The 71288-nt window shown below is 44.7% G+C and overlaps 2 protein-coding genes, 1 non-coding gene and 1 pseudogene across 3 annotated transcripts; 1 reads left to right on the top strand and 3 right to left on the bottom strand.

Moving 5' to 3' along the window:
• Window positions 1-14000: 14000 nt before the first annotated feature.
• Rabif (RAB interacting factor) lies at window positions 14001-29796 on the bottom strand. Its single transcript, XM_075988035.1, has 2 exons — window positions 29618-29796; window positions 14001-16880 (listed from the first exon to the last, which is right to left on the bottom strand). The coding sequence occupies exons 1-2, from the start codon at window positions 29741-29743 to the stop codon at window positions 16635-16637; spliced, it is 372 nt and encodes a 123-aa protein (XP_075844150.1). The 5' UTR covers window positions 29744-29796; the 3' UTR covers window positions 14001-16634.
• LOC142859243 (small nucleolar RNA SNORD19) lies at window positions 27919-27994 on the bottom strand. The gene has a single exon (XR_012912157.1). It is a non-coding gene; the product is annotated as a small nucleolar RNA SNORD19 (small nucleolar RNA).
• Window positions 29797-31918: 2122 nt separating the features above from the next.
• On the bottom strand, window positions 31919-70973 carry Klhl12 (kelch like family member 12). Its single transcript, XM_075988034.1, has 12 exons — window positions 70547-70973; window positions 67118-67318; window positions 59660-59813; window positions 56463-56680; window positions 49693-49842; window positions 45668-45782; window positions 41456-41562; window positions 40062-40257; window positions 37980-38138; window positions 37584-37682; window positions 36012-36198; window positions 31919-35738 (listed from the first exon to the last, which is right to left on the bottom strand). Exons 2-12 carry the CDS (start codon window positions 67310-67312, stop codon window positions 35612-35614), a joined length of 1707 nt encoding a protein of 568 aa, XP_075844149.1. The 5' UTR covers window positions 67313-67318; window positions 70547-70973; the 3' UTR covers window positions 31919-35611.
• LOC142858583 (cytoskeleton-associated protein 2 pseudogene) lies at window positions 32588-34402 on the top strand (annotated as a pseudogene).
• Window positions 70974-71288: the final 315 nt, after the last annotated feature.

The raw sequence follows: 71288 nt of genomic DNA, 5'->3' as shown, positions 1-71288 counted from the left end.
GGCGCACGCCTTCAATCCCAGCACTCGGGAGGCAGAGGCAGGCGGATATCTGGGAGTTCGAGGCCAGCCTGGTCTACAAGAACTAATTATGGGACAGGCACCAAAGCTACAGAGAAACCCTGCCTCGAAAAACCAAAAAAAAAAAAAAAAAAAAGAATAGATATGGAGCTAGAGAGAGGGCTCGGTGGTGGCAGAAAGCTCACTGCTCTTGCAGAAGACCCAGGCAGCTCCCAGCACCAACGTGACTCATAACAGCCTGCAACTCCAGCTCCCGGGGATCTAAAGCCTCTGGCCTCCTCAGGCACCTGTACTCACAGGCGCACACACAGACACAGACACAAAATCAAAAATAATAAAGTCCTTTAAGGCCAGGCGATGGTGGCACACGCCTTTAATCCCAGCACTTGGGAGGCAGAGGCAGGCGGATCTTTGTGAGTTCGAGACCAGCCTGGTCTACAGAGCGAGTTCCAGGACAGGCTCCAAAGCCACAGAGAAACCCTGTCTCGAAAAACCAAAAAAAAAAAAAAAAAAAAAGTCCTTTAAAAAGTAAATAAAAATAAAAAAAATAAAAGAACCACTAAACAAATGTATTTCATAATTGAGGTTATTTTCCCTCCTTTAAAAAAATGGTTGCTTCCAGCCAGTGACCCTAGGGCAGCAAGTTCACTGGTTCCTAACGCAGTGAGATTTCCTAGGAACAGCAGAAACTTTTCCTAATGTGGCAACAGCTACAGTGAGTGTCTCAAGATGCACTCCCCCTTCCCCTGGCCTTTGCAGCCTGAACTAGAGAAGAGTCCCTTAACCAGCAAATAACTATTATCTGCATATCCAGGTGTCTGTGGTCACAGCCATACAGTAGGACCACGGTGCAGGAAGGCAAGTATGCTTTGCTCGTCCTTCCTTCCTTCCTTTTTTCTTCCTTCCTTCTTTCTTTCTTCCTTCCTTCCTTCCTTCCTTCCTTCCTTCCTTCCTTCCTTCCTTCCTTCCTTCTGCCTTCCTTTCTTTCTTTAGATTTATTTGTGTGCACTGGTGTTTTGCCTGCGTGTTTGTCTGTGTGAGGGTGTCAGGTCCCCTGGAACTAGAGCTGCAGACAGCTGTGGGTGCTGGGAACTGAACAGGGTCCTCTGGAAGAGCAGCAAGTGCTCTCCACCACTGAGCCGTCTTGCCAGCCCCCAGAGTATGCTCTCTATGCCACCACTGCCATGTTTAATCTTTCTAGACGCTGTTGCTATAGTGGTGGTTCTCAACCTGTGGGCCATAACCCCTTGGGGGTCACATAGCAGATATCATATATATCAGATTCATAACAGTAGCAAAATTACAGTCATGAAGTAGCAACCAAATAATCTTATGGTTGGGGAGGGGGTCACCATGATGTGAGGAACTGGATTAAAGAGTCTCAGCATTAGGAAGGTTGAGAACCACACTGCTCTAAAGCAAAGCCCATAAAACTTAAACTTAGTTCTACGTGCCAGCTCGTTAAGAATGGGGTGGGTGATGAGGTGGGGATTAAATGAGTTTATTACTCCAAGAGGAAATGACAGGTGCAGAACACAAGAAGCCTTTGACTCCTACGCCCCCTAATCTGACGAAGGCCATTCTGTATTTCCCAAATTGTTCCCTCATCCAGCCTTAAGAGGCTGCAGCAGGAGCCTGGCTCCTGGTTAGACAGCTCTACAGAGCAAGGTATCAAAGAGGTGGGGGGCAATTCCCTTCAAAGAGCCCAGTCACCCATCTGTGCCCCTGGCAAGTGTAAATGAGGAAGCCACACCCTTGGCTTCTGGCCCCAAGGCCTCACTTCTCTGAGAGTTCAAGGGTCACCTGCCCTATTCTTTCCATTCTCAATGCACACGTGTCTCCTGGAATTTCTCTTAGTGACTACAGGTGTCATGTGTTAATCCTCTTTACCCTCAACTTGCCCTGAGCCCTGTGGGACACCAGTTTACAGACTGGATGCTGCACTTGGACTTGACAGCAGCAACAGCAGCGACCTCCAGAGGCACTCGGTTCTCACAAAGGAGCATATGGCAGGCAATGAACTTCCTGCTCTTGACCGTCTGATTGGACTGTGTAGCGTTCACTCATTTCACACCGTGGCCTTCTCAGCGGGGACAGGTGAATAGGTCCTTAGGAAGCTGGATGAAGGGTAGGGCACCCGAAAGGTCTGAAACTCCATGACGTCCACATTGAGGGCACCATCAAACACAGAGAGCTGGAAGACATGCTCTGGCTCATGAACCTGTTGTAGGTCAAGTGCTCAGTGTCCAAGCTGCAGTGACAGATGCCATAGATAGTTTATCATGAAGGTCCAGTCTGAGAACTCAGGCTGGTGTGGGGGCTAAGGCTGGAGCTGCAGGGCTCACATGCTGTGGACATGTGGGGCTGTAGACAGCAAACTCCAGCCTGGACTTCTTACTCAAGAGGAAGATGCTGTGTTAAACAGGGAGTTAAAGCCTCACAGCTCCAAGGACAGCAAGCCCTGGGCAGTGTCCTGGTCTGTTTAGACAAGGGACCACATGTTAAGGATACAGGTGGTATGTCCCTTGTCCCCTGCCCCTCCCTCTTAGAGAACTCTGACTGTCCATACAGTGATTATTACCTACACACAACTGCATTCCTTTCCACATAAGAAAGATTTTGAAGCATAGTTTATACTCCTATATCTTATATGTAGAATGAAAGGTTTGACAAGCCTATATAGATATAGAAATTATATAATCAAAACAAACAAGACACAGAAATGCCCATCACCACCCAATGGCTCTTGTCGTTTCTTTTACCTCTGTGAGGAAAGAATACTTACTTAAGAGACGTTTGGAGTTCTTGGTAGACAGGTGACTTAGTCAGGCACAGTGAGACTGCTGAGTCTACACAAAGCCCCAGGCCCCACCCTTCCCTGGAGCCTTAGAGCCTCTAGTAATCCAAATGTTCCTTGAGCCAAAAAGTAGCCAACTCCCAAATACATGCATAAATATTGCCTTAGAAAGGTATTTTGGCTGGGGAGTGGTGACGCACACCTTTAATTCCAGCACTTGGGAGGCAGAGGCAGGTGAATCTCTGTGAGTTGGAGGTCAAGCCTAGTCTACGGTGTGAGTTCCAGGACAGTCAGTACTGTCCCACAGGAAAACCCTGTCGCAAAAAAACAGAAAGAAAGAAAGAAAGAAAGAAAGAAAGAAAGAAAGAAAGGAAGGAAGGAAGGAAGGAAGGAAGGAAGGAAGGAAGGAAGGAAGAAAGAAAAAGAGAAAGGTGTTTTGTTTCCCTTCTTTCTAAGGACGGGCTCACAGAACTCAGAGGTCCCAGTGTCTACTGAAGCAGCCAAGCAAATCTACACCATTTCTGCAGAGCTGCAGAGCCAAACATTGGCTCCCAGCTGGCTTCACTCTCAGACAGTGAGGAGTAAACTGGAAAAGTACTTAAGAGCTAAGGGAGGCTCTCCCAGCTGGACGGATCTACAGAGTCCAAGAACAACAATCGACTGTTAGAAACGGATCAAAGTTCAAAGAAGGTTTGAACCAGGAAGACAGGAAAGCAGAAGAGAAGAGCGAGCCCAGGAATTCAGGGTATAGAGCAGGTTACTCCAGCTTCCCAGCCAGTATCCACACCAAGCAGGACACATAGCTCCCCCTAGGGGAAGCTGCGAAGACAAACGGGACAGAGGAATGACATCTGCGGCTTCAGCCACAGGCTGTGTGGTTTCCCTTTCTCCTGTACATGGTAATCTTCTAAACCAGGGAGGGAGGGCTAAGGATGCAGTGATCTCCTGCAGGTGCCGGGGACACCTGGCTCCACACAGCAGTCTTCAGATTCATCCCAGGACAAGATTGGCTATCTCCTCCTCCATGGGTACACGGCCATGGGTACAGTTGTTGGCAGCATCTTCCCTGTTGTTCAGGATGGAAGAGCTGCCAACAGTTGCCAGCTCCTACTCCATCTTGAGAGAAAGGAGAAAGGCAAAGACAGAGGGACTAATCTCATTTCCTGAGAGGGCTCAAGGTACTCCCAGCTTTGCTGGGACACTGTACGGTGTAATGGCATAGTCGCAACAGAGTGATAGACACGTTGATCTCTATGAGACCACTTCTTTTTTTGGCAGGGGAGAGATTCGAGACAGGGCTTCTCGTGTAGCCCTGGCTGTCCCAGAACTAGCTCTGTAGACTAGGCTAACTTGGACTCAACAGAGATCAACCTGCCTCTGCCCCCCAAGAACTGGGATTAAAGGTGTGTGCCAACCACTCTCTGGTCCATGGATCCACTTCTGAACCCATGTTTCCGGTTGAGGCTAAGAGGGAGGCTGAGGGACCTTCAACATTCCCTATGCTGAGCGTGTGCATCTGTAGTTCTAGCATTTGGAAAGTGGAGGCAGGAAGATGGAGAGTTCAAAGTCATCGTCACTATAAAGTGGTTTTGAGGCCAGCCTGGGCTGCACAAGAGCTTGTTCCAACAGTCCCTTCTCTCTGGCTGCAGACACTCCAATTAGTCTGGCGAGTAATCAGTGTTCAGAGGAATCTCTTACTTTAGTATGGAATAAGAAATAAAGCAGAAAACCCAGTCCACAGTTTAACACTTAAACCATCTTTACGAAGATGGAGGAAGAGTAAAGTTGTCAAGAAACTGCAGAACTTCAGATGCAAAAGGGAAGATGGGCCCAACCAAGTTACACAGGTCCATCCTGTTAGAGGGCCATTTCAGTCAAAGCTAAGCAGGGGCTGTCAGGAATGTCCTCAACTTCAGCTCCTTGGGCTCTTTTTTATCCTCAAGAGCCTGAGTGAAGAGAAAGGGAAGGTTAAGAATTTTATTTTCAGCCAGGCAGTGGTGGTGCACACCTTTAATCCCTGCACTCAGGAGGCAGAGGCAGGTAGATCTCTGAGTTTGAGGCCAGCCTGGTCTACAGAGCGAGTTCCAGGACAGGCTCCAAAGCTACACAGAAAAAAACCCTGTCTCACAAAAACAAAAACCAACAGCAAAAATATTTTTATCTTCATCCATTTCTTTCTGCAGTCTTCATACTAGGACTGACCCTTGACTCAAACATCTGGTGGTTTCTAGGTAGAATGAGCAACTGATGTCTCTCTCAGCAAAGCACAAAAATCCCCCAACCCCCACCCTCCCACCCCACACCCACGTAACCCCCTAACCCTCGGCTTTTAGACAAAAACCATAGGCTTCAGGCCCTAGTGTTGTTCTTGGCAAGGGACCACCTGCATTCTAAGTGTTTTCTCCCTAAACAGAGCTTCTCGCTGACTTTAAGGTTGACAAGAAATATGGGCTGCCCCGTCTGTAACGGATTAATTAAAAATGCTGCGATCCTGAGTGGCTGCAGCAGGCAGTGGGCCGTGAGAACATGCAGCAGGTCCCCGAGTGGGGGAGGGGGGCAGAGCAGCCAGTCTCAGGCAGGGATGGCAGGTCTCCTAAGGTGGCTGGTCCCGGGCGGTGGGTGAGAGACAGACTGATAGGCACACCATGCAGAGTGAGGTTGGATATTTATTTAGTGGGTTATGGAGGGGGAGGGGAGAAGGGGAGAAGAACAGAGAGACAGAGAGAGAGAGAGACAGACTGACAGACAGACAGAAGGGGGAGGGGAGAAGTGGGGAGAGACAGAAGCTGCCTCTTTGAGAGGGAGAAGGAAAAAGGAAGAGACTCAGGCTGCAAGCAGGAAGATCTGCCTGCCTCAGTGGACAGGAGAGGGAGTGGGCGGGGCTTGTCTCTTAAAGGGACAGAACAGATTATTACACCAGGTCCACAAAGACAGCCTGGGGGGGAGGGATATGCTTCCCAGACTGCCTCACTGAAGGAAGTCTTGGAAGAATCCTGTCTGCACCCAGGGATCATGGTGGGCTGTGTCCATCTCTAGACCATGGAGCCCCTGCTATCAGCAGACATGCTCATCTGCACCTTAGCTTGGCTGGGACAACAGGGATGCATTCAGTCTGGCGGGCAGAGGAGCAGTGATGTTCTGTGAGCCTGTCAGGAGCAGGAAGGAACCTGGAAAGCCGGCCCTGAGAAGGCTGAAGCTGTGTATTGTGCAGTCTGAGATCCCAAGGGCTGGGTTCTCTTTTTAAGCATTCCTATATTTGGAGAAAAACAACCTCCAGCAGCTCACTTCCTTTCACTTAAGACAATGAGCCAGGCCACGGTGGCGCACGCCTTTAGTCCCAGCACTCTGGAGGCAGAGGAAGGTGGATCTCTGTGAGTTCAAGGACAGCCTGGTCCACAGAGTAAGCTCCAGGACAGCCAGGACTGTTACACAGAGAAAACCTGTCTTCAAATTCCAAAGCCAACAACAACAATAAGAGTGAATATGTCTGGGTCTTGCAAGACAGGAACTAGAGAAAGCTAAATCCAACCAGCTCAATCTCACTGCACTGTGCAGCCTCGGCTGTCACCAGCACGTGCAGAGCCCCATGTGACAGGACAGGCCTACCTGGAACTTCCAGCTCCCAGCACTGGGCCTAGGAGAGGGCTCGCCCATGGTGGTAACTCTCTGTCTCCTCCACATTCCAAAGGGGCAGAGATCAAGTGCAGACCATGGACATTACAACCAGTCTTCTAGAAATTGGCATACAGTCACCTGTCACCACCTCCTGGGTAGAGATAGGTCAACAGAGGTTAGTTTACACTCAAGGGTCACACAGATGCCAGAAAACCTACCACACCTTCCGGTTCTCCTCGCTGAGGTAAATTTTACAATACGTAGACTCATTTTCTCATTTTTAAAAACATGTGTGTGTGTGTGTGTGTAAGTATGCTGTATGTATGTGTGATGTACGCCCATATGCATATGGGTATACTTATACTTGTGGCCACAAAGAAGCCAGGGGACAGTGTGGCCTGTTTTACCACTCTCTACACTATTCCTTTGAGACTTACTGAGCCAGCAGCTAAGCTGGAAGTCACCAAGCTCCAGGAATCCATTGTCTCAGTCCCTGTCTTAGTCAGGGCTTCTATGGCTGCCACGAAACATCATGACCACAAGCAAGTGTGGAGGAAAAGGTTTATTTGGCTTACACTCACACAATGTAGTCTTATCACTGAAGGAAGTCAGAACCAGAACTCAAACAGGGCAGGAACCTGGAGGCAAGAGCAGAAGCAAAGGCTGTGGATGGGTACCGGCTTGTTTCCCATGGCTTGCTCAGCCTGTTTTCTTACAGAACCCAGGACTACCAGCCCAGAGAGAGCACCACCCATATGGGCTGGGTCCTCAGTCATAGTGAAGAAAATGCCTTACCAGAGGCAGGTGGATCTCTGTTTGAGGCCAGCCTGGTCTACAAATTGAGTTCCAGGACAGCCAGAGCTATTATACAGAGAAACCCTGTCTGAGGGATGTTTTGGTTTTTTTGTTTTTGTTTTTCAAGACAGGGTTTCTCTGTGGTTTTTTTTTTTTTTTTTTTTTTTTTTTTTTTTTTTTTTGGAGCCTGTCCTGGAACTAGCTCTTGTAGACCAGGCTGGTCTCGAACTCACAGAGATCCGCCTGCCTCTGCCTCCTGAGTGCTGGGATTAAAGGCGTGCGCCACCACTGCCTGGCCCTGTCTGGGGGATGAAGAAAAAAAGAAAAAAGGAAATACTTTACATCTGAATCCCCCCCCACCCCCCAAAACAGGGCTTATAGCCCTGGCTGTCCTCTGTAGTCCAGGCTGTCCTTGAATTTAGAGATTCCCCTGAGTGCCAAGATTAAAGGCACATGCTACCACTGCTCAGCATCTACACCTGAATCTTTTTTTTTTTTTTTTTTTTTTTTTTTTGGTTTTTCGAGACAGGGTTTCTCTGTGGCTTTGGAGCCTGTCCTGGAACTAGCTCTGTAGACCAGGCTGGCCTCGAACTCACAGAGATCCGCCTGCCTCTGCCTCCCGCGCCACCACCGCCCGGCTTCTACATCTGAATCTTATACAGGTCTTTTTTTCCTTCCCAATTGAGGTTCCCTGCTTTCAGCTAACTCCAGCTTGTGCCAAGTTGACAGGATAATCCCCACGGTGCAGAGGTTACCACACACAATGGGGATCCGAACTCCAGTCCTCGGGCTCGCTCAGCAACCCTCTTACCCGCTGAGCCAGCTCTCCAGACGCCTTCTCATTGTCTCCCCAACGCCCCTCCCAGAGGACCAGGGCTTTGGTTTGGCTTCAGCCCGGATTCACTACAGAGCTCTGCCTGGCCTCAGATTTGCTCCCATAACCCCGCCTCTGCCTTCACAGTGCAGGGATTGCGTGTGTCATCACACCCTGCCAAAAGTCTTGTTTTAGCTGTCATTGAATATTTGTAGTCACGCTGTCTCGGACAAAAAGTGCCAAGCAGAGATGAGGGATCATCAGGAAAGTCTCCAGGGTCTCTCAACTCGTTTCTTCCAGAGAATTTCAGGTCAGAAAAGAAATTCAGACCAAGCCTTCACACAGGCATTGCCGTTTCCCGAGTCTGTCTAGGCTGGGATAAGTCGAGCACAGCAGCCAGGGCAGCCCCCTGAAGTGGCGCAGACTTGCATAGTATGATATTTCCCTGCCAAGCGTTTGAGACGGAGTGTCTGTGTTTTCGTTATTTGTACATATTTAGAGGCATGGAATACTTGGCACGATGTTACATGGTTTGAAAGAATCTATTTTTAAAAAGCTAGGATCATTTGTAAGACTGTGTATCAATTTGATGCAATGTTGGTGCTCTTGAAAAGTCTTTAATGGAAAATTGAACTGTTCCCAATTTCCACAAAGCTATCAAAGTTTGGATCACGTGAAAGGAGAAAACTCACCAGCTATTTGTCTCAGAGCAATCTGATTGACAGGGTTGAGGGCCTCCCACACACAGAAGAGACCTTCTACAAGGGCAGGACAAACAGTTTCAAGGTCTTAGGAACTATCATCCTCTAGGACAGCCTCAGAGCCTTTAAGAGGGGGTGTTGGAACATACTTGGGGGTTGGGCAATTCCTATGGACGACACCTTAGAGTTTCAGCAGAGGGACCCAAGTCCTTTAAGCACCAAAGAGTAAGGGCAAAGAACACTACTCTCCAGTTATCGGAGCTTTCGGAAGCTCTGGGCAGTTCCGGGATCCAAGGGCGTGAACCAGCTGTGAAGGCGCTGGCTAGACAAAGGCTCCGTGGGGCAGCCGGGGAAACCTGTCCCAGCGCCCTCAGCAGGTGCCTCCAGGTACCCGGGAGAGGAGAGCGGAGCAAAAAGCAGTTTCAAGGTCCCCTGCAAATCCCTAAGGCCGAGCAGTACCGAGTTCTGGGTTCGTGCCCCGAAGCCTTCCTTCCCGCGGCAGCTCGCGCTCCGCAGACAGCACAATCACAGCGCCTGTGAGGTGAGGCCCGGCGGGGGAGCGCGGCAGCCCACGGACGCGCTGCGCCACCATTGGGCACCCAGCGGCCGCCCGGCGCCAGGTGCTGGGCCGGGTCTGCACCAGGCCGGTCCTTCGTCCTCATACTGTGTCGTCCGGTCGTTGGGCAGTCTGTAAAGGCCTACGGTTGCCTTCCTCTCCAATTAAACCTTCCGTGGGAGTGTGCACAGAGGTCCAATCTTTAGGGGCACACCTTCGTTCTGTCCTTACCTTGAGGCTTTACCCCAGTAACACCGCGAAGCTCATTTGAAACGTGAGCAAACCTGGGAGGGTGACTGAGACTCTTTTAGCAAGCACTAGAAAAATAATGCGGTCCTGGCGAGCTAGCAAGGTGGGGCCAGATGGAGGGGGAGCAGGGGACGGGGGGGGGGGGGGGGGCGGGGCGTTGAAGGGTTGGGGGAGGGGGCAGACAGGTGTGGGAAATAACACTGCTGGTGATGGGATTTTAACCTCCCTTTTGACTGAGGCAGCTGCGCCTGTTCCGGTGACTCAGACCAGCATTTTAGGTAGTAATAGATGTTATTTGTATGTTTTCTCCCCAGGGGTGAGTAGGTAATTGTTCTAGCTCGCGGCGGGGGGCGGGGGAGAGCTCTCCAGGCTACTTATTAGCCGAGATGGACTTTACTTCAGAATACCTACACATTCTAAGCTAGACCCTTTACTGTCTTGGGAGGGATAATTGGTATTTGTTTTATCAAATGATTGCACATCTCACCGCCACGGTACTCTGGACATTTGTGTAGCACGTTCAAGAGGAGCCCAAGCATCTGCCATCACATCCGACTTCAATTCTCAAGTTATGCAGCCAGGCTTGGGACACCTAAATCACTAGAGGACAATCTGCCGTTGTAGTGACTTTCTGCTGGGAGCACAGGAAGATCCAAAGTCACGGGGACATCTGACCAGCTGCTGCTTCGATTCATGCATCTACCCACAAAACCAACCAAGCTATTCAAAACTGTCCAGAAATAAACATCAATGCTTGTTCACGTGACCCAAGGGAGGTTAAAATCCAGGATGGATAGGTTAATTTTAAATTCTGAAATAAAAAATTCTTTGATTTCAAAGAATTGGGCCGAATGAGGCTGCCAGTTTTTAAGTGGAGGCATATGGCTAGGGACTAAGGCGAGAGCTCACGATGAACACTCAGGTAAGTGCTTCGCCTGAAGAATTGCCCCTGAAGAATTTCACATATGTTATGGTGCGCTGAAGACAGGAATGCTGATGAGGAAAAGAAAGCTCTGCGTCCATATTACACGCACACGCACGCCATCGCAGTCCTTGAGACTGAAGCAGGAGGATGGGGAATTTGAAGAAAAAAAAAACAAGCAAACAAACAAAAAACCAAAGCAAGTTCCAGGACAGCCTGGGCCACACAGAGAAACCCTGTCTCAAAAAGCATAAACATAGCCGGGTGGTGGTGGCGCACGCCTTTAATCCCAGCACTTGGGAGGCAGAGGCAGGCGGATCTCTGTGAGTTCGAGTCCAGCCTGGTCTACAGAGTGAGTGCCAGGACAGACTCCAAAGCTACAGAGAAACCCTGTCTCGAAAAACAAAAAACAAAAAAAAAGCATAAACATAACATGAAAAAGGAGCTTCTGGCTGGGGATGTGGCTCGGCCTCGGCATCAGCATTTAGGAGGTGAAGACAGGAGAACTGGAATTCAAGGTCAACGTTAGCTGCAAAGTGAGTTTGAGACCAGCCTGGGGTATGTGAGATCCTGTGTGTGTGTGTGTGTGGGGGGGGGTAAGGGCATAAACTTTTATTAAAAAATAATAAAAAAACGGAAGTCATCCACTCAACACTGTCATCGCTTCCTCAAAGATGTCCTTCCCTTCCTGCTGCTCAGTCAGCTGTTCCCATAGACTACTGGAAATGGGCACCAGCAGTGTCCCTTGTGGAGGTGACATAGCCTCTCTCTTGTGATATGCTTCTTCACATCCAACCAATGGAAACGAAGCCTCTTAGAGCATATGGATTTAGTTATGTCGTCTGGACTGCCTCCAAGCTTAAGTTTTATAGCTCTCACCCCTTTCTATTTTGTATTATTATTATTATTATTTTATTATGATTGAAACAATTGCTATGTAGCCTTAGCTATCCTGCAATTCACTATGTAGAAAAGGCTGGCCTCTAATTCACAGAGATCTGCCTGCGTCTGGCACCAGAGTCCTGTGAGTGTGTGTGTGTGTGTGTGTGTGTGTGTGTATGAGTGTGTGTGCGTGTGTATGAGTGTGTTGTGGGGGAGTGCGCGGGAGGCCAGAGGGCCACTTTCAGGAACTGGCTACCCTCTAGTTCTCAGGCTGGAGCTCGAGACAAGGACTTCTGCCCCCTGAGCCATGCTGTCGGGCTGTCTCCTGCGTCTCAGTCCCTCTGAGACGGAGCTCGCAGCTCCTATGCCACTGCACACACACTACTTCCACTCGACTCTTCAGGAATCTAGGTTATTCAAAACGTTTCCAACTCACCAGAATTCGGAGGTCAGCTGGAATATAAGCCTTTTAGGGTATCCTGACAAGCCTAGATGCACCCTTTAGCTAAAGGCATCCGCCCATCCCTCTCTCACACAACCATAAAGCAACACTATGAATTAAAATGGTAGCCACCGTTAATTTGATCAAGGGAGGGGCAAAGGAGGATGGACGGAATTTGTAGGTACAGGAATATCTTGTGCGGGGAGTAGTAAAGTCCTGATATAGCCATCAAGATGACTCAGGATAAAGACATCTGCCACCAAGCCTGGTGACTCAAGTTGGATCCCTAAGACTCACTTGGTGGAAAGTGTTAACTACCTCCTATAGGTTGTCCTGTGGAGATCCATCCTCTGGGGAAAGAAAAAGTCAAAGTAAATATAGTGAGCACCGGGCTGTGATCTACTGCCCATTCTGAACCAGGGCCAAGACTGCACAAGCTTTCCCTAAGAGTAAATTACAAATGTGGACAGTTCAGCACAGTTGAAGTTGGTGCGACTTGAGCCTACTTCCTTCCCTTATCTTATGGTGATTGGATGAGAAAGACCTGATTTTCCAATCTTTGAGAAGCATCTTTTTAACAGAATAAGCTTCCTAGGATAACACTTCTTTTTTTTTTTTTTTTTAAGGCAGGGATTTACTATGTAAACCACTTACTATGTGGACCAGACTGGCGTCTGCCTCCCACATGCTGGGATTAAAGGTTATATGCCATTGTGCCCAACTGATTTTGTGAGGTTGTTTGTTTATTTATTTATTTATTTATTTATTTGTATAAGTTTTTCATCTGCATGTAAGTCTGTGTACTGCATTCTTGCCTGGTCCTGGAAAGGGTCAGAAGAATTTGTCAGATCCTCTGGAACTGGAATTAGAGACAGTTGTGAGCTGCCACCATGTGGTGGCTGTGAACTGAACGTGGGTCTTCGGCCACACAGCACACGCTCTTAACTGTTAAGCCATCTCTCCAATCTGATTCTGTGTTTTCAAAAGACAACTCTGAAAGTAAACAGGCCTTGGCAAAGTCTCTTGCACTAGACAGCAGGAATTGCAGGGATTTTCTTACTCGCTGGGTGTTACAGCCAGACTGGCAAGCCAGAGATGCCTACAAAGGACCTGTACATCCAGCCTGGAATTGCAGGATGTTGTATTTCCTGGAACTGGAGTTACGGATGGTTGTGAGCTGCTATGTGGGTTCTGGGAATTGAACCCTGGTTCTCTGAAAGAGCAGGCAGTGCTCTTAACTGCAGAGCCATCTCTCCAGTCTCAGGATGTTGTAATAGGGTCCCAGACCTTACTTAGCAGGTCCTCAGACCTTAGCACAACTGACTCCATGGTAGAAGGCTGTAAAAATCACCATGTAGACAGCACCACCTGCCAAAACTAAAACAGAGGTCTAATCCATCAGTCCGTAGTTAAGGAAAAAGCTCTAAATGTGTTGACCTTGTTTTGGCTTCTGTAATTCCACTTTCTGGCTGTTTTTTGTTTTTGTTTTTTTTTTCGAGACAGGGTTTCTCTGTAGCTTTGGAGCCTGTCCTGGAACTAGCTCTTGTAGACCAGGCTGGCCTCGAACTTCACAGAGATCCGCCTGCCTCTGCCTCCTGAGTGCTGGGATTAAAGACTGCGCCACCACCGCCCGGCTTGTTTTTGTTTTACTTTGTGTGCATTGTTTTGCCTGCATGTGCGTCTGCGCGAGACTGTCGTATTACCTGGAACTGGAGTTATAGACAGCGCTGAGCTGCCATATGGGTGCTGGGAATTGAACCTGGGTCTTCTAGAATAGCAGGCAGTGCTCTTAACCACTGAACCATCTTTCCAGCACCCCGGCTAATTGTTCTTAGCTAAAGTATGGCAACCCATACTTTATGGTTTTTGTGCTTAAAAGCTCACTCTGAAGAAGGCTCAGGGCTACCCTGGGATTCTGAACACCCAGTCAGTTAATAAAGACTTTCTATTGGCTTAAACCCATGTCTGGGCAGTCTTCACTAGTGAGAACCCCACAACAGATGCTCTATTCCCAGCAGCAAGCATGGCTTACCTCTACCCTCCTAGGGCAAGGAGCAGCTGAGCTCCAAGTATTACATGAAGACCTTTAACAGGAGAGGACCAGAGAGGCGACAAGAGAGACCTCAAGCTGACCCCCTCTGCTCAGGACTCAGCTTCCCTCTGCTCTTCACAGATTACGTATTCTGCCCAAGACAGACAGGACCCCAGCTTCACTGCTTAAATGACTTTATTTCTTTTACATCAAACCAAAAAGGCAGAACAGTAATTCAGCTTTTTTGGTCACTGGGTCAAAAACATTTGGCAGTTCTCGAAAAAGAAACAAGTTGAGTTTCAGGCCACCTTGGTCTGTACAGTTCAAAATAAATGAATAAAAACTAGAATGTGGTCAGATTTTTTTAAACCAGAAATAAGTAGAAATAAAATAGTAAGATACTTTAAAAAAATGGAAGAGCAAGTGTTTCTTAATGATAAAACCCCCCAGTGTTATGGGGGGGGGAAGACTGAGTGCTCTTTCAACACTCACATTGCTGAAGGCCGAGTGGGGTGACAAGGTGACCTTGAAGAATGTCTGCCTGGCGGAGCTTTGACAGCAAGCCCACCCTGCGACTTCGCTTCTTATGACACAAGCTGAGGAAATAAGGATGAAAACACAGCTAACACCCTTGCATGTCGTGTCACTGTTAGGAACAACTGTAGGCAACACAACAGTGGGTTACTGAAATTATAGCCCAGCAATACAATGGAGCATTGGCAACAGTGTTCACGGCTGGGTGTCTACTGACAAGGAAGATGTTCCTGTTTTGGTAAACGAAAAACAAGCTATAAAAGAGTACAATATGAACTCATATTTGTTTAGAAAACTACATGTTTGCACATAGGAAGCCAGGATATACACATTACCACTGCCCAGTAGATTTGAGTTAGTTAAACTTTATACTGATTTTACATTGATAAATAATTATCATGTATCATTTCTGTGGTTAGAAGGTGGACTGGAGTTAAAAGCCGAGTTCAGCGTGGGTCTTTGACTTGTGAAGTGAGGGCCCATGGGTCCCTAGAGCATCTGCTTGCTTTGTTCCTTCTGACCCGAGTTGGTCAGTAGTCATAGCTGTTTTCCTGCAAATGCCACACTCAGGTGTGCTTGCTTATCTGTGGAGCCCACACAGACTGAGTGGGATAGAAAGCCACCCAAGTGAGCAGGGCGCTGGCAAAACTGTGCTCGGAGCCTGTACTTTAAGAGGGAGTCCTCAGAAAACTTCAGTGAGGAAAGAACAGTCAGGAAGCAGACAGAGGGAGTTTCAATGTGTGACAGCCCAGGCTGTCCTAGAACTTGCTTTGTAGACCAGGCCTGCCTCTGCCTCCCTAGTGCTGGGATTAAAGGTGTGTGCCACCACCGCCTGATTGAAACTTTTGCTTTTTCATTTGTAAAATTTTTATTTGCTTATTTGTATGTGTGTGCCTGCTTGTCTGTATGTACGTCACACGTGTGCAGGCAACTGCAGAGCCCAGAGTGCAGATCCCCTCGAACCGGCCTTAAAGGCAGCTGTGAACCACCTGATGTGGGTGCTAGGAATTGAGCTCAGGTCCTCCGAAAGAGCAGCAAACTCTCTTAACTGTTGATCCATCTTCCCAACTCCTATTTCTCATTTTTTGTTTGCTTGAGACAAGCTCTCATGTAGTACAGGGTGGCCATGAATTCGAAATGTAACTGAGAATGTCCTTGATCTGCCATGACTGGTATTCTAAGGAATAACAGGGTCTGTACTTAGTCCATGTTTCAGTTCTAGGCCTCCAGAGGAAGGGATGATGGCAAACTATTTCAACTGTTACTGCAGAGTCCTTTTAAGCTACTAAGTCACTTCAGAGGAGAAGTTGGCGGATAAGAAAAGGTGATACCAACCCCGAAACAATGGAAATCTAGGTAGAAAGGGTTTGCATCCTGGGCTGGTATAGACAGTCCAAGAGAACCAAACTCCTGAGGACCTTACAACCTGTATTTATGAACTATGACCTTACCCATTAAAGAAATCTTTCCTAATAAACCCAGGTGTGATGCAGCTAAGCAATCCTTTGTACATCCTCCCATCCTCCATTCTGATTCCAAAAGAGCCTGGTTACAGTCAGGCTGTCTCCCTAGGGCTAACAGTGCAAACTGCACCAGCGAGGCACTAATACAAAGAGAAACCCCATCGAGATCTGTGGGGAGAACGCCCGCCCACATCCGTCTTCACTGAAGAATATCACTATCAACCTGGAACAAAGGGTCTGAACACAGTACTGAAAATGTGTCTGAAGTAATGTGTTTCTGACTAGTGGCTTAAATAATGACATTTGTAAATGTTTTATGTTTAAAGAGAACAAACTGCTGTAGACAAGCAGGTCGCACACAACGAAGTCACTTGCAAATATTTGTTTGCTTTATGTTTTTTGAGACATCTCACAGAGCCCAGGCTGGCTTAGAATTCACTTTGTGGTTGAGGCTGGCCTTGAACTCCTGACCTTCCTGCTTCCACCTTCCAAGAGGAAGTACACCTGGCTTCTTGAAGGAGAAAAGGTGGAGTTTCTACTAATAGCAAGTGAGCATCTTTCCCTGTCATCGTGGCTGAAAAGTTGACTGCTGCTCTTGCTGAGCAGGAAGGGAGCTGTGGAAGGCGGCCAGGCAGAGTGCCACGGACCAGACCACACTTCTAGAGGACTTCCATGTTTTTCCATGTTCCGAATCGGGGAGGTGGGAGTGAGGACAGCTGTGACACACGGAGGACTAAGTGGGAGGAGGCAGGATGTCCGCGAGAGGGAGAAGACGGCCAGCACAGCTTTATAGGGTGGCGCCGAGTCCCCTCAGTTACTCATGGGAAACTCGTTCCAAGGCCACATAGAAACTGTTCTTGTCATCCAGACAATGCCAGCCAATGGGTCCAATCTCACAGTCCGCACAGACCAGAAACTTGATGTTGCCCACGTCCTTGGTGAAGCCCACATTCTCAAAGATGAACATGTCGTTAACCAGCCAGTGTTCCTGGAGGAGATCACCGTCAGGATTGCTGCCATCAGCCAGAGCTGGCTTCTTTCTCATGGAGGGGAGGAAAAGCTGCGGCGGGAGAGAGAACATAAGGCATGTGAAAGCTGAACTGGCTCTGGTCACATCTTCACCCCTAGTCTATGCACCCTCGACCTTGACGCCTAGCAGCTTTCTGGACTGGGAGAAAATAAAATAAAATAAAATAAAAGACGGCAGTCATCACATTAGGTCACACTCTAGGGTGATGGTCGCTCTTCTGCTTGGTGCCTGCCTTGATGATCACTATTACTACCGCTAGGATTATTTTGAGACGTGGCCTTCCATGCCTTTGCTGATCTTTGTTTTTGTTTGTTTGTTTTTTAATACTTCATTTTTATTTTATGTACATTGGTGTATTGCCTGCGTGTATGTCTGTGTGAGGGAACTGGCATTCCAGACAGTTTATAGACAGTTGTGAGCTGTCATGTGGGAAGTGAACCTGGGTCCTCTGGAAGAACAACCAGTGCTCTTAACCACTGAGCCATCCTTCCAACTCTGCCTTTGCTGATCTTTAATTCACAGATACTCTCCTGCCTCTGCCTCCTTGGGGCTGGGATTAAAGGCGTGCGCCACCACACATGGCTTGCCCTGGTGATTTGAGCTTCCACTCTCCACAGTCTTTACTGATCCAGTTACACGGGTATGAATCACACAGCACTAGCCAACAGCTTCTGCTTTCAGAGCTGTCCTTCCTTTCCTTCCTGTGACGCTTCTCCAATGAGGGCCTCTTCACTGGTGACACACCTCTCACACCGCCTCCACCCCAACACACACAGAGGAGACAGAACTGCTACAACAAACTTCACGCTCATCTCTTTAATCTCAGATGTTCCACTGCAATCAGTGTTGGGCTTGTATGTCTGGCCCTACGATGCTATCACTGTGAGTCCACAGGGTACTCTTCTTCCTTTACCACCACCAAACTCTGCACCAAGCTCTGATGGGTTTGTGATGAGCCTAAGAGATATGGGAGGGGCACTTGAGCAGGTGGCCTCTGTGTCAATGTCCACGGAGTCCACAGCACCGCCTGAGCTAGCTTCCCATTAGCTTTACTGTGGACCAGCCACACTGGCAGCCTTGCTTCTTCAAGATGGTTCTGCCTGCAGACTTGGCGTGGATGGCCCCTTGTTGATATTCATAATCTCAGGAAGTCTCTGACCACCACGGTCTGAATGAATTCCATACTGCCTAGTATATTTAAAAAAATTTTTTTTTCAAGGCAGGGTTTCTCTGAGTAGCCCTGGCTGTCTTGGAACTCACCTTGTAGACCAGGCCTGGTTTGAACTCAGAGACCTGCCTACCTCTGCCTCCTGAGTGCTGGGATTAAAGGTGTGCACCACCACCAACCATTTATTTATCAAATTTTATTCTATATCCTGTGTTCTGTCTGCATGTATGCCTGCTGGCCAGAAGAGGGCACCAGATCTCATTACAGATGGTTGTGAGCCACCATGTGGTTGCTGAGGACTTGAACTCAGGACCTTTGGAAGAACAAGCAGAACTCTTTTTTTTCTTTGTTTAGCTTTTTTTTATTAAATATTTATTTATTTATTATGTATACAATATTCTGTATGTGTATATGACTGCAGGCCAGAAGAGGACACCAGACCCCATTACAGATGGTTGTGAGCCACCATGTGGTTGCTGGGAATTGAACTCAGGACCTTTGGAAGAGCAGGCAATGCTCTTAACCTCTGAGCCATCTCTCCAGCCCTGAAGCAGAACTCTTAAACGCTGAACCATCTCTCCAGCTCCACTTATTTTTAAAAGAGTTCTTAACTGAAGAATCACAGATGTGTACCCTGCGTGTATCTAAATGCACAGCTGCCACACTTGGGCACCTGCATACGCTGATGAAAATATCATAGTCATAATACCTTCATAACATACTCATCACACCTGAGTTTCCTCATACCATGACCAAATTTTCTGAAAAATGTCTTTTATTAGATTTAATGTGTATGAATGTTTTGTCCACATGCATGTATGTATGTACTTCACATGTGTGCCTGTTGGACCCCCTGGAACTGGAATGATAGTTGGTTGAGAGTCACCTTGTGGATGTTGGGAATTGAACCAGGGTCCTCTGTAAGAACAGCCAGTGCCCTCACCTGCTGAGTCATCAATCCGGTGCCTAAAAGAAAAGTGTCTTAATTTATTGTTTGTCTCTCTCCATTAGAGTATTTGTTCCTGGATTGGACTTATCTGATTAAAAAAGAGAAACTCTAGCCGGGCGATGGTGGCGCACGCCTTTAATCCCAGCACTTGGGAGGCAGAGGCAGGCGGATCTCTGTGAGTTCGAGACCAGCCTGGTCTACAGAGCTAGTTCCAGGACAGGCTCCAAAGCCACAGAGAAACCCTGTCTCGAAAAACAAAAAACAAAACAAAACAAAAAACAGAAGAGAAATTCTAACTTTAGAATCTGAAGTGCTGTCAAGGGTATGCTGTCTTATGTCTGGGGAGCCCACCTCCCCACGGAGTCCAGAAGAGGGTACCAGATCACCTGGGATGAGATACAGGCAATTGTGAGCCACTGGACATGGGCTAAGAACTTTACTCAGGCTTTCTAGAAGAGAAGCAACTGCTCTTAACAACTGAGCCATCTCTCAGCTCCTAGCCCCAAGATCTCAGAGACTTCAGCCTCAGTTACCAGGAGAGAGAGAGTCTGGTGCATGTGTGCACACACACGCGAACGGCTGCTTTCACTTCCTGTGTGGGCAGTGTGCACACCTTCCACTGCAACACGCACTGCCAGCAAAGCTTCCTCAGCTTCCGCTCCTCTGCCGGCTGCTGCCGATCGCTTGTTTCCCAGACACAACACTTTTGTGCTAGCTGGTCAAGCCATGATCCTCCTGCCTCACAGTTCCCTGAGTACTGGAATTAAAAGGCAAAACATATATATACATTTCTTTTCTTCCCCTCCTTTAGTTTTTAAAAGATTTATTTGTTTATGTAATTTATGTACCAGTGCTCTGTCTTCATGCACACCAGAAGAGGGCATCAGATCATATTGCAGAAGGTAGTGAGTCACTGTGTGGTTGCCGAGAATTGAACTCAGGACCCCTGGAAGAGCAGTTAATACTCTAAACCACTGAGCCATCTCCCCAGCCCCTTTTTCTCCTTTTTTTTTTTTTTTTTGAGACACGGTCTCACTATGTAGCTCTGACTGACCTGGAACTCACCATGTAAATTAAGCTAACCTCAAACTCAGAGCTCTGCCTGCTTACGCCTCATGAATGCTGAGATTAACGGCCGGCAGCACACTCAGTTTCTACTTCTTCCTTACTCTTCATCCTCCTCCTGTTTACTCAAGTGTATGCATATTTTGACAGCATGTATGTTTGTAAATGCACCACGTGTATGCCTAGTGCCTGCTGAGGTCAGAAAAGGGCAGGGGATCACTTGAAACTGGAGTTACAGGTGACCGTGAGCTAATACACAGGTGCTGAGAACCAGCCCTGAGTCCTCTGTAAGAGCAATAGAACCGGGAATGTTCAGTTTCAGTTCATCATCATGTGGACAGAGAGACAGAGCCATGCACGTCAAAGGGGAGAGGAAGCGGAGAGGACAATAACACCCAAGCACATGTCCCGGAAGTGGCCATTCCAACACCGCCCAACAGTCTACACAAATTCCAAATCCATCAGTGGGCTGAAGCACCCTCAGAGGCCTCATTAGGTCATCCTCATGGGACAGAGCTGAGATAATTCTTTATCCATCTTTTAGTGCGTTCTCTCTCTCTCTTGGTTTTTCTGAGACAGGACTTCTCTGTTTAGGCCTGGCTGTCCTGAAAATTGCTCTGTAGACTCACTCTGGGATTAAAGGCCTGGCTCCTAGGTGTCTCTTAATTCAGTCAAGTTGACAAGATTAATCATCATAGCCAGATGTTGTGGGGCTTGCCTTTAATTCCAGCACTTGCAAGGCAGAGGTGGGTGGATGTCTGAAAGCTTGAGGCCAGTCTGGTCTAAAGAAATAGTTTCAGGACAGCCAAAGCTACATAGTGAGACCCTGTCTGAAAAAACAAATAAACAAAAAACTTAAAGGTTGCCAAGAAAAAACAAACTGCCTCATCACATGAAATGGCTGCACATAAAATAGGGCACAGCTCATAAGCCAAACAATGTACTGTAAAACCCACACTCAGTTAGAAAAGCAGATTCTTCCTTAACCTCAAAGAGCACAAGAAGCCGCTAACCCAGTCTCTGTGAGACCTTGTTTTTAGGGGGGGTCTAGCTAGGGGGAAAAGATTAAACATCACATTTTATTTATTTATGGTTTTTTTAAAATATTTATTTTATTTATTTATTATGTATACAATATTCTGTCTGTGTGTATGCCTGCAGGCCGGAAGAGGGCACCAGACCTCTTTACAGATGGTTGTGAGCCACCATGTGGTTGCCAGGAATTGAACTCAGGACCTTTGGAAGAGCAGGCAATGCTCTTAACCACTGAGCCATCTCTCCAGCCCCTATTTATGGTTTTTTTGAGACAGGGTTTCTCCGAAGCTTTGGAGCCTGTCCTGGAACGGGCTCTGTAGACCAGGCTGTCTTTGAACTCAAAGAGATTCTCCTGTTTCTGCCTGAGTGTTGGGATTAAAGAATGTGCTGCCACCACCTGGCCAATCATCACATTATTAATATTAAAACAACACTATTTTACATAGGTGAGATTCATGTTCCATTTGAGGTGTGTGTGTGTGTGTGCGTTAGTGGTAAAATTACAGACAACTTACCGCTTACCCACTTTTACAAAGTTTGTATTTTTACTTATGGGTACGTGTGTGTGTGTGTGTGTGTGTGTGTCAATGAATGCCACTTGTGCGCATGTGTGTGGAGGTCAGAAGCCCCTGGATCCCTCGGTGCTTCAGTTAGAGGGGATGTGAACTGCCAAACGGGTGCTCCTAACTGCTGAGCCATCTCTCCAGTCTCCACTAAACCGCGTTTCTGTGTACAGTCCAGTAAACAAGAGTGCTCACGAGTGTGCTGCCACTGCCTACATAACACCAGAGCCCAGTCGGAGGCGGTCCCGTTGAAGAAGCATCTCCCCACGAACTCTCCCTATGTACCAGCTCTCCTTATGCTCCCTTCGCTGGCCTTGAGAGTGCAACCGCCTTCTTCTGCAGTCACTCTAGGTAGTTTATGTCAGGAGTCACTCCGCATGTGTCCTTTTTGGACTGGCTTATTTCACTTACTGTCCCGACAAGTTCACGTTTAGTTTTAAGAAATGATGCAAAGGAGCTGGGCATAGCAGCATTCATTTGCAGGTAGATAACTTCCAGGTCAGTTCAAGGTAAGTCGGGGATGCAAAGTGAGGCACGGTTTCAAAAGACGTTAGCAACAAAAGCCGGGCAGCACTCGGGAGGCAGAGGCAGGCAGATCTCTGTGAGCTCGAGGCCAACATGGTCTACAAGAGCTAGTTCCAGGACAGGCTCCAAAGCTACAGAGAAACCCTGTCTTGAAAACCACCCCCCCCCAAAAAAATTAAATAAAAATTTAAAAAACCCGAAAAACACAACAACAAAACCCACATACATACATACATACATACATACATACATACATACATACATATATATATATATATATGAAACAAAACCCACAAAAGGACTGACAAGAGCTTGGCAACAGCTAAGGACAACTGCTCTTCCAAGCAGTCAAGTCTGGTTCCTAACTTCTGGTGACTCAAAATTCCCTGAAACTCCAGCTCCATGTAATGCTTGCTTCTGGAATCTGCTGGAACTTGCATCCATGTGCATATCACACACACAGACACATAGAGACACACACACCTAACCTTTTAAGAAATAACAAAGCCCTTTAATCTCAGTACTTGGGAGGCAGAAACAGGAAGTTCTCTGTGAATTGAGGCAGTCTGATTTACGCCAAGAGTTCCAGGACAGCCATGGCTACCTAGTGAGACCCTGTCGCAAAAGACAAAAGAACCAAAAGGAGTAACACAAATCCCTTGGGCCTTTCCTTGTCTCCCCGAGGGAACACTGCACAGCTGGGGCAGCGCTCACAGCCCGAGTACACGATCTGATGCAATCTGGAGAGCTGAGTTTTGTTGGCTGCATTTTGGGCCCTGTTGCCTAGGGTGGCCTTCAACTCCGATCCATTTACTTGTGTTCATTTGCCTGTTGTTCACCATTACAGCCAGGACAGCGAACAGCTCCTCTCGTGAATGTTACACAGACGCACAGACACATGCACGAGTGTAGTGTCGCACATCTTAACCCCACACTCGGGAGGCAGAGGCAGGTGGGTGTCCGTGTGTCTGAGGCCAATTTGGTCGACAGAGTTCCAGGACAGTCAGGGCTACACAGAGAAACCCTGTTTGGATAAGATGTTATACTAACCCGGAACAGTGGCGCTCGTCTATAATTCCAGCTACTGGGATGCTGAGGTGGGAGAATCATGAGGCCCAGGCTGGCCTGGGCAAGCCATCAGGTTACAGAGCTGCTTGTCCAGCATTAACAAAACTCTAGGTTTGGTCCCCAGCATCATATAAACTGGGGTTAGTGGTCCATGTCTGGTGAAGGCAGGAGGATCGAGAATTCAAGGTCATCCTCTCAGCTACACAAGGAAGCAAAGCCAATATAGTTAGCGTGAGACCTGTCTCACATATGAGAGAAAGAAAAAGCCTGGCGGTGGGTGGCCCTTGACTTTAATCCCAGCACTTGGGAGACTTAGGCAGGCAGATCTCTGTGAGTTTGAGGTCAGCCTGGTCTACAAAGTGAGTTCCAGGGCTGCATGGAGAAACCCTGCCTCAAAAAAAAAAAACAAAAACAAAAACAACTAAAAAAACGGGGCGGTAGCAGGGGGAAGGCTGGTGACCTCAAAATAAACAGGGATGGATGGGTGGAGTGAAGGGATGTTATACAAATAGATTCATAAAGCGGATAATCTTTTTTCTGACCAGTGTAATTCTCCGTAGATTATTCAAGTTGTCTGTATCAAGTTGGCTGTGGTACTGTAATCCCAACACTTGGGAGGTAGAGGCTGGAGGATCAGGAGTTGAAGATCATCCTCCATTACAAAGCAAGTTTGAGGCCAATCTGGGTTACATGAGATGCTATCTCAAAACAAAAACCAGACTTCAGTTCATCTGTACCCCATTCACCTGCTGGAAGGCCTCTGTGCCATCTCCAGTGTGGCGCTGAACAGCACAGTCACCACATACATCTCTACAGGTTTGACATGAACCTAAGTTCACTTCTCTGGGAAAAACACCAGGGTGCTGCTCATCCGTTAGAACACGTTTAGTTTTATAAGAAAGTGTTCTTGGTTACTGCCCTCACGTTCTCTGTTCCAATATGCTTAACCCAATACTATTTTCTTTTAAATATATTTTCTAGATTTATTCATTTTTATTTTATGTGTATTGGTGTTTTTTTGAGGCAGGATTTCTGGGTAACTTTGGAGCCTGTTCTGGAACTAGCTCTTGTAGACAGACTGGCCTTGAACTCAGAGATCCATCTGCCTCTGCCTCCCAAGTACTGGGATTCAAGGTGTGCGCCACCACTGCTGTTTGTGTTTTGCCTAAATGTATGTGCATGCCTGGTGCCAGTGGGTGCTAGAAGAAGGCACTGGGAGGGCGGCGTTCATGGAACTGGAGTTACGGATGGTTGTGACCCACCATGTGGGTGCTGGGAACTGCTGGGTCCTCTGAAAGAGCAACAGGTGTTGTAGGTGCTGTCTTCTTCCCACTCCACCCAGCACAGTGTATACTGTTCTTCCTACAAGCCAATCTCTGCTCTTCCCACAAAAGACCAAACAGCCCTCTTCTACAGCACTGCTTTTTTTCCTAATTTCCAAACTCCATGGACTTTCCCTTTTTCTTTGCACAAGAGTGAGGTTCTTGGCGAGGAGGCCACAGCCCATGACCCAGCAGTCTAGAGCTGCCGGACCTGGAGAGGAAGAGCTGCTCCTCTTGTTCTCAGCTGCCCCCCATCACCTCTGCAAGGTTTCTACTGATTGGTTACCCATCATGGCCACCTAAGGAAGTTCCGGTCATTCTGCCCTTGCCATCGAAGATTCAGTGGCACCTGGCTCAGTCTTCCTTTGGATTCCATGTCCTTACTTGATCACGACCTTCCACTCCCATGGAGAGGATTTATGCCCAGAGCTCCAGAACCTCTGTTTTGGCTAAGGGAGACAGTTTCTAAAACTCACACACTATATAACTCTATATCTATCTATCTATCTATCTATCTATCTATCTATCTATCTATCTATCTATCTATCTGTTTTTCGAGACAAGGTTTCTCTGTGAAGCCTTGGCTGCCCTGGAGCACCCGCTTCTGCCTCCTGAGCGCTGGGATTAAAGTGTGCATCACCACCGTCCAGCTCAAAACACTACATTTTTTACAAGGAATTGTCACCCTGTCTCTACTTAGCTTAACCAACAATTTTAGTTAGGATTCTCAGAAATCTGGGCTGGAGATGACTCAGTGGCTAGAGCACATACCGCTCTTCCTCCCAGAATCCATAGTGCTTCACAACCTCTTGTAACTCCAGTCCCAGGGGATCTAAAACCCTCTTCTGACCTGCAAGGACTCCTGCACACATACGGTTCCCACACACATACAAAATAAACTAAGAACATTTAAAAGATTATAAGAAACTTAGATTTCTCAATCCTCGGCTCCAACCTGAAATGCTGCAATGTTTGAACTTTCAGAGCACTGCCTGACCTGAGTGGAAAATTCCACATGTGATGTCATATGATGGGCTGCAGGCAAAATGCAGGCGCACCAAAGATACACCGAATTATCTTCAGCTTCTGCGGAATGGAAGCTATGAAAAAAAAATTCCATGTTTAGACTTGTCTCTCAAACCTAAAATACCTCATTGTGTAATTGAAAAAGTTTCCTCCGTCCCACCCCCAAAAATCACACCTCTGAAATCTGAAACAGCTCTGATCCCAAGTGTGCTGAAGAGTTTTTTGTCCAGTTGACATAAGCTAGAGTCATCTGGAAAGAGAGAACTTGAAGTGAGACAATGTCTCCACACGGGCCTGGGGGCAAGTCTGTGAGGGAATTTAGTGATTGATAATTATGTTGGAGGGCCTAGCCCACTGTAGATAGTGTTACCCCCTAGGCAGATGGTCCTGAGTTCTAGAAGAAAGCAGGCTGAGCAAGACATGGGGAGCAAGTCAGAAGCAGCACCCTGGCCTCTGCGTCAGCCAGCTCCTGCCTCCAGGTTCTTGCTTCTAGGTTCCTGCCACGACCTCCCTCCAGGATGAACCAGAACTGTAAGATGGAATCAACTTTTCCTCCCACGTTGCTTTCGGTTGTATTATCACAGCCACAGAAACCAAACCAGGACAGAAGTCGGTAGCAGAAAGTGTCTATTGCTGTGATAACATGTTGCCTTGGGGAGGACTGTGGAAAAGCATTGAGAGCTTGGAGCTGAACAGACTGCTGCGTGGGAGCAGGAAGAACACTGGAAAGCAGGTTGGTCAGCACGATTCCTTCATCCAGGCTTCAGTTCCCTGGTCAGCTTGAGGCTTTGCCTTGGCTTCCCTCAATAACGGACTGTCATCAGGACCTGTCACCCCAATAAACCCTTTCCTCTCCAAGAGCTTTCTGTCTGGCCTTCTTCGTAGTGCAGAAAATAAAGTAGTTATTGGTACGGAGAGTGAGTAAGGACTAGTCATCCTATGCCAACTTCAAAGGGATTTTTTTTTTTTTTTTTTTTGGAGACAGGGTTTCTGTGTAGCCCTGGCTATCCTGGAACTCACTCTGTAGACTGGCCTCAAACTCACAGAGATCCGCCTGCCTCTGTCTCCCAAGTGCTGAGATTAACAGTGTGCACGACTACTGCCAGGCCAAAAGGACCCGATTTTTAATTTAAAAGATTTATTTATTTTTTACTTCACGAGCGTTTGCTGCATGTGTGTATGTGTATCACACGTATGTCTAGTATCCACAAAAGGCAGAAAAGGTATTGGATCCCCTGGAACCACTTGGAGCTACAGAGAGTTGGGAGCCATTTGACATGTACTTCAAGATCAGCCAGTGCTCCTAACCACCGAGCCATCTGTCCAGCCCTAGAAGGTCAGCCAGTGCTCCTAACCACCGAGCCATCTGTCCAGCCCCAGAAGGTCAGCCAGTGCTCCTAACCACTGAGCCATCTGTCCAGCCCCAGAATGTCAACCAGTGCTCCTGACCACCGAGCCATCTGTCCAGCCCTAGAAGGTCAGCCAGTGCTCCTAACCACCGAGCCATCTGTCCAGCCCTAGAAGGTCAGCCAGTGCTCCTAACCACCGAGCCATCTGTCCAGCCCTAGAAGGTCAGCCAGTGCTCCTAACCACCGAGCCATCTGTCCAGCCCTAGAAGGTCAGCCAGTGCTCCTAACCACCGAGCCATCTGTCCAGCCCTAGAAGGTCAGCCAGTGCTCCTAACCACCGAGCCATCTGTCCAGCCCTAGAAGGTCAGCCAGTGCTCCTAACCACCGAGCCATCTGTCCAGCCCTAGAAGGTCAGCCAGTGCTCCTAACCACTGAACCATCTGTCCAGCCCCAGGTGGTCAGCCAGTGCTCCTAACCACCGAGCCATCTGTCCAGCCCTAGAAGGTCAGCCAGTGCTAACCACCGAGCCATCTGTCCAGCCCCAGAAGGTCAGCCAGTGCTCCTAACCACTGAGCCATCTGTCCAGCCCCATATGTCCAGGCCCAGAAGGTCAGGCAGTGCTCCTAACCACTGAGCCATCTGTTCAGCTCCAGGTGGTCAGCCAGTGCTCCTAACCACCGAGCCATCTGTCCAGCCCTAGAAGGTCAACCAGTGCTCCTAACCACTGAGCCATCTGTCCAGCCCCAGAAGGTCAGCCAGTGCTCCTAACCACTGAGCCATCTGTCCAGCCCCATATGTCCAGGCCCAGAAGGTCAGGCAGTGCTCCTAACCACTGAGCCATCTGTTCAGCTCCAGGTGGTCAGCCAGTGCTCCTAACCACCGAGCCATCTGTCCAGCCCTAGAAGGTCAACCAGTGCTCCTAACCACTGAGCCATCTGTCCAGCCCCATATATCCAGGCCCAGAAGGGTATCTTTAGTTTTTTTTTTCTTTTGTTTTTTTCTATGTTGAGGTCAGACATGGATCTTACAGTCTGCAGCGAGAATCAGACTGCTCAGATATTGTCCTCAGACCTTCTGGAAGGATATCCTTAAGAGAGACGACCTCAGCCTTGCTAGACTGGCTTGAGGGGCTTCTCAACAATTCAAAGCTACGCTGAAGCTTTACAGGGTTTCAGGTGAAGAGTGCTACGCACGGTTTGTTCTCTGTAAAGGTACAAATTCTGTTGGGAACCAAAATATGATATGTAACATATAATTTAATTTGCTCCTAAGTTTCCTTCCCATGAAACATCAATTTAAAACAGGAAACAAAAACTTTAAATATAAACTATAAAATTCCTTTAAGAAAATTCTTGACTTTTTCAATAAACAGTTTTATTTAATTAACAGACAGGCTCTCATTATGTATCCCTGATGGCTCTGAACTCACTGTCTAGCCCTGGGCGCTAGGATTATAGCTATGCACCACCACACACCGTTCAGGACTCTTTAAATTTCTGTCAGTTTACAAAAGCAGGCAAGTTGCCATAAAAGGATAAAGAACTGACCTAAAAGCTAGTCTCGGATGTGTCCCCTACGGAGGCACAATGCTCCGTTCTCACACAAACCCTTCCCTCTCATCATCCTGACTTTTTCAGAACGAGCAAGTGAGGTTCAACACCTCTTCCAGGGCTAGTAAGTGGCCAGGGTAGGATTCAAGCTCATGGTTCAGTCTGTCCCTCCAAGAGGTCACTAACTTTATAAAACAAATGGAGAACTTTAATTCCTGTCCTTGGATTTGTTTGTTTGTTTGTGTTTTTCTGTAGCTTTGGTGCCCGTCAAAGAACTAGCTCCGTAGATCAGGTTGGCCTTGAACTCAGGCCGCCTCCCTCAGCCTCCCAAATTCTGGGATTAAAGGCGTGCGCCATCACTGCCCGGCCAGAATTCTTATTAAAACAGGCACTACAGAAAATCATCAAAACACACAAAACAAGGAAGCCACTAACACTTCTTTCCTTCTTTAGGAAAAGGATTCTGCTTTTGGAGCAGACACTACAGTGCCACCTGAAATAACAGTGGCCCACCAGCTTCTCACAGACCATTTATAACAAGGGTCTGAGGAAGAATAAATACAGTTTGCACTGCACTGGGGAGGCAGAACCAGGCAGGTGGATCTGTGTATGCGGCCAGCCTGGTTCACACAGCAAGTTCCAGGTCAGCCAAGGTTATATTACTTGATTTTGGAGCTCCTCTGGGGAGCAGCAAATGAGAAAAGAAGTAGGGACTAAAAGATGAGTGAGGGCGGTGGTGGGACCAGAATCTAATCATTCTCAGGTGCCCTGGGGCGACACCGAGTGGTGGGTGAAGATAAACGTGCGGGACTCAGCAGGTTGGCCAGAGCTCCAGGAATCTGGAGGTTGGGGTTCCTCCTTCTCTAAGCTCGCACCGGGTACCTGAGGCCTGGGGAAGGGTGGGCCGTCCGAGACAGGTGCACCCGCTGAGCTAGGGCCTTGCACGGAGAGAAAGGAGCAAGGCGGTCTGGTAACCGTGCCCTGCCACCAAGTCAGCCGCACCCGAGGGGCGGGACCTGGCGAAGGTGGGCGGGGCTAAGGCGCGCAAAGAAGGGCGCGGTCTCCGGAAACCTGGGAGCCGGGACCAGTTTCGAGCCACCCGGTGGCTACGGACAGCGAATCTACTCAGGTCTACGTATTTACCTACCTGTCGGCGAGAGAAAAGAGCAGTCCCTGGCTGCAGCACCCTAGAGCCGCAACGCTGGCACAGCACCGCCTTCCGGTTCCGGCCCTCAGCTGACACTAGCTCGTTCTGCTCCTCACCCGGTTCCATCGCCGCGCCGCCACAGCATGGGCCACAACGGCGCACGCGCGATTTGGATTCGTTCACCCGGAACTACGCTGGCGCGGCTCCGTCGGGGCGGGGCGCCCGGTGCTCCTCGCTGTACCTCTGCGCAGGCGTCTGCACTCTATTGCGCAGGCGCCTTTATTTATTGCCGGCCTGAAGTGTCAGCTTGACTTTTTGACAAATCTTTTCTCTGTACCGGGCCTCCGCTAATATTGGCCTAGGCGTCACTATGGCCGCCTTACCATGTCCACTGCCACGACAATCTGGGTCAGACCTCAGCAAATTTAGCTACTATACATTCGCTTCTAATGTAAGAAGCAGTGTGATTGTTGAGTATATTTCGTGTTGGAAAAAGTTGCGTGGAAGTCTTAAGCCGGGTGTCTAACAGTGACCATTTATTAGGCCCCAAAGCGATTTTTACAGTGCTTCTGAAAACGTAGTCACCGCCGTAGAGGGTTTGTCCTCAGGCTCCGTGCAGGAAGAAGGCAAAGTTAAGTTTAGTTTGTGCGTTCCAAAGCCACGGCTCTTACTTTCTAACTAGTCTTTGTATCCCATTAATTCTAGTTTGCACGTTTCCCAAGACCAGAAGGACATAAGAATGAGAAACGATTAAACCACCTTATTAACATGCGCGATCTTTGCTCTCTTCATTAGTTCCACAATCCACGATGGGAATTGTGTGAGAATATAGTCTGAGAGGGTCGCAGATTCTAATCTCAGTAACAAAGTACTGCCAATGAAGCATGGATTGGGAAAGAGCTATGTCTAGGGAGTTAGGTCTTTAGCTCTGTGGGGTTTTTTTGTTTGTTTGTTTCTTTTAATATTTCTTGTGTTTTACCTGCATGTAGGTTAAGTGCACGGTGTACATGCTGGTGCCAGTGAAAGCCAGAAGAGGGCACCAGATGTCTGGAACTGGAGTTAACCGTTGTAAGCCCCAAGTGGATGCTGGGAACCAAGTCTACATACTCTTAACCACTGACACATCATCTCTCCAGCCCCGCTAGGTGGCATTTTGATCAAGAATTAGGGTTGTCAGGAAAGCAATCCTTCAGAATAGGATCAAATTTAAGAATGGGTGGCAAACCAGTGACTGGAACAAGACTGTAGTAGTAAGTGCAGAATGGTAGAATATGCCCCTCAGCACCATGGAGCCAGTGCGTGTTAAGGAATTTGAACTTTATATGGACAGGAAATGTGAATCTATGGAACTTGAGGACAGAAACAACTTCAATATTGGCCAATTATTGGCTGTATATTAAATACTGCAATGGTTACATCTGAATTTCAGAACAAAACCGATGACAAAACAGACTGGGGGGATAAGTGCTCATATGGATAAGGTGAGGGCTACCAGTCCTTTCTCCTCGTTTTCTTCTCCTACCCAGTACCTTCCCTCGCTCTCTCTCAAAGACAAATGAACATTTCACAGGCCACATGTGGTTCAATCAGCAGGCACAACCCATCTGCTCAGACAGGCTGAAGGGCTTTATCCTCTTGTTCTGCTTTCCTTTGGCTCTGGAACCAAGAGTCTGATCGTTTTAGCTGGCTATGGTGGAGCGCGCCTTTAATCCCACGACTGGGGATGAAGAGAGGCCGAGTGATTTCCTCCAGTTCAAGGTCAGCCTGGTCTACACATAGAGTACCCAGGACAGCCAGAGTTCTACAGTGAGAGTGAGTTTTAAAAGAAAAAAAAAAGAAAGAAAAAAGGGAAAAAAAGTCTTTCAGTTGTTTGGCAGGCCTTGTGCAAGGCTGATATATCTATATTCCTTTTGCTTATTTTTTGGTTATTTGAGACAGGGTTTCTCTGTCTACCCCTGGCTGTTCTGGAACTCACTCTGTAGACCAGGGTGGCCTTGAATTCAGAGATTTGTAGCCCTCTGCAGCCCAAGTGCTGGGGCTAAAAGTGTGCACCACCATGGCCCAGCTTTTATTTATTTTTTTCTTCTTTGTTTTCTGGTAGATTCCAAGTGTGAAAGGGGCCAATAAATTGGGCAAATCCAGGCAAACATTTCACTGATGTTTCAAATGCATGAAAGCAGCAGCAGAGGTCACTGGCAAACATGAGATAAACAGGTTGGAAGACGAGACCAGGAGCTGTTCTTTATCCGGTCCTCCAACGTGTTTGTTGAAGGCAGAACCAGCCACAAATTCTCTTGAAGCTATTTCAGACAGTTCATTTTTAATATTTTTTTAAAAAAATACAAAGGAAATTAACTCTGTAGGTCAACACAATTAGGGGAAGGAGGGAAAAGTGGAATTCCAGAGCAAAGGGAAAATGTAGCCCAACTTAGGCTATCACCTTCCCAAACTTGCTATAGTAGTAATGTAAGAATTTCACCCTATGGCAGACACAGGGAGCCTCGAGCGGCAGCTCAGGTTCCGCTGCCCTTGATTATTTTGTTCCAGGATGAACAGAACACACTCTGAAGACAGGTAAAGAGAACGTAGCAGGAGGAGAACTGAATGTACCACACACAGAGAAGTGTGCCCTTAGAACAACAGGGCAATAATCAGGTACCCCCACCCCCTCCCCAAATAAATAGCATGGAAGGGCAGTAATGTAGTAGCACGTGAGTCACCAGAAGTTGGTCTTTCACCCATTCAAAAACAAACACTGCCACGGTGGCATGAGCCTGGTGGGGACTAAGACGATTGTAAAGTCACAGGTACTTCTGTTTACCACAGGTTGATTGAACGCTGCACATTTACACCCATACCTTATTCTAACTTTTCTTCCACTGTTATCTCTTAGTCTCCAGTGCCAACATGGTACAATATTCTACATTAGAAAGACCATGGGGATTCAATCCGAGGCGCGTGCATTAAGAGATGGCAGAGTCCAGGAAACACTTCCCAGGTCGGTGTCCTGGGACCTGCAGCTACCCCGGACAAAGAGAGACCAGCCGGCCTTCAGAGAGATCAGCAAGTGATGACATCCAAGAAGGGAAGAAAGTTCTGAAACTCAAAACCAAAATGGCCAATGAAAATATTGACAACACAGTTGAAAAGAACTGCATTCCATTAAAATCTCATGAGGTCACCAGTCAGACATACACAACTTGAAGGATAATATTCAAGGCGTCCAAGCCCAGACTATGATATCGGACCAGGTGTATAACCTTAAAGACAATAAAAAGGTGCAAGCAACTGCAGAGAAGCCCAAATGGGATGCTAACATGCCTAAAAAACGAGTACTTGGCTACTGTCACGGTCAGATGGTTCAGTCTAAGATTAATTTATTTAGAAAGCTCGTGAATGTCAAAGGAGAGAGTCCTGCAACAACCAAAAAACTTCCCACTACTGTGTCTAAAGCCTCAAAGGCTCGGTCTGCACCTGGAAACGCCGTCAGTATAAGAGCCTCAAGTGTGACTGCTGCCGCCACGTTTGTAAACACTCAATCTGTGAGCACTACGTCAAGGAACACCCTTGTGCGACCACTGTTAGAAGCCTCCACAGTAATACCCAGGGCGCTGGGAAACAGGGCCCTGGCAGGACCCTTGCCAATGTTACAGTCAGAAAAGGGCCCCTTGAAAAAGACTCACTGCGATCAGAATGGGTTCTCCCTGTTGTCGATACCATCCTCAGGACACAAAGAGAGATAAGGCACCATCAAGAAGCATAGCATCTGAAGGTGTAGCCAGGACTAATTTGTCTAATACCAGACTGATAGAAAAGTCGAAAGCTATTGACCAGCGCAGGCACTCAGCAGCAGGAGAAGCTGTCCATAGAAAATTCACAGAAGAAAGAAAAGCTCGGATGACTGAGTGGAGAACTGGCAAAAGGAAAGGGCTAAAAGGCCTCCTAACTTAATAGCTAATCAGTCTGAGCCACAAGGACAAAACAAAAACCCAGTCGAGTCCTTTTGGACTACCAGGGCAGAAGAAGATCAACAGGGATTATTTACTGAAAAAGTAAACAAAACAATTTCTCAATGCCTGAACCTGATTAATAATAAGGGATGGCCAAAAGAAGAAATTTTAGACACAGTGAATGACCTGATTCATAATATTCCAGATACCAAAAAAACTTGTTAAGTATTGGATATGTCTTGTATGTATGGAGCCAATCACAAGTCCTATTGAGTCCTATGAGAAGACCACTCTGGCAGGGGCTCAGCCTATTGAAGAGATGCGCCAAACAATCATAGATATTCTAACAATGAAGAGTCAAGAAAAATTTAATTTGGGAGAAAATACTGAGGAGGCTCATGAAACCAAGGGACATAGCCAGGAAGTAAAAATTGAAGACACAAGTGTCACTCTAGAGCCAGGAGATCCAGGAGCGGAAAACGAGTGTCAGAGGAATGTTCAAGTTTGTGAAAACAGCCAAGACAAGAAACAAAGGATCCAACCAACCATTTTATAACCCCTGATTCAAAAACTGCAGCAGGCTGCCTAATTAGATATAATGTATCTTCTACACCATGCTTGCAAAGATTGAAGAAGATGCAACATGGTAAAAAGTCCACATTTAAAGAGCTACTAAAGTTTTTCACACCTGTGAGGCATTCAAGAGAAGACTTCTCAATTGCCTGACATGTTAAAAGTCCAGGACCTTTCTGTATCCTCACTGGAACAGCTGTCTGAGTTGGGGGAGGATGCTTTCATTTGCTGTCCTAAGGCAGCTCTGTGCCCTCTGTTCTGAGACTGACCTAGCAGGACAGAAACAGTGCTCCTGAGCAAGGGGGGCTGTATGATTCCTGTGGTGGTTTCTCATATGCAGCAGGTCTGAAGCTGTCCATATGCCTAATATGTTAGCTTCTTCACTTTACTAATTACTTACAGCAATGAAGCGTAATCAGAAAATGTAGTTTATATAAATTTATATTTTACATTGACTTTTTACTTATGTTTATAATAAATATCTGTATAATGTTCTAATGACATTTTATTTATTGATTGACTTAGTTAATGCTGGAACTGACTTTAGGACCCTACTATGGGGCTACAGTCTGCTGCAATATGCATTTATTTCAGCAACTACATTATGTGGATTCAGAGTGTGGTCCCAATAGAGCACTGCCCTAACATGTGCAAGGCTGTGGATCCAGTCCTTAGCACTGCAGGAACAAATACTGTGACCACAGTAACCAGATTTATACCTTGCCTCTGAAATACACTCCTAAATTTTTAAAATAATAATAAAAAAGAAAGACCATGGGGTCAAATAATATGTACTCTCCAGCCTTCCAGTTTACACTTCAGTGATCTGGGTTCACTCACATTCCATTCAGTTCATGCCACTTAATCCAAATCTCGACAACAACCATGTCCCCGAAGTGAGAGTAGCATGACTCTCTCCTCTTGCCCTCTCAAATTTTAACAGTGATCTCTCGGTTTCCTCCAGAAAGGAACTGTGGTGGCTGGAGCTACTTTTGTATTTAGAAAAGATACGTTTGTTTCCGGTGGGGGGGAATTACTTTCATTTTTACCAAGTTTATGTAAGGTGATATCCTTCCAGTCACCTAGGATGAACACTGTCTACACTTAGCAGGCCATACTCACCTTAATTCTCTGCAATATATGAAGCACAGCATACATACATACATACATTCTCCCAAGCACACTGTAAGTTAGAAACTGTAAGAAAGTGCTCTGCAGACCAGAGAGAGATGATCTGGTCCCTCACATCCACACATGTACTCTCTTCCCTTGAGTACCTGTCACCCACCCTTCTGAGCAGCATGACCCGTGTGAAGGAGAGTGCGTATCAAGTAAGTACAATCATCACAGCACTGGTGCCTGTAGTCAGCCTGTGCACACAGCGAGAAATAAACATTCTGGAAAGGATCCTTGATTCTCCCACAATCTGTTCCGTGGAGTAGTCATTAGCTCCAGCTGGTGTTCAAATAAGTTACTTTTCTCGGAGAACACACACGCCAGCATCACAACGCTGGGTTCCCATGGAGGCCACTACTTCCCAGCTGTCGATGATTGGGTCATAACACTCAATGCTACTCAGCAGAGAATTCCCATCATATCTAAGAGGGAGAAAAAGCAAAAGAAATGAGGTTGTCATTCCTTTACACACAAGTCCTACATTTAAAGTATCCCCTGGAGCTGGTCGGACAGCTTAGCAATGGGGCACTTGCCCACCACATGCAAGGTTCCGTCCCCAGTACCTGGGTGGGAGTGAAACAGTCCCAGCAGTTCTTCCCCTACCACACACATTACACTTCTTTCCAAAATGGTGATTGCATCAAATGGATTCTTGCCTTGGATATATAATTCTATCACACTTTCAAAATCCTCACCCTGCAATTGCATACAGTCTTCCCCGAAGCACTGTGGCTCCTACATAGCATCGTGGAGTGGTCATACTCGTGACGGTTGTCCAGGAATCAGTGCGAATGTTGTAAGCTTCAACAGAAGAAAGGTGGGCTGTACCATCAAACCCCCCCACCACATAAATATGGTCATTCAGCAGGGCTACTCCAGCACCTGGAGAAAGAGAGGGGTGGCAAATGAATGGTACTAAGCCTATCATGCGAACCCAGTAAGAAAGCATGGTCACTAGGCTCAATTGTGGAGAAGGCGAGGGACGCAGATGTAAGTAAAACAGGCCTAGAAAAGTGCAATACAAAAATGTTATTCCATGCATTGATAAACCCCTTGGCTAGGACCTGAAATTATAACTGAGGGACTGGCATGGTTCTCTTCTTCGCGTTCATTGACTTAGTCCATCTCTCTTCAGTCGGAGGAAAGGGTGTTAGTAATGGTGGAAGCACAATGGCCATGGTGCTGCTGCGATTTCTGTCCAGACGCAGTTAACTGGACCAGCAGTGCTGCTGTTACACCACAGCCCACTCCACATCACGAGTTCTCAGCTGCTGCTGGAATGAACCTCTACGGTAGCATACTTGCCTAGTACATGCAAGGCGCTGTGTGCAATACTCAGAATTAAAAAAAAAAGATTTTATCCTTGGGTATTAGAGAGTTTACATAATTTACTGTCATTTATTTATCAGGCGTATGGCACGCATCTGCAATCCCAGTACTCGGGAGGCTGAAGTCGGTGTGACCTACAAACTACATATAGTGAGATCTTAGATAAAAAAAAAAATCATGGTGTAACTGGAAGCCAGAGCAGGAGGACAACCTTACAGCAAGCTGTGCACCAACCAAGACTATACAGTAAGACCCTCAAAACAAAGTCCAGGAAGGATGCCAGGTGGTGGTGGTGCACGCCTTTAATCCCAGCACTTGGGAGGCAGAGACAGGAGGATCTCTGTGAGTTCGAGATCAACCTGGTCTACAGAATGAGTTCCAGGACAGGCTCCAAAGCTACAGAGTAATCCTGTCTCAAAAAACCAAAAAGTCCAGGAAGAAGTAGTGGATGACACCACCTTTAAGCCCAGCACTCACGGAGGCAGGTGGATCCCTTGAGTTCGAGGCCAGCCTAGTCTACAAAAGTGAGTTCCAGGACAGCCAGGGCTACACAGAGAAACCCTGTCTCAGGGAAAAAAATAGTCCAAAGAGTTTTAAAAATCAAAGATACAAAACTCAACACAATGAAAGCATTGATTTAAACATGTACTTCACACACAAAGTTGTGCAAGCTAGACAAAAATGCAAGAATAGAAAAAGGCACTAAAGAACAAGTAAGAAATTTCTGTCTTCAAATTTATAATCTAATTCAAAGTTTAAACTGTCTTTACCTAGCATTTATAGAAAGCAGAGGTGAGAGAGGCCAGACTGTGCCTGTTCACAGTGAGTCTATGGCAAGCGAGAAGTACAACTCCTCTGACCCCACAACCTGTAACTACACCAACACCCCACACCTCGGGACTGTCAGCACCTTCATCCCATTGCAGATTTGGTCTTACCAGAACGTTTGGTGGCCATGGGTGTAACATTAGTCCAGTGTCCTGTATGGGGATCATATTTCTCAACTGAATTTAATATATTCAAGCCATCATATCCTCCTGAAAGACAAAGCAAAGAATATTTCAGGAAGAAAGGCAGATGCTCAGGCTCATTTTTGTTGGTCTTTGGTGAGTAATTCAACTGACTCAGTTTTAGTTCTTCCAGAGTTCCAGCTCAAATACGCAACACCCTACATTTTGCTTACAAGAAAAATATAATCCTATTCATGGACAACGTATTGGGATAGACCAGAGCTCTTGCTGAAGCAAGTACATGCACTTAATTCTGGTAAAAGTGATGCCTTCCAGAGTCTGCTAAACATTGACCTCTCTGCATCCCACATCCCAGACTCATACCTAGACAGTAGATTATTCCGCTGGCCACCACTAGTCCTGCACCCTCTCGAGCTGTCTGCATATCTCCCAGCATGCTCCACTGATCAATGTTTGGGTCATACCGCTCCATACTTGTATGACGCCTGCTTCCATCAAAGCCTCCAGAGACGTAAATCATGTCTGCTCAGAATAAACAAATTAGACTATTAAGAATGAGAAATTAAAAAAAAAAGAATACAAAATTACCCATTGTTAAGATGGAGGGTCACACACGTGAATGTAATTACAGCGCCTGGGAGGTTCAGGCAGGAGTTCAGGAGTGTAACCCATTGTTCCCCTGGCCCCAACATAGGATTTTCTCATTGATTATTTGGGAATTTCATTTACCACTGAATATATGGGCAACACAAACTCTACTTGGTGTATTTTTTTTCTTAAAATTTTCTTGGGGAGGGCACAAGTACAGACCTGGGAGGAATGTGAATTGAGTATGATCAGGGTGCATACTCTTTCTTTCCCTTAAAGAAAACTGAGCCCGGGCTGGAGAGATGGCTCAGTGGTTAAGGGCACTGCCTGCCCTTCCAAAGGTCCTGAGTTCAGTTCCCAGCAACCACATGGTGGGTCACAACCATCTGTAATGAGATCTGGTGCCCTCTTCTAGCCTGCAGGTATTACATGCAGACAGAGTACCAAGAATATTGTATACATAATAAATAAATAGATTAAAAAAAAAACGAAAACTGAGCCCTTTCCCATCACTCTGATGGAAGTCATCAACTGTGAAGAGCTACATTTCAGCATTTTATTACAAATTTTTCAAAAATGTATTTATTCATTCATTTTCCAAGATAGGGTTTCTATGTGTAACCCTGGCTGTCCTGGAACTCACTCTGTAGACGAGGATGGTCTCAAACTCACAGAGACCCACCTGCCCCTGCCTCCCAACTGCTAGGTTAAAGATGTATACCACCACTGCCCAGCCAGATCTATTTTTATTTTATGTGTATTTATGTTTTACCTGTATGTATGTTTGTGTGAGGGTGTCGGATCCTGGAGTTACAGAGATAGTTGTCAGCCGCCATGTGGGTGCCAGGAATTGAAACAGAGTCCTCTACAGGAGCAATGATCTTAACCACTGAGCCATCCCTTCAGCCCCATTATCCCAGATTTTAAGAACCCTCTTCAATGGCTTCCCGTTTAGACTGTTTCTTTTCTTTGGGGTGGGGGTGGGGTGTAAGGCCAGTTTTGACTAGAGACTAAGTTCAAGGCTAGCCTGAGCTATATGAGATCTTATCCCAAGCAAATAAATTTCTTAGTATTTCTTCAAGTTGATTTTTATTATTTCTTAAATTTCCCATTTTATGTATATGAATTGTACATGGAACTATATGACCCTACATAAGGACATTGTAAAAGTATATTTTTACATTATCGTAAAAGTATATTTGTACTCTGAGCATTTTCCCTTTATGTGGTAAGTTATTTAAGTCTCAGAAGCAAGAAAGACAGAACAAAGACTTTAAAGTCTGGCATGGTGGCTTATGCGTAAACCCAGGAGGCTTAGGTAAAAAGACTACAGGTTCAAGACCAGGGTGGGCTACATAGTGGTATTTAATGAAACACATCTCAATTAAAAAATTATATATATAAACCAGTGTAAGCCAGGAGTCCAAGGTGTGGTGGTACAGAGTCCTGAAAACTCAGCACTAAGTAAGGCTGAGGCAGAGGTGGGTGGATTATGAGTTTAAGGTGAATCTGAGCTTTATTAAATAGTGAAATTGTTTCAAGAGAAAAAAGAAAAACAAAAACAAAAATAACCAGAAAATAATGGTGCATGATGACATACTTAAATACGGAAAAGCATCTGAGGACTGCACGAATGGAGTTTATGAGAACATAACCAGCGCTTTTACTACACAGCACACTGGAACTTCAACACTCAATTTTGTAGCCAGTTTCAGTTAATAATGACATATCATAAGGTAAGAATGAGCATTTGAACGGAGACATTTATCGGATGTCATGCTCCCACAGACAGTAGAAGGGGTAAGAGCAATAGTGCAGCTAAAAGAAGATGGAAACACCATCTGCCACCAAGCCTACCTCCCAGTGTGGTAGCTCCAGCAAGGCCTCGTCGCACATTCATAGGGGCCACAGAATACCAGACTCCATCTTCATCTGCTGTGTAGTCTAGACATTCCACTGAGCTGAGGCGGGAACGGCCATCATACCCACCAATTACATAGATCCGATCATGCAAGGACACTGAGGCCACATACCGTCTTTTCCGAGTGATGCTCTATGGGTTTGGGAGAGAAGAGAAACAACAGCATTACCGCTGGGCAAGTCCCAGTCCTGCCTTTTCTTTCAATACCCTGCCTCTTTCTATCCTCTTTGCCAATAGAAACCTCCTTGTGGCTAAGGGTCATCCCAAAGGGGCTACAAGGTGACTGCCCACAGAGTGAAATCCTTCGACCGCATTCCAATGTTTACAAAAGAGTTCATGGCACTGGGCCAAGAGATCGAATGTCCTTCCCTAAGAAAAGTACTGACATACTGCTAATCCAAGAGCCAGGACTGAAATACCCTAAAGGGTAAGAGTGGCCAAAGATTTTCCATGTCTGCTCAGAGATGGTTCTTGTTGATGCAGTACTGAAATCTGAAGGGAGACACAAACTTAGGATTTCAGTTAGACAGAACAACCCTGAGTTCAGTCTAGCACAAGTTGCTCAGTCTAAACTAAGCTGGGTGTGGTGGTGGTATACAGACCTGTAATGCCAGCCATTTATCAGCAAGAAGCAGGATTGCCCCAAGTTCAAGGTCAGCCTGAGATACACACTGAGTATCAGGCCCAGCCAGCAAGACCCTATCTCAAAAAACCATCTAGATGTAGTGGCTCACAGTGCAGCGCTGGCTCTAAGGAGGGTGAGGGAGGAAGAAAGTCTACAAGTCTGAGGCCAGCCAGAGCTACACAGAGACTCTGTCTCAAAAAACAAAGCAGAAAGATGGTTTGGTGAGTAAAGTAAATATACTGCCAAGGCTGACAACCCAAGTTTGACCCCTGAAAGATCTCTGACTTCCACACACATGCTATAGCACAGGCATGCTCACACATGTGGACATACATTAAAGAAAAGAAGAGCTGGGCAGTGGTGGCGCACACCTTTAATCCCAGCACTCAGGAGGCAGAGGCAGGTGGATCTCTGTGAGTTCGAGGCCAGCCTGGTATACACAGCGAGTTCCAGACAGGCTCCAACGCTACAGAGAAACTAAGTCTCGAAAAACCAAACCAAAACAAAACAAAACAAAAAAAAAAACAAAAAAAAAAGAAAAGAAAACAAGAAAGAAACACAGGAAGAAATAGGAAAAATCCAAGAAACAACCACTCCCACCCAAAGAAAAGAAATTTTTTTACTCTCAAAGCTGATCATTTATGATCTAGTGTCAGCAACCAATGACACTTAAACTCTGCCAAATACAGTTCCACCATGACTTACTGGCAAAAAGCTCCACTCCTGTGTCTTAGGGTCATATTTCTCTACCACATCAATGGGAGACTGCTGGCTTCCGAAGCCCCCAACCACCAGAAGCACCTCATTGGCTCCTAAGGACAAAGGCAGGAAAAGGCAGGTTACTTCATCTTGCCTAAGTAAATACAGGGAAATATAAGTACAAAGGTTCAAATAGGTTAAAGACGTCTTTTTTGGTGGCACTAGGTATTGTACCTAGGGCTTCCATGTTCTATCACTAGGTAACCATTCCGATCCCACAATTTTTTATGTTAAGGTCTGAAGAGATGGCTCAGCAGTTAGCACTAGCTTCTCTTCCAGAGATCCTGAGTTCAACCACATGGTGGCTCACAACCATCTGTAGTGAGAACTGGTGCCCCCTTCTGGCCTGCAGACATACATGCAGGCAGAACACTATATACATAATAAATAAATCTTTAAAAACATTTTGTTTTAAATGTTAAGACAGTCTCACTAAGCTGCTCACTCTGTGCACAGCCAGAAGGGTCTCAGTTTCCCACACAGCTAGCTGACAAGCGTGTGTCACCAGGCCCAGGCAGGAAGCCTTAGTATTTGTAGGGCTGTGTGATAGGAAGCTATCTATTTTTATATTGTGTATCGATCTATTTGAGGGTGAGGGTGTGTATGTGTTGGAGTGTGTGGGGGGGCATGTGCGTGCCATGGGTCCATACTGCTCTCTGACGCCTGGAGCTGTGCAGTCAGGCTGGGCAGTCTCCCCAGCCTGCTCGGGGCCTCCTCTGCTCCACTGCAGCACTTGACTCACGGGTTCTCACGCTCCTGCCGCACTTTACCAGCTGAGCCATCTCCCCACCTCAGGAGGTACTTCTTTTTGTTTGCTTGTTTTTCAAGACAGGGCTTCTCTGTAGCTTTGAGTCTGTCCTGGAATTCACTCTGTAGACCAGGCTGCCTACCTCTGCCTCCCGAGTGCTGGGATTAAAGGTGTGCACCACCACTGCCTGGCAGAAAGGTACTTCTTTCTGAGGCTGTAACTCCAAAGCTGTCCACAAGTGCCCCTCCATCCAACACACAAAATGTTAAAAAGAACAAAGGAAGAAAGCTCTTTTATTTTCTTACGATAAGTAACATTCTGTACATCAAACTTTCCTTCTCCTACAGTCTTATTTCTAGCCATGGCTCTCTTCAAAGGGCAGTCTTAGCAGAGTTCTCCTGGGCATCTACTCTGTAAACTCATGAAAACCATTTGGTGCACTGGACAATCCAGGAACTAATGGGCTTGTAAACATCGTGTCTGGCAGATGGTGGTACTGCATACCTTTAATCTCAGATAGAGTACTCATACACAATATACATCACTTTATTATTATTATGAGCTACAGACTCCAGACAATATTTTTAAAACAACGAAGGTAACCACATATTTACTGGAATAATGCTGAGGTATGCAAATTAAACATGAATTGCTAACTATCCTGCATTCCACCTGTGGTAACCCTGCTGAAGGCTGAGTGTCATGGGTCTTTGCTTCTACAAATGAGCTTCTTAAGTGCTGAGGATCAAACCCAAGGCCTGCCATTTGCAATAAGCACTCCATCATGAGCTATACGCCCAGCAATGTCCCAAAAACGACTGTTGTTTTATCCTTAGATGTGTAGTCAGCACAGCTTGGTGCTCAGTGGCACAGGCTTGCGGTCCAGATACTTCGGAGGTGGAAGCAAGAGAAGTAAGAACTTTAGGTCTGACAAGGTTACAGAGAGAATTTCTATTTCAAAAAGAATAAAAAGAAGAAAAGAAAAAGCTGGGGCCAGGGAGCTGGCTCAGCAGGAAAAGGTATTTACCACCAAGCTTGAGAACCTCAAGTACGAGCCCCAGGACCCATAAGGAGGAAAGAGAAGTGACTTTTGCAAGCTGCCCTCTGATCACCACACACACCAAGGTAATAAATAATAATAGGTATTATTATTTAGATATCGTTTCTTTAAACGATAAAAGTCCCAGCTATGCATACATGACTCAGTGTTTTGCATAGTTCCCTAACACCCCACTGTATGGTCATATTATAATTCATTCATTCTTCTACTGATAGAACTTGGTTTGTATATCTTTTTTTTAATCAATAATTTATCATAAACATACTCATCCTTACATAATAGATACACTGGTAATTATTTCCCTCCCCCCATTCCAACAAGAATTCTTAGAATAAAGGCAATATATGGCTGGTATAATTTTTCCCTTGGCTTAGTAATATGAATATTTGTAATACTTTTTTCATTCATTCATTCATTTATTTATTGTTTTTCGAGACAGGGTTTCTCTGTAGCTTTTGAGACTGTTCTGGAACTGACTTTGTAGACCAGGCTGGCCTCAAGCTCACTAAGATTTGCCTGCCTCTGCCTCCCGAGTGCTAGAATTAAAGGCGTGTGCCACCACCATCCTGCTATGTAGTACTATTTTTATGATTAGAAAAGCTAGCATATATTATAATTAGAGAAAGAAAATGGGTGTGGTGACTCATGCCTGTAATCCTGGGATGTAGAAGCTGAGTCAGGACTGCTTGAGTTCAGGGTCAGCAGGTCGACAGTGAGCTCTAGGCCAGACAGGACTACAAGTAGTATGAGAGCCCATCTAAAAACAACGGAACAAAACAAATCCTCCAAACCAAAAAAGAAACAGAAGTTAGACCAATGTTTTCCTATAACTTATTGTTACACTTTTATTTATCCCTTAATATATATTTTTGTATATAGCTTATGATATATAGAACACATTTTGTCATCCTGCAGGAATTAGTACCTTTCTTAACCATTTTTGGTAGGTTTTTTTGTTCAATGCTCTTCTTAATCTCTGAACCATCTCTCCAGCCAAGTATTTTTTTTAATTTATGTATTTTTAATGATTTATTTATTTTTATTTTATGTGCACTGGTGTTTGCTCACCTCCATGTCTGTGTGAGGGTGTCATACCTTGTAACTGAAGTAAACATGAGCAGTGAACCCAGGCCTTCTGGAAAAGCAGCCAGGACTCTTAACCAGAGTCATCTCTCCAGCCCCATGTGTTTTTATTTATGTATGTGCATGTGTTCCTGCATAGATTTATGTGTAGTACAAGTGTGCAGATACCTGTGGAGACCAGAAGAGGGCCTCAGATCCCCTGAACTGGAGTTATCAGTGGTAGTGAGCCACCTCATGTGGGTCTTTTGAAAGAGCAGTAAGTGCTCTTAACCCTAAGCAATGTCTCAAGCCCCAGTTCTTTTTCTCCCTCACTCCTCTCTTTAAATATGCATCTTTAGAGGCTGAAGAGATGGCTCAGAAGTTAAGAGCACTGTGCTCTTCCAGAGGTCCTGAGTTCAATTCCCAGCACCCACATGGTGGCTCACAACAGTCTGTCTGTAACTCTAGTTCCAAGGGATCTGATGTCATCTTCTGGCCTCTATGGGCACTGGACACATATGGTACACATACATGCATATAAGAAAACACTCATTCTCTCTCTCTCTCTCTCTCTCTCTCTCTCTCTCTCTCACACACACACACACACACACACACACACACGTGTGTATCTCTGTGTGTGTGTGTGTGTGTGTATATATATATATATATATATATCCTTAAAAATAAAGTAAAACTAACCCTCATTTTAGAGGTAAAAGCAGAGAAGCAAGTAAGTTTTGTTTTGTTTTCTTGAGACAGGGTCTACTACATAGTCCTGGATGCCCTGAAATCACTGTGCAGACCAGGCTGGTCTTGAACTCAAGAGATCAACCTGACTCAGCCTCCTTAGTGCTGGGATTAATGGTGTGTGCTAACATACCCAGTTAAGATCAGATAAACTGCTATCACCAATTAGTCACTGGTAGAACTTAGATCTGGACCTATGTCTGTAAAATTATAGCTAGCATCGGTACCACTTCTGTGACAATAACTGTCCTAGCCTTTACCTACATTTCTTCATTTAATCACTAACTTTGTTAGAGCTACGTTGCTTCCCAGTTCACAGATAAGGCAACTGAAGCACAGACATGTTAAACTTCCTTCTAAGGTAAATGGTAAACTGGAAATCTGTACCACAAATCTGGCCTCAAAAGTCAGGATTTTACATATTGTATGTGATTGCTAAAAGCCCTGTATTTCATGATTTTTTTTTGTTTGTTTGAGACAATCTCTCATGCTGACTTTTAGCTTTCTATGTACCCAAGGATGACCTTAATCTTGTACTTACCTAGGCGGGCTCTTGTCCTGGGTCCTTGCATCTGACTCCGGAGTTCAGGCCTCAGGTGAAATTTCTTTGCTTCATCAACTAGATCCCTGCACTGTAAACTACAGCGGATGAAAGGCTAAAATACAGAAGACATTTCTAATATTAAGAACAAAATGACATGAAGAAGCATTTACTTATGTCAACACGGTAAATAATGGTCAGTAAGAATTTTTTTTTTTTTTTTGATTTTCGAGCCAGGGTTTCTCTGTAGTTTTTGGAGCCTGTCCTGGAACTAGCTCTTGTAGACCAGGCTGGCCTCGAACTCACAGAGATCCTCCTGCCTCTGCCTCCCGAGTGCTGGGATTAAAGGCGTGCGCCACCACCGCCTGGCCTCGTTTTTTGTTTTTTCTTTTAAATTTTGGGGGAGGTCCCTACCTTTTGTTTATTTGATTGAGACAAGTTCTCATTTAGCCTAGGCTGGCCTTGAACTATCGATCCTCCTAGCTCCATCTACCAAGAGTTGATATTATAGGACTTCATCCCAACAGACCTAGCAAATTTTGTAAACTAAACAATTAAAAAAACATTTTTATGGTTAATTTTCAAAACGACTGGGTCCTGGCCAAGATGGGCCTTGCCTATATGTTATAAATCAGTGCTTGCCAAAATACAGTTATGCCAATATAGAATCACTTGGTAAGAGAGAACCTCAATTAAGGAACTGGCCCCATCAGATTGGATGTGCAGGCCATTTCTTTTTTTTTTTAATTTATTTATTATGTATATAGTGTTCTGGGCACCAGATCTCATTATAGATGGGTGTGAGCCATCATGTGGTTGCTGGGAATTGAACTCAGGACCTCCGGAACAGCAGTCAGTTCTCTTAACCTCTGAGCCATCTCTCCAGCCCTTGCAGGGCATTTCTTATTAGTGACTGATGTGGGAAGTTGATGTGGGAGTGATTTCTTATTAATAAAGAAACTGCCTAGGCCCATTTGATAGGCCAACCCTTAGGTAGGCGGAGAAAACAGAACAGAATGCTGGGAGAAAGAAGCCGAGTCAGGCGGTCGCCATGGTTCTCCCACTCCAGACAGACGCAGGTTAAGATTTTCCCTGGTAAGCCACCTCTTGGGCTACACAGATTATTAGAAATGGGTTAGATCAATATGTAAGAGCTAGCCAATAAGAGGCTGGAACTAATGGGCCAGGCAGTGTTTAAAAGAATACAGTTTCCGTGTAATTATTTCAGGTAAAGCTAGCCGGGTGGCGGGAAGCGGCCCACCGCCTTTATTACAACAGGAGGTACCACTTCTTAGCAGGTGGTGGCCCTGGGCTGTATCAGAAAGCAAGCTGAGCAAGTCAATGGGAGCAAGCCAGTAACAGTGTTCCTCAAGGTCTCTGCTTCAGCTCCTACTTCCAGGTTCCTATTCTGAGCTCCTGCCCTGGGTTCCTTGCCCTCCCCAAGCTGCTTGTGGTCATGGTCTTTATCACAGCAAAGGAGGACAACACTCCAGAAAACAGATGGCATACATACATATGCCAACAGTCATGTCAGGGCAGCAGGTGGCAATTGTCTTCAGGAGATCAGCCCACTCAGAAGCAAAGCTCTGATGGGTAAATCTCTGATAGGCAAAGTCCTGAAAGCCTCAGCACCAAAATGCCTCTTGCTACTGTTGTGTCTTTGCATGTTTGCCACTGCCATTGTATCTGGTGTGTGACACTACATTAAGGTCAGTGGGATCTCCCACGCCCATTCACACTGAGATCTGCCTGCTGCTGCCTCCTGAGTGCTGGGATTAAAGGTGTGCACCACCACCGCCTGGCCCTGTGGATTATTTTTAAAGATGATTTTTTTTCTTAAACTGTACTGTTTAAAGTGTTGCCCATACCCCTGATAAAACAAAGGCTGCAGAAGAAGAGAGAAAAATAGAACAAGGAAAAGTCACACAGCTAGTTTCTCTTAAGGAGCCATATAGACTGTGGCTTAGGTTAATGATTACGAGAAACAGTTGAGTCCCAGAAGCCAAGCTAACTCAAGTTCTTTACATCTTAATGTTGGGAGATGTGTTTACAGGTTTCAGTATGCATTATAGCTGAAACAAAGTCTTAAATAATGACTTACGGTTAGGTTAAGATGATTTTGTTAATGGCTTTGAGGTAGAAAATCTTGGAAAATGTAAAGTTTAGAAAGACACCCTTTAATCCAGGTGGGGTGGTAGCACATCCTTTAATCCTAACACTCGGGAGGCAGAGGCAGGTGGATCTCTGTGAGTGTGAGACCAGCCTGGTCTACAGAGAGAGTTCCAGGACAGGCTCCAAAGCTACAGAGAAACCCTGTCTCAAAAAACCAAAAAAAAAAAAAGGCACACTTTACTCACTTTAATAGCTGAGTGAGAAACTCATTGAGGTCAAGAAACAAGAACAATGACAGCGTGGCTATTGCTGGAATAATACCTTTTTTGCTAGGATGGGTTGGTGATCAAGGGTGATGATTAATTCCTTGTAACCATTTCTGCCCTCAGCTTTCTAATATAGAAAAGTGTTGACGAGAGGGTATGCACCCTGAGGATTTAAAGTAGCTGACTGATTTGTTTCTCATATAAAAACGTTTAGATTTGTGATTCTTTTAAGATTCCTTATAAGATTATCTTTTGAGGTAAGTAATAAAGTGATTTATCCTTTCTTTGTAACCACAAAATGCAGCCTGCCAGTAAAAGAAATGCTGAGAAAAATGTCTTGCTTGCTTATACTCTGTTAATCTGTAACAGGTGCTTGGGTATGAATGTATGTGGATTCTTGGGAATAATTTGTTTTTCACCTGTAATACGTAAAATGTTTAATCATGTAAGGGATATGGAAAACACTCTATTTTTCACTTGTATTCATTGTAAAGATAAACTTAAAAAATAGTATGTAACCATGTTGTAATTTTTATATTGTTTGAAAGATTCTACTCATAAGCTGTATATAAGCTGTAAAGGGAAAAAAAATATAAGAGATAAGGAAAACCAGGAAAGTTACAGAAGGAAGACATCAAGAGAGAATGGGGAAACATCAGGGTAAAAAGAATAGAAAAGGGGGCTGGAGAGATGGCTCAGAGGTTAAGAGCACTGACTGCTCTTCCAGAGGTCCTGAGTTCAATTCCCAGCAACCACATGGTGGCTTACAGCCATTTATAATGAGACCTGGCGCCCCCTTCTGGCGTGCAGGCATAGTATGGAAGCAATGCTATACACATAATATAATAAATAAATAAATATTTTTTAAAAAAAGGAATAGAAAAGGAATAGATTAGAACAAAAATAATAAAACAAAGAACTAATTTGGCCCTCAGAAAAGTCCTCGTGTGTGTCTGTCTGTCCAGTGGTTCTCCGGCTCTGCAGCTCCCCTTCAGTGTCTCTGACCTGCTGAAGGCTTGACGTTCATCAGCACCCTAGGTGAGGTCCTGACATGTTGAAGGTGTGTGTGTTGCCGACCCTAGGGAGTTAAGTTTTTTTCTCCCTCGCCAGTCCCAGAGAATTAAGTTTTACTCCCTCAGATAGAAAAGTCAAGAGCTGCTGAAGGCTGGTCCTTACGGCAGCAGTATATATCAACTATAAAAACGTCACCACAGAGAACTTGTTAGAGAAAGAGTTTACAGAACAACAGAAAGCTCAACTGCATCAAACTAAGTACATCAGATTTACTAGAAGTGTAGTCATGGTTTGCTAAGCAAAGTAACTCATCTTTTTTTTTTTTTAAGAACAATTTATGAAAAAAAATTATGTTTAACAGAGAGGAAACACAGTTCATTATAAAAGCCTCAGAAGCACATAAAACAAAAAGATAACAAAGCACAAATTTAAATTGTGAATGTTCACTTGACAGAGCCTGACTTGACAAGCATTAACGTTCCTTACGCCTAGGAAGTTCCCAGCTCTACCTCTCCAGCATTCCCGCTGAAGGGAACCAAGTGGCCCTACATTAATACTACTGGTTCCTGATTATACACACTAAGTGTGGAGTTAGTGGAGGTTCTGGATAACCGAGATCCTGACATGACTTACCTCAGCATCTATCACATCAGTAATGTACCTGGGGGTCAGCAGGGGCATCCGAACATACTGTAGGAGGTCAGGCAAGGATTCTTCTCGCTCCTTCTTGGCATGCTTCACCCAGTTGATGACGGCCTCAAAGACTGGCTCTTCCGAATCCACCTGCAAATGTGTAATTGCACGTCATGGGTTTTTCCATTCCCGGTTAGAAAGCGTCCCTGAATCTTTTTCTGTTCTGTTCCCTGTCCTCCATGACTATTATTCCCACCTTCCAGAGATGTGGAGGTGCTGGAAAACAATCTTTCCAGATACAGAAAAAGAATTATATGTAATTGAAAAAGAACTAGGACAGACAGCATTTAATAAACCATCAGTCACATGTTGGCTTTCTTTTCAGAACTGTATCCATTCTTCAATTTTTTTAATTAAAGATTTTTATTTATTATGTATACAGGGTTCTTCCTGCATGTATCTTGCAGTACAGAAGAGGACACCAAATCTTATTACAGATGGTTGTGAGCCACCATGTGGACGCTGGGAATTGAACTCAGGACCTCTGGAAGAGCAGCCAGTGTTCTTTACCTCTGAGCCATCTCTCCAGGGCCCCCCATTCTTGAATTTTTATCTAGTCATTTCTGCAACTTCAGTTAACATGGGAGAGGAAATCTGTTATCTTTATTAAAACTAAAATACTTTGCATTTATAGTTGCCTCTGTAGCAGGAATTTCACTTTATCATCACAAATAATGCTATAGCTTTCAAAGTATGGTCAGTCAGCATTTAAAAAACTATTAGATTCTGTGCTATTTGTGATATATAGCATGATATATATATTTATATACTGATATATTTATTTATTATATATATACTTGGGAACTTAGATTATACATGACAAATAGATAAAAAGACACACCCTCTAAAGCCTGTACTATGCCACCAGGAAAGCAATAGGTACAACAACTAGGATTTTCCAAAGACAGACATCTATGTGTATATTCTCTCTGCAGTCTCTGTGCATATGTAATCTGAGTCATCTGTCAGAGCGTTGACTGTGGACAGAGGAGAGCAAACAAAAACACCATCTTGCACACTGTTTCCCAAGAACTGTGTTACATTGGAAAGCAGACACAATGTGCATGTTCTACCATGTGATGGATTTACTCAGCTTGTACTAAGTGCCAAGCACTGACTTCACTGCAGCAGACTACATAAAAGTGGACAGATCAAATACAGTTCTTGTAGGCCAGGCTTGGCCTTCATCTTATGGGCTCGTCTCATCCTTCCAGGACTATCAACTATTAATTAGTAAACTCTGGCTGTGATTAAAATTATATAAGAAAGTAGCAGAGATATGACACAAAAATAACAAGGATAGGATAAAAGAGTAAATTATTAAATCTACTTTAAACTAAAAAAGAAGTATTTTAAACTGGTATGAATTTTTGTATACTGATACAAATTTAAGGTTATTTTTGTTAGAACATACTCCATATATATTCCTACTTTTCTTTAAGGTGTTTTTGCATATTGATACAAATAGAAGGTTATTTTTGCTATAATATATATATATATTTCTACTCTTGTTTAAGACATTTTTGTATATTGATATAAATTTAAGGTTATTTTTGTTATACTATATATGTTTCTGTTCTTGTTTAAGGTGTTTTATTTTGCAGCTTATTTAAAAATGTATAATTAAGAAATACAGGTTAAGCCGGGTGGTGGCAGCGCATGCCTTTAATCCCAGCACTTAGGAGGCAGAAGCAGGTGGATCTCTGTGAGTTTGAAGTCAGCCTGGTCTACAGAGTGAGTTCCAGGACAGGTTCCAAAGCAACACAGAGAAACCCTTTCAAAAAACCAAAAGAAAAAAGAAAGAAATACAGCCTAGCAGTTAGTCAATTATAATAATCAAATTTGTAGTTAGATATGTTTTCAAAGTTAAACACAGATATATTTTAGATAGGTGGTCTTCAAACACTTAAGAGACTTATAGAATATGGCATTTAAGGCTTTTTAATAGCTGGGCAGTGGTGGTGCATGCCTTTAACCCCAACACTCAGGAGGCAGAATCAGGTGGATCTCTATGACTTTGAGGCCAGCCTGGTCTACAGAGTGAGTTCCAGGATAGGCTCCAAAGATATGCAGAGAAACCCTGTGTCAAAAACCAAAAAAAAAAAAAATTTTAGTAACCTAAGACTTTTCATGATGATGAGACACATCTGCTCCTGTCAGCACCAATTTACTTAAAAAAAGGGGGGGGGGGAATGATGGACATCGAAAAACCTCCATATGGAATTTGCTTTTATTGTGGCAAGTCAGTCATTGGGTAAGAAGATGACACTATGCTGTCTAAATTGGATGAGCAGGACACAAAAAACGGTGACTGCTGAACTCTGCCAAGTCAAGGTAAGACAATCCTTCAAAAATCCCGCTTCACAGAAAAGTCTGTCAGATATTTTGAGCCTGTAGGCCAAAGATGGATACACCAACATTGCAGAGGAACCTTGGAGGTTGTGCAGGCAGCCAGATGCTTCTGTCATTTCTATAGCTTTGGAAATTTTTTATTTGCACTTCCTGCTTAGATCCTTCCTGGGTCTCTGATGGAGCTGAACACGAGATGTTGTAGTTACAGTTTTCCATGTTACCAAATTCAGAAAAGAAACTCACAAAAGAGGTATAAAGTGTATGAAGTTGAGAGACATAAAAGCTTAAATTGTTTATCTAAGAAAATGTTTTAAGGTCTAAAAAGATAGTTTGCGGTTGGCAATAAAAGTTAGGACACAAAGTAAATTAGGTACCACTTTAGACACACCAAGAGAGACTGGGTTAGAGCAATTTTTCTGAATTTGCCAAATACAAATGGACTGGACATTGTGAATGTAATCCTTACTTGATAATTGTTCTTACTGATCTACTTGATATCTTATTTGATATAGTTTTACTGTGTTAGAGTTTAAATCTTTCCTTTTCATTCAGACAAAAAGGGGGAAATGTTGGGGGTTTTCAATCACATTCTAAACCCAGAATTTCCATTTGTGTTAAATAAAATTAACCTTGGGTCAGGAGGCTGAGTTAGCAGTTAGTTGAGGGCATCTGGAAGAGATAATAGGAGGCACCAGAAGGAGTAGGGAGGGATTTCATTTCTGTTTTAGCAAAGCAGGATACTCTCTTTTGGAGACACTCCAGCAAGGAGAGAAGGCTCACTGTTGCTACTCAGCCTCTGAGTTGGCAGGTTGATGCCAGCCTTTGACTCTCTAGTCTTATTTATAAATAGAACAACAGAGATTCAGTTAAAGCCACCTTTCATGGCAGCAACAGAACTGTGGGAACAGAATTCCCACCAGGCTGCGGCCTGAGTGGTCAGATCATGGCCAGAGAAGCAGGTTGGTAACTGTGGAGATGCAATTGCTGGTTGAAATAGTAGTATTAGATTAAGGTGCAGCCAACTGTGCCAAAGTTAAAACAACAGGCGGGTAAGTCAGGAAAAATCTCCCTAAAGTAGTAAGCTGAAATTTGATGGAAAAGTAGCAAATAGCCAGGAAGAATAAAAAAGAGAGTACTCAAAGGGCCAGAAGTGGCAGCATACACTGCTAACCCCAGCACTTGAAAGGCTGGGACACGAGGGTGGCTACACAGTGAGTTCAGCGCCAGCTAAGAATGTAGAATAAGATCTCATCTCAAAATCCCTACGCGCACTCTGGGAAAAAAAAGAGTGCACCCAGAAGTTCTGGCCCACCTGTCCTCTCACAGGAGTGGCACTTAACTAAAACAAAGAGTCCAGCTTCTTAGATGTACTAGTTACATCTCTAAACCCAACAACAACATGCCCCATGGCTATCAGACTAGACAAAGGAATTTAATCCATCTTGAAAAAATTTTCTATCACACAACACTAACCTAGAACAAAAAGAACTGGTACTAAGGGACATTTTAGCGTTCTAGTCTAGTGAAAGGAGGAAGGGCGGTGACAGAGCTGGGGGTAAGCACCGGACTTCTGAGGGCATCAGAAAGAGCAACTGATATCTTTTGATACTGCTGTCCTGGTCCAAGCAGGACAGCAGTATCAACAAGTTTGCAAAAACTGCTGGGGTGACCATGGGGAGCACACTCCAAAGTGCTAGGGCTAGAGGACGGGGTCAAGTCTTCTCTGGTACACCAGGCTAGACTTCAGCTATGGTAGTTCTGGAGAAGTATGTGGAAGATCAAGGCAGTCATCTTACATGAAGCTGGGGAAGATGCAGGACAGCCATTATTAAGAAAAACTGTCTTTCTGTTTAAAACAAGTAAATTAAAATTGTAGAGAAACTGCTAAATGTGGAGAGAGGTTAATGATTCATAATGGGGAAAATAAATTCTTCACAAAGACCTTTTCCTAAGTGTCAGACAAGACACTGTCATTTAATGCTTGAGATAGTCCTGTGCATCTCTATTTTATAATATGATCTCTATTTTATAGAAGATAAAAACAAAGGCTAACCATGAGGTAACACATCACAGATGTTAGAACCAGGTCTGACTGCAAAACCCATGCTGTTTCAGTCTGTATGATACACTGCTTCCCACTGTCTTTTAACCTTTTTTTTTTTCTGTTTGTTTGGGTTTTGGGGGAGGGTTTCGAGGCAGAATTACTCTCTGTAGCTTTGGAGCCTGTCCTGGAACTAGCTCTTATAGACCAGGCTGGCCTCAAACTCACAGAGATCCGTCTGCCTCTGCCTCCCAAGTGCTGGGATTAAAGGCGTGTGCCACCACCTGGTCTTGAACCCCTGAACCTCATGATACCACCTTCCCACTGTCACTTATGGAATTGCAGATGGCACCACCGTGTATGGCTCCTATTGTTTTATTTAGTAAGAGGAAGTGCTATTTATCAAGTGGAAGTCAAGACATCTGGTTGTAATTCTGAGCTGGTTTATAAACCAGGAAAAAAAATCTTTTGTTGTCATTCCTGGAAAAAAAAAAAAGCAAAGGCCAGTCTTAATATATGGGGAAGGAAAACTACATAAAAGAACGCTCAAGTTGTTTTTCATCTTGGCCTGAATAGTTAGCTATTTGCTTGTTCTGTTCCATTTTATTTTATCCAGATTCTACAAGAGGTCCAAAATGACTGATGTTTGTGCTAATATCCTGATGAGGACAGTCAGAAACAAACTGGGCAGCTGGTAGTGAGCTCACAGCTCTATGGGGGAAAGGTCTTGAGAACACATGGTCTGTATGGGGTGATGATGGTATTGTTAAAAAAGGGTCTCATGGCGGCTGGAGAGATGGCTCTGTGGTTAAGAGCACTAGATGTTCTTCCACAGGACCCAGGTTCAATTCCCAGCACTCACATGGCAGTTCACAAGTGTCTGTAACTCCAGTTTTAGGGAGTCTGACACTCTTGTGCAGGCAAAACACCAATGCACATTAAAAAAAGAAAAAGAAAGCCGGGCAGTGGTGGCACATGCCTTTAATCCCAGCACTCAGGAGGCCTCTGTGAGTTCAAAGCCAGCCTGGTCTAGAAGAGCTAGTTCTAGGACAGGAACCGAAAGCTACGGAGAAACACTGTCTCGAAAAATCCAAAAAAACAAACAAACAAATAAAAAAAGACAAAGAAAAGAAGGTCTTTCCACTTTAATAGAGGGAGAGGGGGTTGTCTCATATAGCCCAGGCTAGCCTGATACTATATAGCAAAGAAAGGTTTTAAACTGGTTGTCTTCTTCCACTCCTAAGTGCTGGAAATACAGGTCCAACATATCACATCCAGCTTTAAAATTTGTCCTTTTATTTTCTTTCCTTGGTTCTTTGAGACAGAGTTTCTTCTGTAGCCCAGGATAGCTTTGAACTTCCAGCTCTACCTCCCAAGCCCTAGACTTACAGATGTGTAGCATCACATCTAGCTGACTGCTTGGACTTGAATCCTGGCTCTATACTTTAATAAATCCTCATCAATAAAAGTATACTTAAAACCTTTTATTTTGTAACATAAAAATTCATTTTCTAGCCAATTCAGGACAAAGACCATTTGATATACACAAAGTATATCACAGAGTTCTTTTCTCCTATGGTGCTTTTTTTCATTTTTTCTTTCTTTCTTTCTTTCTTTCTTTTTTTTTTTTTTTGAGACAAGGTCTCACTATGTTGCCAAGGCAAGCTCATGATCCTTCTGTCTCAGCAGCTTCCTGAGTACTGAGATTACAGGTATGCAACAGCAAACCTGGATTGGCCATAGAATTTCTTTAGGTAGCAAACTCTACTACAGCATATATATTAAAAAAAAGTATTAAACCAAGCCTGATACTTTCTAATGCATCTCATCTAAACTGAAGAACAGATGTTTGGTAATTATTTCAGTGAAGAAAAAACTCAACAGGTACATAGAACACAGCACTTGGCTCTGAGTATCTTTCTAGAAGCTACTAACTAAAGATCTAGTCCACTGGAGATTAAAGCTACCTACTTCAAAGACACCCATCAGCCCTCTATTGGATTCTTCACTCCCGTTTTCAGTCTAACCATACCTATATACGACAAACAAACTACACAGCTGGTGGGTGAAAGTATAGCATAGAAATTCACCTAATTCCCAATTTCTGTTTATATAATTTTTACCACTGGAATAAGTATATTTGATAAAGGAAAGGGAGCAGATTTTTTTCCTTCACAAAATGCAAATAAACTAAAACCTTTGGCAATAATCTGGGTATATGATTATGAAGCCGTAAGGTGGACAGTGAGTCCACCTGCTCTGTAATTTTTGTAATGGCTCAGTTTTAAAGAAACTGTAACAGAAGCCAAAGCTGTACCTGAATTTCATCGCACTTGATTAGCTTTTCCACCTCTCCTTGACTCAGCAGAATGAACTCTTCATGCTGTACCACTTCAGGAAAATGCTTCTGGCTAAAAACCTCAGCTGCTTGCATCAGGTCAACGCAATTGTGAGTTTCAGCAAAATCCCTGATACCCAGGCAATTAGAAGGGTCCAACTGACTTTCTAAGAACTCACAGCAGGCTTGTTTCACACCTAGGACAAACATAGGCAGTGAGCAGACTTCAGGATACTTGGCCAAGTGTAAAGTGGCTGCATATTCTTGGATCTTAGCATCTTCTCTACATGTTATCAGAAGAACACTGGCTCCACACCTTAACATACAAATTAGAAAATTTATGGTTAAGGCATTCCAATATTATCTCTGTCTTATGTACTATGTCACTTTTAAAAGCCTTTTATATCTGCGTTTGCTTCATCTCTGAAATGAGTATACCAAGTCCAACCTAGTTTCCAGGACACTCACGCCATCAGAAACTGTAAATTCTTAGCTACCGGAACCCATCTAAAAACAGCCACTAAATTACAACACTCTCATTTTCTACTCTATATAAAGTTTTGTTTTCAGACTTATTTATTTTTATTTTATGTATATAAGTACTAGGTTTTCATGTAGGTAAATGCCCCGTGGCATGCAGTTCCCAAAGAGGTCATACTTGTCAGATCCCTTAGGACTGGAGCAAAAGGCAGTTGTGAGTCACCATGTTGAGTGCTGGGAATTGGACCCAAGTTCTCTGGAAGAAAAGTGCTCTTAAATACTGAGCCATCTCTCTAGTTCCTATATCAAACTTATTTTAAAACTCCAGTGAGGCTGGGTATGGTGGCACACACTTTAATCCCAGCACTTGGGAGGCAGAGACAGGTGGATCTGTGAGTTAGAGAACAGCCCGGTCTACAAACCAAGTTCTAAGACAGTCAGGGTGTGACACAGAGAAACCATGTCTCGAAAACCAAACAACCTCTCCGGTGAGGAAAAAGAATCCCATAATTCTCTAATGGGGAAGTCAGAATAGACGCTTGGGATGCGGCATAACAGAAGAGCAGCTCTGCCCGTGCAGCAGCTCAGCACAGGCCCTGGGCTCAGTCCCTGGCACTGGAAAAAAGAAAAAGTGCAATGCATGAACTCAGGTCTTTTTGTTTTGTTTTTCTGAGGCAGGGTCTTACTATGTAGCCCTGGTTAGCCTGGAACTTACGATTCAGACCAGACTAGACTCAAACTCACAAATATCCGCCTGCACCTGCCTCCTGAGTGCTGCAATTAAAGGTGTGTGTCACATTATCTTGCATAAACTTAATTCTTAACTTTATAACTCTGTACTGAGGGTGTTCCACTTTACTTCAATCTTGTATTATAAGTGGAGAATGTAGACTGGGCAATGTGGTTTGTGCCTGAAATCCCAGCAATTCAGAAGGCTACCAAGGATCATAAACTCATGGCCAGCTTGAACTACACAGTGAGACTTACCTAAACAAGACAAAACAAACAGTAAGAATGTTTCAATTATGTGGATATACATAATTGGAGGTTAAAAGAGACAGACTGGCTAGTTGTCCTGGCCCACAACTGGAATCCTAGTACTCAAGAGGCTGAGGCAAGAAGACAGAATTTGGACCAGCAGGGATACAGCTCAGGGCCAGCCTTGTCTATACAGTGTAGACCAAAATAAAAGATAAGTACACACATACACAAAAACAAAACAAAACAAAAAAACACAGACTGGAAACTGGAAGGGGGGCATCATTAATGCAGTGAAAATTAAACTATAACTGTTATGCATTAATTTAAATTTTATTTTATTTATTTATTTTTGAGACATGGTCTACCTATATAGCTCATGTTGCCTATCCTTCCCAAGTGCCAGGTAAACTTTATTTTTAATAGCTATTTTAAGACAGGCATGGAGGTACATGCCCAGCTCTCAGGAGGCAGAGGCAGGCATATATGCTTGAGATTGAGGCCAGTTTGGCCAATGAGTTCCCAGACAGCCACAGTTACATAGTGAGACCCTGTCTTAAAAACCAAAACCAAAATAGGAACTGGAGCATGGCTCAGCCATTAAAAGCACTTGTCACTTTTGAAGGTAAGCTAGGTTTAGCTCCCAGCATCGAGAACACAGATCACAACTGCCTGTAACTCCAGTTCCAGAAGATCTGACACCCTCTTTTGACCTCTGTGGCCACCAAAGGTCATAACACTTATACACATAAAAAATAATAAAAATAAACCTAAATAATTTTTTAAAAAAAGACATTTTACATGATTTCAAGACTTAAAGATATAAAAAGGTAGCTGGGCAATGGTGGCACATGCCTTTAATCCCAGCACTGAGGGGGGCAGAGGCAGGTAGATCTCTGTGAGTTCAAGGCCAGCCTGTTCTACAGAGTGAGTTCCAGGACAATCAGGCAGGTTATGTAGAGAAACCCTATCTCACCCCGCCCAAAGATATAAAAAGGTTTATAACGACAAGTACTCTTAGGCTCTACTCCCACAGCCAACCAATGACAAGGTAAACAGACAGCATCTCTGCAGGCAATAAATTCTATCAGTTTCTTGGCAATTCTTACAGTACTATGTAAGTATGTATGCATGCATGTGTTAAGGAAATGTTTTGTTTGGTTTAATTATCTCTTGTGTGGGTGCTTTGCCCACATGTATCTGTGTAGCATTTTCATGCCCAGTGCCCAGAAGAGGGCATCAGATTCCCTGGAAATGGAGTTACAAAGAGTTGTGAGTCACCAAGTAGGTGCTGGGACCCAAACACAGGTCCCCCTGAAGACCAGCTCATACTCTTAAACACTGGACATCTCGTCAGCCCTTTGGTTTGGTTTTGAGACACAGTCTCATTTTATAGATTAAATTTGCTTGAAACTCACATAATCCTCCTGTCTCTGCTTACTAAGTGCTAGATTACTGCTGTTAGTCACCACACCTGACTCTTCCATATTTTCACAAACAGGAAAAGTTTAAATGTTTCTTTTACAAGAGCCAAATACACTCATATTTGGAGAGTTTCTTTTGCATTGTTCTTAAATACACCTGATCTTTCATGTTCCAAGATTCAAAAGTCATGCTTCTAGATGGGTCTCTGAAAGTCTCTTGGTTAATTCTACATCAATAAAAAACGCTTCCAGGGCCAATGAGCCATGAATAAGGGCACATTTTATGGACTGTACCTTTCAGCTGAAGTAGACAGGCTGCAGGGAGCAGTTCTTGAACATTCTCCACTGTCACATGTACTGTTTCTGTGTACACAAAGTCCAACAGGATTTCCATGGTAGAAGCAGTTAACCCTTGAATGTCAACATATGGCTTCCCCTTCTCTGAAAGCTGAAAATTCATGAAGTAGAAAAGAACGATCTTTTAATTATTCAAGATACTGACATAGACCTGTGATCTCAGAGCCTTAGGGCAGAGACAGGCAGATCCCACCACTCATTTGCCAATCAAATGACAAGCACAGTTTAGTGAAGAGACCAGGTCTCAAAAGTAAGGTGGAGAGTGAGGAAGGACATCTGACAATGGCCTCAAGGGTGAGCAAGGTGGAGAGTGAGGAAGGACATCTGAAAATGGCCTCAAGGGTGAGCAAGGTGGAGAGTGAGGAAGGACATCTGACAATGGCCTCAAGGGTGAGCACACCTACCACAATCTTATGTACTTCCATTAGTAACTAAATGGCTTTATCATCTTTGATTTCTCCATCAGCCCAGAGAGTAACAAAAAAACATTCTTTACAAGACGAATCCCACATACAAAGAAAAAAAAATCATTAGTGGTACATGTTGTCTTTAATCCCAGGTAGAAGCAGCCAGATCTCTGAGTTCAAGGCCAGCCTGCTCTACAGGAGTCCTAGGACAGACAGAGAAGCCCTGTTTAAAAAATAAAAAATTTAAAAAAGCAAAAGAAAAAAGAAAAGAAGAATGAAATATGTATGAGAAGAAGTGAATTATTTTATAGTTATATATACTCTATAAATTTCTCAGCAACTTTCTCCAAGATGACAGCAAACAGGACATATAATATACAATCAACAGCTAGCAGTCTCAGCCCATGCCATGCTCAGAACTTCTGGTTAACACCCCTTACCCGCTAAATGCCATTGCTCTGGGGACAGACATTATAGACAACAGTACAGGCTAGAGATCTGTGCTGTTGTGTTATTCAAGACAGTTTTTAAATTACCCTGGGTTAGCCAGAATGACCTGACAGCTTTCTATTTCTACTAGCCTTCTGCCTGAGCAAAGGATTCGAGAACCAGGCTTTACAGTCACAAGCTGCAGAGGCAAGCCCACCTGTATGTAGCTCACGCTCTGTGTGCGACAAATGTGGCATTGTAACTGGACACATAAAAGAGTTATTATGATACTTCCTCTTCTATCTGCTTCTAGCCACTACTTCTTCATTACAGTGACGGGTACTAACTAAAGAAAATACTGGTAGGGTCTGGAGAGATGGCTCAGTGGTTAAGAGCACTGCCTGCTCTTCCAAAGGTCCTGAGTTCAATTCCCAGCAACCACATGGTGGCTCACAACCATCTGTAAAGAGGTCTGGCGCCCTCTTCTGGCCTTCAGGCATACAGACAGAATATTGTATACATAATAAATAAATATTAAAAAAAAAAAAAAAGAAAATACTGGTAGTTAGAGATACTTTCTAAAGAGTCTTATCATAGCCAGGCATGGGTGGCACACGCCTATGATCTCTGTTGAGGAGGCTGAGGCAGAAAGATGGAATATTTCAGACCAACTTGGGTATACAGTAAGATTCTGTCTCAAAAACTGATGCACACATGCCAAACCAGAGGGTTGGAGATGGCTAAAAGTGCTTACTACTCTTGCAGCACCTACATCAGGAGGCACCAGGGGACCTGACACCCTCTGGACTCTAAGGACACCTGCTTGAATATCATGCACATAAATTCATGCAGGCACACACACATACATTTTTAACTCTTTTTTTCTTTTTTACTTTTTGAGACAGGGTTTCTTTGTAGCTTTGGAGCCTGTCCTGGAACTAGCTCTTATAGACCAGGCTGGCCTCAAACTCACAGAGATCCGCCTGCCTCTGTCTCCCAAGTGCTGGGGTTAAAGGTGTGCACCACCACCGCCCGGCTCATTATTTTAACTTTTAAAAACAAACAGAAACTAAAAATTCAGTATAATGAAATATTCAAATATATATCTAGCCAGGCAGTGATGGCACACGACTTTAATCCCAGAAGATATCTCTAAGTTCAAGACCACCCTGGTCTACAAAGTGAGTTCCAGTCCAGGCTCCAAAGCTATAGAGAAACCCTATCTTGAAAAAAAACAAAAACAAAACAAAACAAAATAACAACAAAAACAAACCAAAAAAGAAAAAGACATATGTCTAAGTTTAAATACATAATAATTATTCATATATCTTAAACTTAAAAGTATTTATAAATATTTGTTCAAATATTTTTATTTTTACTTTTTAGAAACTTAAAAGAAACCACCCACTTTATTGTAATGAACTCACAAATAAAAGTATCATACAGACAGATTAGCCAAACATTTGCCCAGTCCCAAATTCTCTATCTCAATGAACTTCCAACATAGTTAGGATGGCCATTCTGAAGCTGTGGCACTTCCCTTAGGGTTTTATACTTTCATTATCAATTACAATTTTATTCACTGGGCCGGGCGGTGGTGGCGCACGCCTGTAATCCCAGCACTAGGGAGGCAGAGGCAGGCGGATCTCTGTGAGTTCGAGACCAGCCTGGTCTACAAGAGCTAGTTCCAGGACAGGCTCCAAAACCACAGAGAAACCTTGTCTCGAAAAAACCAAAAAAAAAAAAAAAATTTATTCACTTATCCACCATAAAATAGTTTAAACCAGAAAACCAATTAGCTTTATATTCTTCACAACTCACGTGCCCTGCATGTGTGGAGGCCAATGGGTTCTTTTCTTCTACATTTATGTGGGTTCTGGGGATCAAACTCAGGAGTCACATCAGGCTCCTTACAGGCCTAGCCATCTCGAATGTACACAGACAGACACACATACACACTCTCTCCTTCCATTATGTGGGTCCCAGGAATTGAAATCAGGTCCATCAGGTCTGGTGGTGGAAAGTATCTTTACCTGATGAACCATCTTGCTGGTCATGTTTTTGTTGTTGTTGGTTTTTTTAATTAATTTTGTTTTTGGAGAAGATGTCTCATAAAGCCTAGAATGACCTAAAACTCTCCACGAAGGCAAGAATGGTGTTGAACTTACAGCTTTGTGTATGATGACACTCACTAGACCAACTAAACTACATCTCCTGCACTTGTTTGTGGTTTTTATGAGACTGGGTCTCACCATGAGGCCAGCCTTGAACTCCTGATCTTGTTTTCACCCCCTCATGCTGGCATTACAGGCATGTGCTACCACACCAGGCTAAGCAAATATTGCACAGCCATTCATTATGTTCACTTCTTCTCACTTGAAATCACCCTTATATCTACATTGGTGGAAGGAATACTCATTTTCTATGATTATTGGTAATTTAAAAGAGGAAGCCAGGGGCTGGAGAGATGGCTCAGTGGTTAAGAGCATTGCCTGCTCTTCCAAAAGTTCTGAGTTCAATTCCCAGCAAACACATGGCAGCTCACAGCCATCTGTAATGAGATCTGGTGCCCTCTTCTGGTCTACAGGCATGCACGCAGGCGGAACACTGCATATATAGCATACATTCAGACAGAATATTGTATATATAATAAATAAATATTAAAAAAAGAGGAAGTTATCATGTCTGTTTTAGAGCTCATTTGTTTAACTAACACATTATACAAATTCACTGGTGCTGGGGACGCAGCCCCGCCGCTCCTAATAATACAGAATGGCGCCCAGACGTGTGGACAACTGTATCCACTGAAAGCCTGAGAAAGCTTGGGAAAGAGTAAAGCATGTTTTCTTGATAGCAGCTATTTCTTGGGTCTGCTCTGCTTGCTAGGGGCAAGCAAGTGCTCTCATCTAAGAGAGGCTTCCTGACTCAGCTTTAGCTGCAAAACCCTGCAGCTCATTAAGAGGTCCTGCCAAGAAACACTTAAAGGGTGTTGACGAAAAGCTGAACGCATGCTTTTCGGTTTTCAGCCGTAGCAGGAAAAAAGCTGCGCCATTTAAAAATGCTGGCTTTCTGGGCCATCCTGCCAGGGCAAACTCTAACTCTTTGAGGCAGGAGGTCAGCTACAGAGAGAACATTTGAGTGTTGTAGCTTTCTTGTTGGCAGGGACCTTGAAACACTGTAGACTTATGGCACTGAACGCGGCTCTGGCCGGTACCTCAGCCACAAGGTTGGAATGGCAGAAAGCTAAGGAATGGGCTGGATCCAGCCACCAAAGCCACGGCTTTAATCCTACCCATATTGCTCAGTAATTTAAAGGCTCATGTGGTCAGAAAAAGAGAGAGAGATACAGTAAAGAGAGATTCAAAAAAAATTTTTTTAAATGATTTACAGCGTGTTAAAAATATATGCAGATGGCCGGGCGGTGGTGGCGCACGCCTTTAATCCCAGCACTTGGGAGGCAGAGGCAGGCGGATCTCTGTGAGTTTGAGACCAGCCTGGTCTACAAGAGCTAGTTCCAGGACAGGCTCCAAAACCACAGAGAAACCCTGTCTCAAAAAACCAAATATATATATATATATATATATATATATATATATATATATATATATGCAGACTAAAAGTTGAAGTTCTTAAAGTAAAAAAAAAAAAAAGAAGAGAGTTGTTGTGTGTGGTAGTACACACCTTTAATCCCAACACTAGGAAGGCAGAGGGAGATTGACCTCTGTGACTTCAAGGTGTGGTAGCACATGCCTTTAATCCCAGTGCCTAGAAGGCAGGGACAAACAGGTCTCTGTGAGTTCAAGGTGTAGTAGCATACACCTTTAATCCCAATGCCTGGGAGGCAGAGACAGGCGGATCTCTGAGAGTTCAAGGACTGCCTGGTCTACAGAGTTATTCCAGGTCAAAGATACAGAGAACCTGTCTCAAAAAGCAAAAAATAAAAGTAAAAATAAACAAAATAGAGGTTAAAATAAAGCGCACAAAGATGGAAAATACACAGAGAATTTTGATACTGTATGCTATTATGCTCTCTTTGAATTGTTTGAATGCTGAGGAAGGAGCAAGAGCTGCTAAAAGATATTTGTTTATAAATGCTGCTGAAATAATCCAACATAGGGCTGGAGAGATGGCTCAGAGGCTAAGAGCACTGGCTGCTCTTCCAGAGGTCATGAGTTCAATTCCCAGCAACCACATGGTGGCTCACAACCATCTGTACTGAGATCTGGCGCCCTCCTCTGGCGTGCGGGCATACATCAAGGCAGAATGTTGTATACATAATAAATAAATAAATCTTTAAAAAAAAAAAAAGAAATAATCCAACATAGATATTTTGAAAATGCCTTGACTTTGAAATTTGGATCTAAGGACATGATGCTTTGGAAAGGAGTTTCTTATTTTGTTTTCACAGAGGATGAGACCCTGTTCATTTCTTCTATTCCGATTTGGTATGATGGACCACGCCCTCCTGAAGGGTTGGTGTGAACACCTTCAGAAAATTGCTTCGCTCAACTGCCAACTGAGATGAAACTAGCACACAGGTTATACCATGAAAGACCTAATTAACGACGCCCCCATTCAGCAGGAAGCAGTTTGGAGAGAAAAAACTGCGCCCATGTTCCCAAATATGGTTTATAAACGTTCTTTAACATTTAAAGGGGGATATGATATAGATATGAATAGTTTGTATTAGTATAGATTTTGCTTTATTGATAGAGATTTAAGGTCAATTTTGTTATATGTATATGCATATTTCTGCTATTGATTAAGATACTGTGATTGTGTAGTTCATTTAAAAATGTAATGTATAATTAGAATATAGAATAATAGATAATCATAATAGTCAAGTTTGTAGTCACGTTAGTTAAGATTTTCTAGATGTACATAGATATATTTTAGATAGGCATTCTTCATATTTTTCAAAGATTATAGGATATGGCATTTTAAATGTTTTAATAATTTAGGGCTTTTCATGACAATGAGACACGTCTGCTCCTGGCAGCACCAATCTACTTCAAGAAGAAGATGGGCATCGAAGAGGCACCTTATGGAGTTTTGATAGCCATTTGGGCAAGAAACTGCTCTTGCCTGGACTATTGCATCAACTGGACACAGAGAACCCGCAGAGAGAGGACTACTGAAGTTGCCTAAAGGTGAGATGATCTTTCGGGGTTCCTGATTCATGAAAGAGTCTGCAAGACATTCTTCAGGACACAACAGATAGTGACTGAACTGACTTTGAAATGTCCTGCTTCATGGAAATGTCTCTGGATACCATGGGCCTGTAGGCCCGAAGATGGATGCCCCAACAGTACAGAGGAACTTTGGGTGACTGTCCAGGCAGCAAAATGTCTCTGTCATTTCTAGAGTTTGAAAGTTGCTTATTTCTTGTTTGCTTAGGTAATATTATATCCTTCTGGAGTCTTTGATGAAGTTAAAGAATATATAAGTAGTTATAGTTTTCCTTAGTTATGAAAAAAGATAAAATAGATGTAAATATTGTAATTTTTACTTGATAACTGTTTTGTTATATGTAATTTTGCTATGTTAAAGTTAAAGCCTTTTTTTTTGTTTAAACAGAAAAAGGGGAAGTGATGTGGGAGTGTCATATATCAATCTGTTGATTTCATTGGTTAAGTAATAAACAAATTGCTTGGGCTCATAGCTTAGAACATAGGTGGGTGGAGTAAACAGAACAGAATGCTGGGAGGAAGAGGAAGTGAGGTAAGACGCCTCAGACAGAGACGCCATGCTCCTCTCTCCCAGGCTGATGCATGCGATGAAGCTCCGACCCAGGATGGACGTAGGCTAGAATCTTCCAGGTAAGACCGGAGCTACACAGTTTATTAGAGATGGGTTGATTGGGATATCAGAATTAGCCAGTAGGGCTAGAGCTAATGGGCCAAGCAGTGTTTAAATGAATACAGTTTGTGTGTTGTTATTTCAGGGCATAAGCTAGCAGGCGGCCGGGGAGCTGCGGACGCAGCCCCGCCACTCGTATTACTACACACTGGTTTATCAAACTAATTTTGTTTTTTTATTGCTGAGTGTTTTTGAGGTGGGCATTATTCTATAGCTCACACTGGCCTCAAATTTATGGTGATCCTTCTGCTTCCCAAGTGTTGGCATTATAAATGTGACACAATTTCTGGTTTCAAGGTTTTATTTTTTGTTTTTGTTTTTCTTCAAGACAGGGTTTCTATGTAGCTTTGAAGCCCTTCCTGGAACTATCTTTGTAGACCAGGCTGGTCTTGAATTCACATGGATCCGCCTGGCTCTACATCCAGTGCTGGAATTAAAGGTGTGCGCCATCACCGCCTGGCTTCTGGTTTCAAATCTATATTTTTATTGAAAGCTTGTTAGGAAGTTCTAACAGAGCAGGACTCCTACACTCTTGATGGTCTTCTGGTGGGATACACCTTCGACTGAACAGCCCCTTCAGAAGCCACCCAACAAAGAGTAATGAAAGAAAGGGACCCTGACCTAGCTGGCCAGACAGATCAGTCTCATCACCACCACATGCTAGTGTGCTCTATGACATAAGAGAATGACTTGCACTTACCTCACTAGTGAACATGGCACAGAAATAGTCACTGCAAGCAGCCAGCACAATCCGATGGGCAGGGAAGTCTTTCTGCTCCACCCTCAGTGTCACATCACAAAGGGTGCTGCTCTTCCTGAGGGAGTTCATTGAGTTGAGGATGGACTTGGCGTGAGTGTTTGTCATTATGTCTTTAGGGGCCATAATGCCGCCCATCAAGCACTATGAAGGAAGAACAGAGGGATCCTTGGACAATACAGCTACATGAAAGATATCTGAAGAAATGAGAAAATGAACACACGCTGAGCTTTACAAATTAAGGAACTAAAAGGGCTTCCTTCAACACAAACAGCCATGTACAGAGCATTCCTGACCCTGGCTCCACTACCACAATCTCGCTAACTTCAGCAAGGTACCTCTTCTGCCTCTGAATTCTACTAGTCTACATCTTTGGATTCAACCTAGCAAGGAGCAAAACAGTCAAAAAGTATTGATTTTGAAGATGCACAGACTTTTTATTACTTTCCCTAAATAATAACACTGTCTTATTCAGGGTTATTACTGCTGTGATAAAAATAAAACAAAAAACATAATCAGAAAGGAAATTGGGAGCTGGGTGTGGTGGCAGATGCCTTTAAATCCTTGCACTCAGGAGGGAACTCTGAATTCAAGACTAGCCTCATCTAGAGAGAGAGTTCCAGGACAGCCAGAGTTACCCAGGGAAAGCCTGGCTCAAAAAACAAACAGTGGCTGGAGAGATGAGTTGGTGGTTAAGAGCACTGGCTGTTCTTCCAGAGAACCCAGGTTCAATTCCCAGCACCAACATGGCAGCTCACAACTGTCTATAATCCCGGTTCCAGGGGATCCGACATCCACACACAAACAAATGTGCACATAAATACATAAAAATGTTTAAAAGAATAAAGAAACACAAACAAAAAATAAACAATGTGGGGAGGTAAGGGTTTATTTGGCTTACATATCCTACCTCACAGTTCCCTGAGGGAAGCAGAGGTAGGAATTCAAACCAGGTGGGAACTGATACTCCAGGAGGTAGGAGCTAATCCAGAGACCCATGGAGGGATGGCTTACTGGCTTGTTCCTGATGACTTTCTCAATTTACTTTCTTCCTTTCTTTTTTTCTTTTTGGTTTCTAGAGACAGGATTTCTCTGTGTACCCTGGTTATCCTAGAACCCGCTCTGTAGATCACGCTGGCCTTGAGGGCACAGAGATTTGCCTGACTCTGCCTCTCAAGTACCAGGATTAAAGGAGTGAACTATTTCTTTGGGTTTTTTTTTTTTTTTTTTGAGACAGGGTTTCTCTGAATAGCTTTGGTGCTTGTCTTCGAACTAGCTCTTGTAAACCAGGCTGGCCTCGACTCAGAGATCCGAGTGCCTCTGCCTCCCGAGTGCCACCTGGCTCAGCCTACTTTCTTAATAGAACACAGGACCACCAACCCAGGGGTGGCACGGTGAGCTAAGACCTCCCCCATCAATCACTAATAATTAAGAAAATGCCCTACCAGCTTGACTGCACCCTGATCTTCTACAGGCATTTTTTAAACTAAGGTTCCCTCCTCTCAGATGACCACAGCGTGTGTCACACTGACATAAAACCAGCCAGCACAAAACAACAATTTTACTGTTTTCAGTATGGTAAATAATCCAGAACTGCCTTGATGTAGGATGTGCACAGAGTCTATGCAAATGCTATGCATGTGCTTCCTCATGACTTCAGAGCCAGGTGTGGTGCTATATATATCCCCTGTCATCCAAGCACTCGGAAGACAGAGGGAGATCACTGCAAGCTGGAGGCCTAGTCTACACAATGAGTTCCTAGCCAGACAGGGCTCCATGTCAACAAGCCAAAACAAAGACCAGCACACTCAGATTTTGGTATCTGGGGATTCCTGGAACCAATTCCCTATGGGTATCAGAGAATAACCAGAATTGCAGTGTTCACTTGTATGCATCCGTTGAATAGTTATGTATTTGAAAGGCAACAAGAAGAATATTTTCCTGAGTGGACAGACTTTAGTCACACTATTTTCCTCCTCAGAACACTTTCTGGGGAATGCGATGGAAGTGGTTATGAGAACAAACTTTTACTTGGGATGCAAAACTTCCTGAAATGGACCAAGAAAAGAAAGAAACTCTTCTTCCAAAGTTCACATTCAGAATTTCTGAAAAGAAAAATTGAGGTTTGAAGTTCTCACCTTTTGTTTAGTTACATCAAAAGCACTCTCGACCCTCCCTCCAACAACTCCGCAACAATGTATTTTACAAAATAGGGGATGATTCTAGAAAGTAAATGGTTTTTACTCTTAAAACCGTTCCTTAAGTCGACATAGTTCCAATTGTGAGCTGCAAGAAACTCTGGGGATTTGCTGACTTCTCAGAAGTATCTGAAGATTATGAAATTTTCCTGGTGTCTTGCTACAGGACTCAGCTTGTGGCTGGGAGCTTAAGGTTGGTGTCAAAAGTGACAGTAACCTCAGGATAGCAACCTCTCTCCCAGCACAGGAACGGGCATTCTAGAACTGCTAATATCTGAAAAGAGGGGTTCCATTCTGAACGGGGGAGGGGCACCACATTCTAGAATTCTAAAACTTAAAGAAAAAAAAAATGGAGTTCTCCCCCTGCTAATGCCAAGCTTGCCTTCATCAAGTATTAGAGCGACCTAGGTAGGCAAGTGGTTAGATACTCGGTAATCACGGAAAATTCCATCTGTATCTTGGTGGCTGTGTCTCCTGGTTAGGTAGGGACTTAACGCGTGCCAGAACCAAGGAAATCAAACTGCACTAAGCCTTCCCATGGTCAGCATACACCTCTGTGGTGGAGCATCCGTGAAACTCTATTTGGGATATTCCCAGTGTATCAGAAACCAAGTCAGCAGAGTACTTAACAAATCGCCAACATGCACGTTAAAGAAGGATCTGCATCCTCATTACAATGTGTTGCGGTTTGATTTTTTTCAAGATCACTTGGCGGGGGGGGGGGAGTTGGGGGGCGGGGGAGGTGCCCTACAAGGGGAAATGAGGTCCATTATAATTTGGGAGGGAAGGAATGTCATCTCACATCCATGCACGGATATACCAAGCACCTCATTAGTCCTCTAAAAAAACTTCTTTAAAACGGACAACGCAGACCCCAATGCGTTGCTCGCACCTATCTTCCGAGAAAGCCCACTCTAAGCTCGGGAGTGTGTAGCTCTGCTTTGTTAAATAAACTTCTCCTTAACTGTTTCTCGGCGGAATTCTTTCCTTCCAGGTGAAACCTTCTCCCGGGGCAGACAGGGGCTGCTCCAGAGAAGCTGAGACCGCAAGCGCTAACCCCGCGGCGCCGCACCGCGTCTCCGCCGAACTCGGGGGGCACCCGGGCTGGGGAAAGGCCGCGCCCCAGGCCGAGGGCAGAAGGGGAAGGCAAGGTGTCATGGCCGCACCCACTCACCTGGGCTCTGTGGCCGCCCGAGCCGATGGGCTGGACACGGGGCTCACAGGCGGCTGAGCAGCCGGAGCGCCACCGCCGCCGCCCGGACCAGCCGCTGCGGAGCAGCCTCTGTGGTACTCCAGGCTCCGGGCTCGGCAGCCGCGCGACGTGATGACGTCTCACCGCGGGCGGGGCGGCCCTCTCCCAGGTTACGTCACGGTAGGGAGGCTGAGTCGAGAGGCCCCGCTCACCTGAGGGGGTTAAAAAACGGAGAAGAAATAATGGAAGGGTGGACGGAGTGGGTAGGGCCGCGCGGGAGCGTGGGCCGGATGCGAAGGTTCCGAGGGTGGCCGTCCCCACGCGGTACGGCAGGCGGTTGCGTAGGCTGCGGCCCCCTCACACTCAGCAGTCCCACGCAACTTCCAGATTCTCCAGGTCAATTGAGAATAATCAGGCTGCCTGTCGCCGTGGAGATGACCACACGCCTCTGGGTCCTAAATGCGCCTGTCACCGTGAGGTGGTTACTTCTTCACTCCTAGTCAAGGGGAAGGAACTTGTGGATTGACTAAACTACCAGAAATTGGACACAGTGAGGGAAATTGCAAAGGACACCCAAGTCATCTCTACTGCCCTGACTGGCCACCATGTCCTTCATTAGTGCTGAATTTTTAGGAATTTTTCTTTTCTTGCCTTGTGGCTGAGAAGGGAAAGATATTTCTTGGTTTATCTTATATGAATGACCAATTGGATTATCCTGCCTTTC

Source organism: Microtus pennsylvanicus, chromosome 10, assembly GCF_037038515.1.
Source record: "Microtus pennsylvanicus isolate mMicPen1 chromosome 10, mMicPen1.hap1, whole genome shotgun sequence".
NCBI lineage: Eukaryota > Metazoa > Chordata > Mammalia > Rodentia > Cricetidae > Microtus > Microtus pennsylvanicus.
Note: the sequence above shows the minus strand (reverse complement) of the source record. Positions and strands in the feature narration are given on the sequence as shown.

Excerpts from the sequence above, each read along its gene's own strand:
- Klhl12 (XM_075988034.1), bottom strand. The coding sequence starts at position 67,312 with ATGGGCGGCATTATGGCCCCTAAAGACATAATGACAAACACTCACGCC. Across the intron at positions 40,258-41,455 it reads AGGAGTGGAGCTTTTTGCCA|AGCATCACTCGGAAAAGACG; the intron begins GTAAGTCATGGT and ends CCAAACCCATAG. Across the intron at positions 36,199-37,583 it reads CATGGCCACCAAACGTTCTG|GTGCTGGAGTAGCCCTGCTG; the intron begins GTAAGACCAAAT and ends CTCTTTCTCCAG.
- Rabif (XM_075988035.1), bottom strand. The coding sequence starts at position 29,743 with ATGGAACCGGGTGAGGAGCAGAACGAGCTAGTGTCAGCTGAGGGCCGG. Across the intron at positions 16,881-29,617 it reads CTCTTTTCTCTCGCCGACAG|CTTTTCCTCCCCTCCATGAG; the intron begins GTAGGTAAATAC and ends CTCCCGCCGCAG.